This window comes from Bos mutus, chromosome 14, assembly GCF_027580195.1.
Source record: "Bos mutus isolate GX-2022 chromosome 14, NWIPB_WYAK_1.1, whole genome shotgun sequence".
Classification (NCBI taxonomy): Eukaryota; Metazoa; Chordata; class Mammalia; order Artiodactyla; family Bovidae; genus Bos; species Bos mutus.
Genome location: NC_091630.1, coordinates 69642553 through 69700380, shown reverse-complemented (window position 1 = coordinate 69700380; position 57828 = coordinate 69642553). Strand labels below are relative to the sequence as shown.

Sequence of the window (57828 nt, the reverse complement as noted above, 5' to 3'; positions counted from 1 at the left end):
GATGTTTTAGCTCCTTCTGGTAAACTCCTACCAAAGTCATTCAGAAATTCCAACTTGTAGAATTTATTTGATTCTTTTATTTGCAAATCATAGATGTATCATAATTCATACTTCAGAATTCTCCATTCCAGGATTTTAAAGAGCCTTTTCAATGTTTTTACAGGTATTTTTATAACTTCCTTGTGGAGAGATAATAAACATAATTCTTAATGAAAAAAATTTGAAGCAAAGTTACTGTTATACAGAGATTATACTGTGTTCTTTGTGTATTAGTGCTAATTTCTTCCTTTGGACACTGTTTTCCAAGAGACACAATTTTAACAAGAGAATTGAGGGATGTATTTTTGTCTCCAATGGAGTAGAGTGTGAGCTGATAAAATCCCTGCCCTTCTTTTGTAACTGAAAACAGCTTAAGAGACTTCCAGGGAAATAGGAAGTGCCACCAGAAGACTTTTGATATTGTATGTGATGAATATGATTAGTGAGGGTGGATATTAATAATGATGCAGTCAGCCAACTGAATTCAAACTAAATGGAAAGACCAAGTTCTGTTGTTTGATACATTTTAACCCTTTGGAAAAACCTTTTCCTGTTCTACATCAACTCATTTTTATGTAAACACTAGAATAAACCTTATCTATGAATACATTTTTTTAAAAAAAGGTACAACTTCCAGTTGTAAGATAAATAAGTACTAGGGATATAATCTGCTGCTGCTGCTAAGTCGCTTCAGTCGTGTCCAACTCTGTGCGACCCCATAGACGGCAGCCCACCAGGCTCCCCTGTCCCTGGGATTCTCCAGGCAAGAACACTGGAGTGGGTTGCCATTGCCTTCCCCAAAGCATGAAAGTGAAAAGTAAAAGTGAAGTCGCTGAGTCATGTCCGACTCTTAGCGACCCCATGGACTGCAGCCCACCAGGCTCCTCCGTCCATGGGATTTTCCAGGCAACAGTACTGGAGTGGGGTGCCAATGCATCTACAACACAATAAATACAATTAATAAACACTGTTCTATGTTATATATGAAAATTGTTAAAGAGGAGAGTGAAAAGGTTGACTTAAAGCTCAACATTCAGAAAACGAAGATCATGGCATCCAGTCCCATCACTTCATGGGAAATAGATGGGGAAACAGTAGAAACAGTGTCAGACTTTATTTTTGGGGGCTCCAAAATCACTGCAGATGGTGACTGCAGCCATGAAATTAAAAGACGCTTACTCCTTTGAAGGAAAGTTATGACCAACCTAGATAGCATATTCAAAAGCAGAGACATTACTTTGCCAACAAAAGTCTGTTTTAGTCAAGGTTATGGTTTTTCCAGTGGTCATCTATGGATGTGAGAGTTGGACGGTGAAGAAAGCTGAGTGCTGAAGAATTGATGCTTTTGAACTGTGGTGTTGGAGAAGACTCTCGAGAGTCCCTTGGACTGCAGGGAGATCCAAGCAGTCCATCCTAAAGGAGATCAGCCCTGGGTGTTCTTTGGAAGGAATGACGCTAAGGCTGAAACTCTGGTACTTTGGCCACCTCACGCGAAGGGTTGACTCACTAGAAAAGACTCTGATGCTGGGAGGGATTGGGGGCAGGAGGAAAAAGTGACGACAGAAGATGAGACGGCTGCATGGCATCTCCGACTCGATGGATGTAAGATTGAGTGAACTCCGGGAGTTGGTGGGGTTGCAGAGTCGGACACGACTGAGTGACTGAACTGAACTGAACTGAAGACAGTAAATCTCAACAGTTCTAATAAGGAAAAATACTATTTTTTTTTTTTTTCATTTTGCATCTATATGATATAAGTGTTCACTAAACCTACTGTGGTAACCATTTCAAGAGGTATGTAAGTCAAATCATTCTGTAGACCTTAAATTTATGCAGTGTTGTATGTCAATTATATCTCAATAAAACTGGAAGAAAAAAATGACATAGAAAAAAAAAGGAACACTAGGCAACATTCAAGTAATCCAGGAAAGGAAAAAAAATAGAAATAAAAATATCGAGGATAGTTATATGTCAACTATACCTCAATAAACACACACAGGGGACAAACAGATAACAAATAATAAAATGACAGACTTATACCCAAATATATTAATGGTCACATTAAAAGTAAATGGTCTAAATGCACAGACTAAAAGAGAGGGACTATCAGACCCAAATACATGCTCTCTTCAGGAAATCCACTTCATGTTTTAGTAGAAGGATGGGTGAAACAAGCCATATAAACAATACTGCTTTATGTAGAGTGACTATATTAACACCAGAAGAAGTAGACTTTGGAGGAAGGAAATTATCAGAGATAAAGAGGGGCATTAAGTGATTTCAAAATGTCCACTCACCAAGAAGATACAATACGCCTAAATGTAGATATACCTAAGGAGTATGTCAAGGCTGTATATTGTCACTCTGCTTATTTCACTTATATGCAGAGTACATTATGCAAAATGCTGGGCTAGATGAAGTACAAGCTGGAATCAAGATTACCAGGAGAAATATAAATAACCTCAGATATGCACATGACACCACCCTTATGGCAGAAAGCAAAGAAGAACTAAAGAGCCTCTTGATGAAAGTGAAAGAGGAGAGTGAAAAAGTTGGATTAAAACTCAACATTCAGAAAACTAAGATCATGGCATCCAGTCCCATCACTTCATGGCAAATAGATGGGGTAACCATGGAAACAGTGAGAGACTTTATTTTCTTGGGCTCCAAAATCCCATGAAGATGGTGACTGCAGCCATGAAATTAAAAGACGCTTGCTCCTTGGAAGAAAAACTATGACCAACCTAGATAGCATATTAAAGAGCAGAGACATTACTTTACCAACAAAGGTCTGTCTAGTCAAAGCTATGATTTTTCCAGTGGTCATGTATGGATGTGAGAGCTGGAGCATAAAGAAGGCTGAGTGCCAAAGAATTGATACTCTGTGGTGTTGATGTTGATAATTGTTACACTGTGGTGTTGGAGAAGTCTCTTGAGAGTCCCTTGGACTGCAAGGAGATCTAACCAGTCCATCCATAAAGGAAATCAATCCTGAATATTTATTGGAAGGACTGATGCTGAAGCTGAAGCCCCAATACTTTGGCCACCTGATGCGAAGAACTGACTCATCAGAAAAGACCCTGATGCTGGGAAAGATGGAAGGCAGGAAAAGAAGGGGACAACAGTGGATGAGATGGTTGGATGGCATCACTGACCCGATGGACATGAGTTTGAGAAGCCTCCAGCAGTTGGTGTTGGACAAGGAAGCCTGGCGTGCTGCAGTCCATGGAGTCACAAAGAGCTGGATACAACTGAGCAACTGAATTGAACTGAGATATATCTAAAAATAGTCCAACAAAAAACACGACGCAAAAATGGACAGAACAACTGCTTTTTCAGTATCATAGCTTTCCTGGGGTAGAATCCTCCAAAAGCCAGTAACTGGTAGAACCACATAAACAGTGGTTGACAAATGCTGGAGGCTAGAGGTGGTGAGATGAAACTTAAAACTCCTGAGCTAGGGGGAGCGAGAGGGGATGACACACTTATATGAGTTTTACTTCCAGGAGCCCCGTGGGGTCTTCATGATAAAGACTTGAGAAAAAAAAGAATTAGACTTTCACTATTTAGACAGGGAAGAGAAGAAAACTAACAGTTTAGAAGTGTACCCAGAGAAAAGTAACCATTTTCAAAAACATCCATACCAAAGGGTGTTTCTTCCCTCAGAATAAACTATTTTATCAGACAGAGCCTTATCAGACATGGGGGAAGGGCAAAGAGCAACTTGACAACTGGAACCTCTTCTAGCCTTCCTGTCTTACAACTGGGATGGAAAAAAAAAAAGGATGGGTGGGAGCTAAGAAACTTCTGAAGGGCACAGTCCAGGACCTCATGACCACAAAAACAGTCTGACTCATAGGAAGGCCTCCCTCACCCAGCACCTCTCCACCACATGCACAGGGCTCTGGTAGAAAAGCCATACATTATACCACGGGCACTGCCAGACACAGACTCCGTTTCAGATAGAGTTTCTGGGAAAAACCCAGAGACAACAGGGAGACAACAGAAGATACCTGAAGCATCTGAAGCCTCTGACATCTACCACAAGTCCAGCTTTCAACACAAAGTTACAAGTCAAACTAAGGGCAAGAAAAAGCAGAGCTTGAGGAGGCCTGAGAAAAAGCAGGCATGAGAACTTGGCTCAGATATGGCAAAGATTTTGCAATTATTAGACTGAGAGTTTAACTATGATTAACATGCTAGGGGCTGTAAAGGGAAAAAAGTGGACAACCTACAAAAAACCCGATGGGTAATATAAGCAGGGGCTTCCTGGGAAGCTCAGTGGTAAAGAATCCACTTGCAGTGCAGAAGATACAGGTTTGGTCTGGGAAAATTCCATGGACAGAGGAGCCTGGCAGGCTATATAGTCTATGGGGTTGCAAAGTCAGACATGACTGAAGCAACTGAGCATGCATGCAATATAAGCAGAGATATAGGAACTCTAATAAAGAAGCAAAAATAAATGCCAGAAATCAAAAATACAGTAACAGAAATAAAGAATGCCTTTGCTACATTCATCACTAGACTGGACATGGCTGAGCAAAGATTTCAGTAAGCATTAATTTATATCACTAGAAATGTCTCAAACTAAAAAACAAAGAGAAAAACTAATGGGGAGGGGGAGAAAAAGGAATAGAATATCCAAGAATTGTGAGACAATCACAAAAGGTGTAATATATGCATAATTGAAATATGAGATGATGAAACAAAGAAATTAACAGAAGAAACATCTGAAGTAACAATGGCAGAGGATTTTCCAAAATTAATGGCAGATCCCAGAGGACACATCCAGGAATTCCAGAGAACCACCAATCAGGATATATCACCAAAGGACTACACCTAGGCACATCACATTCAAACTGCAGAAAACCAAAGACAAATCCTAAGGAAAGCCTGAGGGGGGAAAACCACCTCACCTATAGAGGAACAAAGTAAAGAATCACATGTCTTGTCAGAAACCATGAGCAAGAGAATGAAGTAATACATCTGAAGAGTTGCATGAATAAACCACCTACCTATGGTTGTATATCCAAAGAAATTATCCTTCATAAGTGAGGAAGAAATAAAGACTTTCTCAGACAAAAACTGAAGGAATGCATTGCCAGGAGACCTGCCTTGCAAAAACTGTTGTTCTTCAGAGAAAAGGAAAATAATATATACTAATAGGTCAGAGATTCAGATCAATGTTTAAAGAGGGAAAGCATTAGAGAAAGAATAAATGAAGATAAAATAAAGCATTTCGTTCTTTTTTCTTTTTTTGTTTTTGGTGACGCCTCGTGGCTTGTGGGATCCCTGCTCCCAGACCAGGGATTGAATCCACACCCTCGGCAGTGAGAGCACAGAGCCCTAACCCCCAGTCCACTAGCGAATTCCCTCATGTTTTTTATTATTAACTGATTCAATATATAACTGTTCAAAATAAAAAAGCAACAATGTGCTGGTGATCATAGCTTATGAATGAGTGAAATGAACAACTGTAAGGTTATAAGGAACAGGAAGGAGGAATTGGGAATACTCTGTTAAGAGTACCTGCACTATCTGTAAAGTGAAACAGAGTTATTTGAAAGGGGGCATAGATTAGTTGCAAATGTATATTGCAAACTCCAAGCCAACCATAATTTTTTTTTCAAAAGAAGAATTGATATGCTAAGAGAAGAGAGAAAATGAAATCATATAAAATGCTCATTAAAGTCAGAGAAGACAATAAAAAAGAGTGGAGTATATTTTTAAAAGGTAACAAAGAATAAGTGCAATGAATGGAAGGTTCCTTTACAAATAGAGTAGATAATCCAACTATATCAATAATCACCTTCAATGTGAATGGTCTAAATACACCAATCAAAAGAGTCTGTGAGAATGGATTAAAAAAATATGACCCAACTATATGTAGTCTACAAGAAACGCATTTTATTTTCATTTAAAAAAAATTAATTGCAGCATGCAGGATTTAGTTCCCTGACCAGGGATCAAACCCTGGCCCCCTGCATTGGGAGTTGCTGCTGCTGCTGCTACGTCGCTTCAGTCATGTCCGACTCTGTGTGACCCCACTGATGGCAGCCCACCAGGCTGCTCTGTCCCTGGGATTCTCCAGGCAAGAATATTGGAGTGGGTTGCCATTTCCTTCTCCAGCATTGGAAGTTTGGAGTCTTAAATGCTGGTCTACCCGGAAGTACCCCAAAGGCAGAAGTTTTTAAAAAATGACCTCTCTCTCCCTTTAAAAAAAAAAAAAACTGCTTACACAAAAATTGACCCATGCGTGCATGCATATATATGGTTCCAAGAGTTTTAACATGTACAGATTTATATAACTGTCACCACAAGGAGAACACACAAGAGTTCCATCACCAAAACACATGCTGACCTCAAACAGTCCTAACACTGCCCGTGTTTGCTGATCCCACAGTCTTGCCTTTTCCAGAATGTCATATAAATGGATCCTTACAGCACGTGGCCTTTCTGAACTGACTCTTTCAGCATCGGTGCGGCTGCACGGATGGTTGTCCTTTCACAGAGGGCAGTGTTCCAGGGGAGGGTTGCCACAGTGTGTCCAGTCATTCACCTGGTGGACGATGTTAGGATTGTCTTTCTAAAGACAATCTTTTTGATCTTTCTAAAGAGCCCCCATGCTGCAACTAAAACTCAGTGGAGCCAAATTAAAAAAAAAACAAAAACAAAAACAAAAAAAACCTCCATCCTTTGATTCCAATTAAAAAGAAAATCCTGGAGGCAAGGGAACACCAAGATCTGGTACCATCTTAGAATGGAAAAAACAGAAGAAATACATATTGAATTTCAATACATTATCCTGCTGCAGGTTTATAAATGTTAAGGCATATATAGCTAGTTTGATCAAACAAAATCACTTCAACTTACTTCGGAGGCTCTGTCATTGACTTCCCAAGGAGTCTCAGCCTCCCTCCCACCTGAGCAACAAAAGTGTGGAATGTGAAGCTGCAATTCCCTTTTGTCCCACATGCAGCCTGTACACAGTTTCTGAAGCACTGGACCGGGACCAGCCCCAGTAAACAGAGGTGGGTGGGTCACCTCCTCCCCAGACGCCACTGTGGAGAAAAGATGTGGGTGCAGACACGTTTCCAAAAACAAATGAGTTTTTCTGTCTGAAGTCAGTAAGTACATTTCTCTGTCTGAAGTAAGAGGCGAGAGCACGCTGCAGCCAGCAGCGAGGCAGGCAGAGCAGACCCAAGGGTGCAGGTCCCGGGACACCTGTCATTACAGAAATGTTATTACTGGTCACAGAACCGGCTAGTTTTATCAGTGTTTGATTCTCTACCAAAGATAGAAATTCCAGAAGAGACTTCACATAAACCCTTTTGTTTCATTTCCAAAATGTCTGAGATCCCAGTGTTGAAGTGAGTGGGTATTAGTGTGACGGACAGCTCCTTCCTCACATGTTAGTCTAAGAACAGACCAGAAGGTCGGCACAAAGCACCCCTGCTGCTGTCTGCAGGGTTCCACATCTGCCAGAGCAATGTCCTCAGGATACCCAGCAAGACGGGCTGATTCCGACAGGCATGATCTTGCTTTTCTTCATCAAATAAGTAAACACTTAACAGACCCAATCTTGCTAATGTCAACTTAAAAAATAGTCACAACCTAAAAGTTGAGAGTTACAGTTTTTTGGTGGGAATTTTTAGGACTTCAAGCCTAAATAAAGTAATCTCAAGTAACCCTGGGGGGGGGGGGTCAGGTTATATAGGTTTGCAACAAAGCACAAGTAGTCTGAACATCAAACGTTATTTTTGTGAATTAAAGAAAACCAGATATCTCCAGGAATTTAGCACTTTTCTACATGTGGGAAGAGGCTAGAGTCTGGGCCCACTAAAATCATTTCTCTCACACGCATCTCAGCTATCTGGGGTCAGTATCCTACGTTTTTTCACACCCTGAGTTTCCTCAGTGCTCACCGTCGGGAATGGTGCAACCTCATGGCTGCCTTATTGCAGGCATTGTTCTTCCCGGGTGCCCTCGGAGTTCAGAAATCCACATTTGGAGAGCTGGAATTGCTGATGGCTGTGACAGCCTTGTTTACTGATATGGCAGGAAATACTCCATCTCTCACTCATCACTAAAGAAACCGGACTGAAACAACTCAAGCAACAGGTTTCCATCCAGATCTCCACGGTCCTTCCTCCACAAACCACCGGTCTCCAGGGAGGCACACCACACCAGCAAAGTGAATGCCTTAAGGTTTCACTATATTTTTCCAGGACACTTAAGAAACAGACCCTTGAAGGGAGGGGGTGAGGGGGGGTGGTCTGAATGAATTAGGTGCGCCCAGCCTTAGGGAAGGAGGTGGAAACCAACACTACCTGAGGGATGTGAGGAGTCTGGGATCTGCCAGGGTTGGGGGTTGGGAGTTAAACCGATAACCTGGGAAATTCGGGGAGGAGGGGGGCGGCGGGGAGACAGAGCCGCGGGAGCCGGCGACACCTACTCGCAGACCCCTTGGTAAGGGTTTTCTTTGAAAAGTGGCAGGGGACCAAGTTCCGGGGAGTGGTCGCTGAGGGGTCTCGCGGGGGCAGTAGTCACTGGACGGTCGGGACCCCGGCGGCCCCTTGCCCCCACCCCGGATCGAGGAGTGGCTACCTGTTGAGGAAGGCGTTGCCGAAGGCGTTGAGCTTGCGGAAGGGCCGCCGCGGGTAGACGACGAGCGCGTTGCCCGGCACCACGCCCTCGGTGGGGCCGTGCATGACCGCGATGAAAGAGTCGGTGGTGGGCTCGGGCCCGAGGCGCATCCCCTGGAAGTCCTGCTCAATCAGGTGCCGGATGAAGGTGGTCTTGCCCGTGCTGTACTGGCCCACGAGGAGCACCATGGGCTTGTTGTCGAAGTCGGCGTCCTCCAGCGGGCGAGTGGAACTCATGGAAGCGGTAGTGCTCCTCCAGGGGGCAGCAGCTTCTGCGCGTACAGCTGCCACAGCCCCTAGGACACCGTCTGGAAGAGCTCCGGCTCCTTCTTGCGGCGGGCATCCTTGCTGACCCAGCTGAACATGCTGCTGGACACCGGGCTGGCCGCTGCAGGGTAAAGGGGCGGCTGAGAGCCGAGCGAGGACGCGGAGCCGAGGCTGGGCCGGGCCGGCTGGCTGAGGGGTCGGTGGGGCAGCGGGGGGCGGGGAGCGGCCCGCACTGCGCAGGCCCACGGCACGGCCCGCCGAGTGCCCTTCTGCACAATGGAACGCGCGCCTAGCCGTGCGCTCTTTATAAGGCCCGGCCGCGCATTTGAGCGCGCGCGCCGCCGCCACTCGGGGCCGCGGGGAACTGGGATGGGAAGGAGGAGCCCCGCCCGCGCGCTCCGCACCACGTCCTCCCCGCCCCTTCCTCTCATTCAATTCAGTTCAGTCGCTCAGTCGCGTCCGACTCTTTGCGACCCCATGAATCGCAGCACGCCAGGCCTCCCTGTCCATCACCAACTCCCGGAGTTCACTCAGACTCACGTCCATCGAGTCAGTGATGCCATCCAGCCATCTCATCCTCTGTCGTCCCCTTCTCCTCCTGCCCCCAATCCCTCCCAGCATCAGAGTCTTTTCCAATGAGTCAACTCTTCGCATGAGGTGGCCAAAGTACTGGAGTTTCAGCTTCAGTATCAGTCCTTCCAAAGAACACCCAGGACTGATCTCCTTTAGGATGGACTGGCTGGATCTTCTTGCAGTCCAAGGGGCTCTCAAGAGTCTTCTCCAACACCACAGTTCTAAAGCATCAATTCTTCGGCGCTCAGCTTTCTTCACCGTCCAACTCTCACATCCATACATGACCACTGGAAAAACCATAGCCTTGACTAGACGGACCTTTGTTGGCAAAGTAATGTCTCTGCTTTTGAATATGCTGTCTAGGTTGTTAGTCATAACTTTCCTTCCAAGGAGTAAGCATCTTTTAATTTCATGGTTGTAATCACCATCTGCAATGATTTTGGAGCCCCAAAAAATAAAGTCTGACACTGTTTCCACTGTTTCCCCATCTATTCCCCATGAAGTGATGGGACCAGATGCCATGATCTTAGTTTTCTGAATGTTGAACTTTAAGCCAACTTTTTCACTCTCCTCCTTCACTTTCATCAAGAGGCTCTTTAGTTCCTCTTCACTTTCTGCCATAAGGGTGGTGTCGTCTGCATATCTGAGGTTATTGATATTTCTCCTGGCAATCTTGATTCCAGCTTGTGCTTCTTCCAGCCCAGCGTTTCTCATGATGTACTCTGCATATAAGTTAAATAAGCAGGGTGACAATATACAGCCTCAATGTACTCATTTTCCTACCTGGAACCAGTCTGCTGTTCCATGTCCAGTTCTAACTGTTGCTTCCTGACCTGCATACAGGTTTCTCAAGAGGCAGATCAGATGGTCTGGTATTCCCATCTCTTTCAGAATTTTCCACAATTTATTGTGATCCACACAGTCGGAGGCTTTGGCATAGTCAATAAAGCAGAAATAGATGTTTTTCTGGAACTCTCTTGCTTTTTCTATGATCCAGCGAACGTTGGCAATTTGATCTCTAGTTCCTTTGCCTTTTCTAAAACCAGCTTGAACATCTGGAAGTTCATGGTTCACGTATTGCTGAAGCCTGGCTTGGAGAATTTTGAGCATTACTTTACTAGTGTGTGAGATGAGTGCAATTATGCGGTAGTTCAAGCATTCTTTGGCATTGCTACAACGTGGATGAACCTTATAGTCATTATGCTAAGTGAAACAAACCAGAACAAAAGAAGACAAACATTCTGTGATTCTGCTAGTATGAGACAGTGGAATCATCTCAAAGCAAGTTAAATTCAATGACAGAACAGGAGCTGAAAAGAGCTGATGTTTCATGGATGCGGTTTCACCTGGGGAAACTGACTTCCCAAGACATCTCCAAAACCTGTTGTATAAATAACTGGAATCCATATGCAATCAAATGAAAGTAGAAAGAAATTTTATGACTTATACCAAATTCACTTAAATTTCTCAACAGATAAAATGCAAAGCTGTATCTACAGTACTTCAGTTTTGCTTATGAATATTAACAGGAAAAAAAAAAACCTGAACTCTATCCCAAAAAATATACAAAATTTAAAACATGACCTTTAAAAAATTAAAAATAAACTCAAAAAAGACCTTATTCAGAAAACCTAAACACAAGCTGCCGGGAGCCGGCGAGAGACATTCCACTCGTGACAAAGGTCATGAGGAAGGAGGCTCGGCATACTCAAAGGCAGGATCAAGCCTCAGGAGTCCCCCTGGATATTCTCGAGCATCTACCCCCAAAAAACCAGAGTCTGCCTACTTTATTGCTTTGTGCTCTCACCTCTGACTTTACTGGGGGCTGTCCCCTACCACCATCTCGCTCTCTCTGACAAAGAGTTAACTTACAGCTCCAATTAATAAAAGTTCCTGGGCAATTAGGAGTGTTTAAATCCAAACCCCTCAGATAGCTCTCTAACTCGCCTGGCAAGTTTACCCGGACTCCTACAGCTATGCATACGATTGTTTACAGTCTCCCAGCCTCGAGAGGCACGGGAAGCTTAAGATATTCAAATAGCTTAGAGCCTCTCAGAGAGTTAGAAACTGTCAGAATAAAACTAGTAAAAGATTTCATTGATGAGCCAATGCTTGTTGCCAAGTTTCCACATCCCCTGAATTGTATCCTTGAATGTGTATTAATTAATATAGTCGGTATGTAGAAAAAATAAGTAGTGGCCTTGGTGTTAGTAACTTTAGACCCTTAAGGTAATAAATTCTTTCCTTTGTTGTAAACCCATTACACATCCACCCTATAGGAATGCAATTTTATCTTCGGAAGATGGTGCCAAACCTTAAAATAATTACTCTTAGGGAAAATAAGTCTTTGTTGATAAGTCTTTGTCAAGAGTCATAAAATGTTAATAAGCCTTCTGGCCAGAAGATGATGTAAATCACCTAAACCATTTGTATACGATAAATTTGCAGGAAAGAAACCCTGGTTTTTGATAAGGATCAAAGACTGCTGACTTTGCATCCCCTATTATCCTCTATGTGTAACTTAGGATATATAAGCCCCTGTTGAAAATAAAGCTACAGGCCTTGCTCACCAACGCGTGGTCTCCCCATGTCATTCTTCCCCTCAATTTCCAGCTGAGTCTCCATCTGGAGCGCGGATATCCTCTGCAACCATTTATTTGCCTGGGCTTCTAAGACCCACTTGAGAAAGTGTCTAAGGTGGGGCACCTTCCGCTATTCGAGAGGGCGCCTATGGCCTCCTTGGTCAGAGCTAACCTGGTGTCACGGGTTATATTGATTTTCCGCGTAAACCAAGCCACTCAGCTTCTTTTCTCCACTGAATTTTCCTACTGAGCTATCCTCATTCTATTACTCTTTATATCTTTGATAAATAAATAAATACATAGGTCGCCAAAGCCGCCTCTCCTTCGAATACCCTGGATCAGCCGGGGCTGGACCCCGGCAACAAGCCACAAACAGAGAAATATATCTACAAAAAACATATCTGATAAAACATTGTATACTCAAATAATACCAAAAAATCTGGAACAAACAGCCTCATTAAAGATATATAAATCTGAACACCTGGCCAAAGAAAACATACAGATACTAAATAAACATATCAAAAATACTCAAAAATCATATATCATTAGAAAATTACAAATTAAAACCACACATCTATTAGAACTAGTAAACTAAAAAAAAAAAAAAAAAACCCAGGGGCTTCCCTGGTAGCTCAGTGGTAAAGACTCCACCTGACAATGCAAGAGATTCAAATATGATCCCTTATCTGGGAAGATCCCATGTGCCACGGAGCAACTTAGCTGTTTTTTTCCCAAAGCTAAACAAGGCTCACCTGAAGATCAAACACTGCACATCTAGTATTTAGAAAACAGCTTTGAAAAGGTGTCCAAATAAAAACTATCATGCAATAATGCACAGCCGCTCTACTTGTAATACCTACAAACTTTCAAATATCAGGATGTCTTCCATAGATGACTGTGTAAGCAAACTGGGATACATCCAAAGTGAGGGGGAGCAAATGCAACCCCAAAATACACCTCTTCAACATGAGAATTCAGTTCAGTTCAGTCGCTCAGTCATGTCCAACTCTTTGAGGCCCCATGGACTGCAGCACACCAAGCTTCCCTGTCCATCACCAACTCCCAGAGCTTGCTCACACTCATATCCATCGAATCGGTGATGCCATCCAACCATCTCATCCTCTGTCATCCCCTTCTCCTCCCACCTTCAATCTTTCTCAGCATCAGGGTCTTTTCCAATGAGTCAGTTATTCGCATCAGGTGACCAAAGTATCAGAGTTTCAGCTTCAGCATCAGTCCTTCCAATGAATATTCAGGACTGATTTCCTTTAGGATGGACTGGTTTGATCTCCTTGGTGTCCAAGGGTCTCTCAAGAGTTTTCTCCAACACCACAGTTCAAAAGCATCAGTTCTTTGGCACTCAGCTTTCTTTATAGTCCAACTCTCACATCCATACATGACCAGTGGAAAAACCAAAGCTTTGATTAGACCAACCTTTTCAGCAAAGTACTATCTCTGCTTTTTAATATGCTGTCTAGGTTGGTCATAGCTTTTCTTCCAAGGAGCAAGCATCTTTTAATTTAATGGCTGCAGTCACCATCTGCAGTGATTTTTGGAGCCCAAGAAAATAAAGTCTGTCACTGTTTCCATTGTTTCTCCATCTATTTGCCATGAAGTGATGGGACCAGATGTCATGATCTTATTTTTCTGAATGTTGAGTTTTAAGCTAGCTCTTTCACTTCCATCAAGAGGCTCTTTAGTTCTTCTTTGCTTTCTGCCATAAGGGTGGTGTCATCTGCATATCTGAGGTTATTGAAATTTCTCCCGACAATCTTGATTCCAGCTTGTACTGCATCCAACCCAGCATTTTACATGATGTAATATAAGTTAAATAAGCAGGTGACAATATACAGCCTTGACATACTCCTTTCCTAATTTTGAACCAGTCTGTTGTTTCATGCCCAGTTCTAAATGTTGCTACTTGACCTGCATACAAATTTCTCAGGAGTCAGGTAAAGTGGTCAGGTATTCCCATCTCTTGAAGAATTTTCCACAGTTTCTTGTGATCCACACAGTCAAAGGCTTTGGCATAGTCAATAAAGAAGTAGATGTTTTTCTGAAACTCTCTTGCTTTTTCTATGATCCAATGGATGTTGGCAATTTGATCTCTGGTTCCTCTGCCTTTTCTAAATCCAGCTTGAACATTGGGAAGTTCACAGTTCACGTATTACTGAAGCCTGGCTTGGAGAATTTTGAGCATTACTTTGCTAGCCTGTGAAATTAGTGCAATTGTGCAGTAGTTTGAGCATTCTTTGGCATTGCCTTTCTTTGGGATTGGAATGAAAACTGACCTTTTCCAGTCCTGTGGCCACTGCTGAGTTTTCCAAATTTGCTGGAATATTGAGTGCAGCACTTTCACAGCATCATCTTTCAGGATTTGAAACAGCTCAACTGGAATTGCATCACCTTCACTAGCTTTGCTCATAGTGATGCTTTCTAAGGCCCACTTGACTTCACATTCCAGGATGTCTGGCTCTAGGTCAGTGATCACTCCATCATGATTATCTGGGTCGTGAAGATCTTTTTGTACAGTTCTTCTGTGTATTTTTACCACCTCTTCTTGGTATCTTCTGCTTCTGTTAGGTCCATACCATTTCCGTCCTTTATTGAGCCCATCTTTGCATGAAATGTTCCCTTGGTATCTTCGATTTTCTTGAAGAGCTCTCCAGTCTTTCCCATTCTGTTGTTTTCCTCTGTTTCTTTGCACTGATCACGTCACTGAGCACTTCATCTATATACTCCAATTCAAATTTTTTTTAAGTAGAAAATGAAAAGACACAAGAAATGCTAACTCTATTCCTTTAGGCCATGGTGACCTGGGCTGGTATCATATCCCTGGAGCCAGAGCAGGCTTCGGTACCAAGGGTGGAGTGTTGTGGAGCTGAGGAAGCTGGGAGGATGAGGCAGGCAATGTGCCCCCACAATGGACCTGGAGTGCCTCTTGCTTTCAGGTTGAGTCCCCAATCTCTGGATCCAAGTGGGCCTTCCCGCAGAGAAATCAAGCCTACTGCATCGAAAGAACGGTGGAACCTCTGGGCTGGAGGAGCTTTGAAATGTTCCCTGGGCTCCACGTGTCCTCTGGGCTGGGGTTCTCCCGCCCCCCAACCCCCGCCAGCCCCCTTCCTTATGGTCGCCCCACCCTCCACAGAGTGGTGTTCCAGGAACTGGGATGTGCTTTGCGGAATAAAGGGGAAGGGGTAGAAGGAATGAGATGAGACCCTTGAGCGTTTCTTCTGGCGCGCTGCACTCTTGACCGTCTGCGAACAGGATCTTCCTTACGGCCCTGCCTGCGGAATGAGCCAGAGTTGGGCATGAAGAAATGCTGCCGCCTTGTGGCCACGTTTTGTAACAACTTTAAAATCTCTTGAAAGTGAAAGAGTGAAAAAGCTGGCTTAAAACTCAACATTCAGAAAACTAAGATCATGACATCCGGTCCCATCACTTCATGGCAAAGAGATGGGAAAACAATGGAAACTGTAACGGACTTTATTTTCTTGGGCTCCATAATCACTGTGAACGGTGACTGTAGCCATGAAATTAAGAGACGCTTGCTCCTTGGAAGAAAAGCTATGACCAACCTCAACAGCATATTAAAAAGCAGAGACATTACTTTGTCGACAAAGGTCTGTATAGTCAAAGCTATGGTTTTTTCCAGTAGTCATGTATGGATGTTAGAGCTGGACCATAAAGAAGGCTGAGCACCGAAGAACTGATGCCTTTGAACTGTGGTGTTGGAGAAGACTCTTGAGAGTCCCTTGGACTCCAAGAAGATCAAACCAGTAAATCTTAAAGGAAATTAACCTTGAATATTCATTGGAAGGACTGATGCTGAAGCTGAAACTCCAATACTTTGGCCACCTGGCGTGAAGAACTGACTCATTGGAAAAGACCCTGATGCTGAGAAAGATTGAAGGCAGGAGGAGAAGGAGATGACAGAGGGTGAGATGGTCGAATGGCATCACCAACTCAATGGACATGAGTTTGAGCAAATCCAGGAGACAGTGAAGGACAGGGAAGCCTAGCATGCTGCAGTCCATGGGGTCACAGAGAGCTGGACACAGCTGAGCAACTGAACAACAAGCCACGAAGTCAATGGTATTTTGTTACAGACTCTGACACCAGGAGAATTGAAAACTACTCATATAAGCACCGATGAGCATGTAAGCACATGTATAAGCATATTCATAGCAGCATTATACACAATAGCTGAAAGATAGACACCACAAATGTCTATCAACAGATGGACACACAACTTTTGTTATATAATACAGTGGAACATTATTCAACCATAGAAAGGAATGAAAGAATAAGATAGATACAGAAGGTCACATCATGTTTTATTCCATTTATATAAAATATCCAGAATAGATAAAATCCATAGAGACAGAATGTAGATTAGTATTTGCAAGGGGCTGAAGGGAGGGAATATTGGAAAGAAACTACTTAATGATGAAGATGTTTTACTTCAGAGTGACTGAAATGTTTTAGAACTAGAGAAGTGATGGTTGCCCAACAATGTAACTGTTTAAATAACCCTGCTTCCTATCCTTTAACATGGATAACTTTGTTATGTAAGTTTCACCTCAACAAGTATTAAAAGAGACTCCAAAGTGGTGTTCCTGTGTGTCATAATGAAATGACATTTAAGAAGCAGGTGGATCTGAACAATATAGGGCTATGTGGCCACAGATGTTGCTGGCACCCCACCTGAACACTTTTCCCCTACCTGCTTCGAGTGTTGAACTCATAGCTGCCTTTTCCCCAGAGACCTGCCCTTGCTAAAAACAGGAGCCACTTTAACCTGGACACTACAAGTCATCCCTTCCATCTCTTCCTCTTCACACACTTTGCTAACTGGCACAAACGCCCCCTGGTGGGGATCAACCCTGCAGGCCAGTCTGCCCTCCAGAGCTCCCTTAGGGAGAGGCAGGCTGAAGCTAGTCCCTAGCAGAGACAGAGAACTGCCCCAATAATTCATCTGAACAAGATTTGTTGTCTCAGGCTTTGTTTCTATGGGAACTGATGCAAAATGGTTATGTAAGCACAATGCTGCTGCCAAGTCGCTTCAGTCGTATCCGACTCTGTGTGACCCCATGGACTGCAGCCTACCAGGCTTCTCTGTCCACGGGATTCTCCAGGCAAGAACACTGGAGTGGGTTGCCATTTCCTTCTCCAATGCATGAAAGTGGAAAGTGAAAGTGAAGTCACTCAGTCATGTCTGACTCTTAGCCACCCCATGGACTGCAGCCCATCAGGCTCCTCCATCCATGGGATTTTCCGGGCAACAGTACTGGAGTGGGGTGCCATTGCCTTCTCCCATGTAAGCACAATACCGATGGTGAATTTTATGGTATTTGAATCATATCTCAATGAAGCCATTATTTTTTAAAATACATTATTCATTTATAATAAAAGTTTTTTTGTTGTTGCTCTTGTTTTTAAGGGCCCATCTCACCAGGGTAACACATTCCTGAATTCCCTAGTCAGATTGTTTCTTAAGCTGAAATTGTAAGCATCAATAATTTAAAGGGTAAAAATGTTTGTTCTTGACTCCCAAACACCCATTCTTTTAAAACCCTAAATTCCACTGAAATGATCTCTGCGACAATGAACGAAGTTAACCTCGTCACCCCTGCTTGACAAATACGGCTGTCTCCCCCCCATTAACGCGGCTGTTGATATACTCATTCTCTTGTGACTTCTTGCTTTAAAAAACCCATACCCACAAAGCAGGCACATCGACTCAATGTTTATGTAATTCAACCTTTATTATAAATTAAAAAAAAATTTAATGGAAATGATGTACAAGATGATCATAAAAGCATTCTAGTGAGCGACAAGTCCTGGAGATAAATGGAAAAGGCAGCATGACAGTTCTTAGCAGCCCTTGCTACCCAAGCAAGTACCCTTGCTACTAATGTCCACACTAGTCCTCAGAAAAATGAAGAAAAGCCTCCTATGTTGAAAAATGGGTTTTTAAAAGAAGTTTTCCTAAAGTCAATTTCTTATAATGCAAATGCCTTGTGATGTGCCTTTACTGACGCTTGATGTTCACAATGACGTCTGTATATTTCTGTATATGGCCAGACCAGTCACCTGCTTTCACTAGCAAACTTGGGCCTGCGATCTCGGCCTCACTGTGCATCAATGTACTGGCTGTATCCAGAAGAGCTCTAGAAAAACTTATGGAACAAAACAGCTCTCCGCTCAAAATCATTTTCTTAAAATGATTGGCTTAGTTGAGAGATTAAAAAGGAAAAAGGAATTAGAAACCAACCCCTTGGTGGAAATGCAATGAATAGGCCCTGACATCAGTTATCAGAGGGGGAGAAATAAGACACCTAAATATCCTTTTAGAATATTGATTCTCTTTACTGTCTCACAGGCCTGGAGGGCCCATCCCTAATTTGGCTTCAGGGTCTGGTATGGGCCTTACACCTATCCGTGGCATGTTCTGACCCACAGGGGAGGGAACCATGTAGAAGGGTCAGGTTTCACGGGCCATGAAGTGTGGGGGGGGGGGTGGGCAGTGCAAATGGGACAGCTGGGTTTGTTGGAGGTACAGCAAGGGGCAGCCTGGAAGCCTGTCTCAACTGAGAGCTGAAGGATTATCGAGGGAGGGGTCTTCTGAACTGCCCCTCACCACCAGGTGGGCCGTGGAGAGGCCTCCTGTGGCTCGGGAGGGAGAACGGCTCTGGACGTGGCCACACTGTTTTGTCTGGCATCTCCTCCTCCTTCTGCTCCAAGCCAACGTTCTGGGAACAAGGCAGCAGGTGAGGCTTGGCCTTGCATTTACCCAGCTGTAGCTCTGACACCCCTAGGGGCCGTGCCCACAACGAGTATGTTCTGCCTGCAGCCAGTCTATTGGCTTATGGCTGCACCCCTATGGAGAGAACGCTTTTTCTCTATGCCACCTGACATTTGTACTGGACCTACCTCAAGCTCCTGCAAAACCTTGTCCACGAGGTCCCAGGAGTTCTATTTGGAAGACACAGCTAGTCGAACTGCATCACTGAACAGCTGGAGTGGTGGGAAGGAAAATAAGGCTATGGGCACCAGTGGCTGGGACTCTTGCCTGCCCTGTACCCGCTGGCCCATCGTCATCACTTGTCCACACAACACCCCACCCTAAAATCATCACGTTTTCCCCATCCCCTGACTCCGTGCTGGTCAATATGCCTTTTCTTTCCAATACCTGACCCAAACCATCACCTCCCCTACTGTCGACACCCACAATCATCCCTTCCTGTCACCGCGCGCTCACCAGGGCCCCCCAGCAATGCCGTCCTCACCAACAGCCCTACAGTCAACCACTTCTCTACCACTTCCCCAGAAACGTCAGCACCAGGCCTTCCCCACCTCACTAGACCATCTCTGCAGTCTCCTATCACCTTCACAACATTGGTACCATCAGCAGCTGAGACCAAGTACAGGAGCAGCGAGAACTTCCTGGCAAAACTGAAGCTTTTTTGGGTCCCCTTCATGTCTGCTGTAGAGAGAAGGTAGGACATTGGCCTGTCTACCAAGGAAAAAGGAGAGAGTTTTGAAGGGTAGGTCACCATTCTAGGAATGGAGGTCCCCATTCTAGGAAGTGGGACAACCAGGGACAATCAGCAGACATGTCATAGAAAGAGCTCATTTAACTGGGATCTGTGTCTCAAGGAGGCAGGTTGGCTCACGTGGATCTTACTGGATGGGGAGTTACGGCAAACAGCCAGTTCTTCTATATTGGGAAGAACAGCTCATGGATGGTTCGATGGCCCAGGAAAGGAGGAGGACATGTGTGATGGTGGGTCCCCCATGAATTGCTGGCACCCAGATATAAAAAGCAAAGACACAGATGTCAAAGCAGATATTACCTTGCCGACAAAGTTCTGTCTAGTCAAAGCTATGGATTTTCCAGTCGTCATGTATGGATGTGAGCTGGACCATAAAGAAAGCTGAGCGCCGAAGAATTGATGCTTTTGAACTGTGGTGTTGGAAAAGACTCTTGAGTCCCTTGGACTCCAAGGAGATCAAACCAGCCCATCCTAAAGGAAATCAGTCCTGAATATTCATTGGAGGGACTGATGCTGAAGCTGAAACTCTAATACTTTGGCCACCTGACACGAAGAACTGACTCATTGGAAAAGACCCTGATGCTGGGAAACAGTGAAGGCAGGAGAAGGGGGCGACAGAGGAGGAGATGGTTGATGGCATCACTGACTCGATGGGCATGAGTTTGAGCAAGCTCCAGGAGTTGGTGATGGACAGGGAAGCCTGGCGTGCTGCAGTCCATGGGGTTAGTCAGACATGACTGAGTGACTGAACTGGACTGAGATGCAGGGCATTGGCCACCACAGTGCAGGGGGTCTCTGGCCTGTACTTGGTGCTCAGGTTCTTTCGTGAGTTCCCTCTGTACATCAAATACCTGCAATCAGCAGAGGAAAGGAGACAGCCCAAGTGCATCAGTGTCTCTGCACACCATCCCCAGGCAACATACACACAAGCTTACAAACACGGGCTTGGGAACTCGGACCACAGACCACTCTGGGCTGCAGCTCCTGTATCCACAAAGGCTACGCCATGCCCACCCTTCTCAGAGAATTACTCTAGAACCTTCATCTCGTCACCAAATTTACCAACTTTAACCAACTGTATCATTTTATTTGTTGCACTATTTACTTATAAGTCTGTAACAAACTGCAAGCTTTTTGGTTTTTTCTTAGTCTAATTATTGTCTAAACTTTGTTTAAAAGCTCCTTTCTGATAATTTTAAATATTTCTAGAATTTCCTTTCAGTTATTTTGATTTACCTTTAATTATAAACTTTTAAACTTATATTTTAAACTTTAAAAAGTAATGTTTGCCTTTTATTATTCTGCAGCTTATTATAATTTTATGAACTGTTTACAATTTATACTTTTTACCTATTCTAAAAATATCAGCAAGAAGCATGAACACTGTGACTAGCTCTAAGGGACATTTTCATCTTCACCAGTGACTGCTATGGACTTCAGGATCAACACTCTGCTGCTTAATTTTTCCTGAGGTGATGATGCTTTCAACATCAAGGAAAAAAAAAATTATTAGAAACAATGAACAGGGGCTTTTAGTGGTTAAGACTCAGTGTTCCCAGCGCAGGGGACATAGCCTCGATCCTTGGTCAAGGAACTAAAATCCCACATGCTGCAATGCTTGGCCAAAAAACAAAACTTATAAATACACTAGATTTATCACAGTATATGACAACAGATACTAGACTCTCTTGGAACTAGAAGTAAAAAATGAAGAAAACCCTTCATCATAGGAATAGAAATATTAGAAATAGTAAACAAAAAGCTATTTGAGAATTTTGTTTTAGAAGTGTGTGCCAAAGACTTTTTTAGTAACATTTCTGGGAAACATCATAATGTGTAAAAAAAGAGGCACCCAGGTGGTACAGCAGCTGTGAGGTCTGGGCTCTGAGTACAAAGTCACCTCCTAAGCCCACATGGGCCCAGAAGCCCAAGACACCCTATGAATCTGCAAAGATTTGGGGGAAAGATCCATTTTTGAGTTGAATTTTCACCAATAAGTTAGGACATCCCTTCTGATCTTAAATAAAATTAAAGGACCAGATGAAGGGTTTTCTATATTTATATCATTTCTCACTAATTAATCTTTAGACCATTTTCATAGAAAACAAGTAGTTCCACACAGTTAGGATTTTCAGTCATATTACATGATGACACTTGGTAACAATATTTTTTAATACCATTTTATCTACACAGTACTTTACTGTTTAACAGAATGCTGAAAATATACTCCAACATCCCAATTTTAAGTGCAATAATCAGAACAACCATTGTATTTAGGAAAGGCATATAATATTCTAAGAAAAAAACATTTATTTGGAGCATGAGGAAGTTTTCCTGGGACAGTGGTCCTTATGCTGAAACTTCCTTTAGCTTCTCATTTCTAACAAACTAACGTTAATAATGAATAGTAGCTGTCTTTACCAAAACTCATTACCATTGTGAGCCTACTCTGCAACGTAACGTCAAGACGGTGAGAGAAGCAAATGAGGCGTCCTCTGAAGTTCTTCCAGAGACACTTCAGTGCTGCCCGTGAGTTCCTCGGTGACACTGGGTGTCACTGGCAGGGGCTTCGCCGGGACTGGAGGCTTCCCAGGGCTGGGAGCCCGAGTTCCCAAGTGTGACTTCACGTGCAGGCAAGGTCACAGCTTCCTGTGCACCTTCTGGTGCTGGATGAGGTGGCCGTGCTGGTTGAAGGCGCGGCCGCACTCCGCACACTCGTACGGCCTCTCGCCCGTGTGGATGCGCTGGTGCTGCACGAGCACCGAGTACTGGCTGAAGGCCTTGCCGCAGCGGCTGCACTCGTACGGCCTCTCGCCCGTGTGGGTCCTCAGGTGCACAATCAGCGTGGCCTTCAAGCTAAAGGCCTTGCCACACTGTGCGCAGCGGAAGGGCCGCTCGCCGGTGTGGACCCGCTGGTGCTGGACCAGCGACCTGCGGGCGCTGAAGGCGTGGCCGCACTCGCTGCACACGTAGGGCTTCTCCCCGGTGTGGACCCGCTGGTGCTGGGTCAAGTGGGAGTGCTGCACGAAGGCCTTGCCGCAGGCGTAGCAGCCATAGGGCTTCTCCTCCGTGTGGATGCGCTCATGGTTCAGGAGGGTGGAGCGGTGCCGGAAGGCTTTGCCGCACTCACCACACTCGTACGGCTTCTCACCAGTGTGCACGCTGTGGTGCTGGATGAGGACAGAGCGGTCACTGAAGGCGCGGCCACACTCGCCGCAAGCGTAGGGCTTCTCCCCGGTGTGCACCCGCTGGTGCTGGAGCAGTGTCCTCTTCACGCTGAAGGCGCGACCACACTCTGCACACTCGTGCGGCTTCTCCCCCGTGTGTACCCGCCGGTGGCTGCGCAGCACGGTGCTGTGGTTGAAGGCCTTGCCGCACACGCCGCACACGTACGGCCGCTCGCCAGTGTGGATGCGCTGGTGCTGCAGGAGGTGCGAGAGCTGCGTGAAGGTCTTGCGGCACTCGAGACACTCGTGCGGCTTCTCCCCTGTGTGTATCTTGTGATGCTGAGCGAGATCCGAACTCACTCGAAAGGCCTTTCCACACTCGTGGCACGCGTAGGGCTTCTCGCCCGTGTGGATCCTTTTGTGCTTGCTGAGCACCGAGCTCTGGCTGAAGGCCTTGCCACACACACCGCACACATAGGGCCTCTCCCCGGTGTGCGTCCTCTGGTGCTGCAGCAGGTGGGAGCTCCGCCCAAAGCACTTCCCGCACTCCACGCACCGGTAAGGCCTCTCCCCGCCAGGAACAGCCGGGCGCTGGGCGACCGGCGCGCTGGGCCTCACGGCCTGGCCTTCAAGGGGGCGGGCAGGGCTGGGACTCGGACAGAAACTCTGCTCAGGTTCGTAACTGCCTGGATCACTCCACTCGGCAGGCGTTTTCCTCAGAATCATTGATATCTCCTCTGAAGTGAGCGGCCTCAAGCTGGAGTCTGCGTCCTGGTCCTGATCCTTGTGCTCACATCCTGAAAAACCAAAACGAAAGGGAGCGTGTTCACCCCTTCTGAGACTGCAGAGTGCATTCCACCCTGCAGGTGCTCCACTGGGACAGGGCGGCCCTCGAGGGCCCAAGGCTAGAAGTCACCAGTGGGTGACAAAGAGGAAAGGTGTCCACCCAACAGTGTGGCTGGAGAAGGGCCAGGTCCCATTCAAGAGCCTGAGGAGCACACACGGTCACAGCCGCAGCCCTGCCCGCCCTGGAGGGTCCAGAGGCCATTAGAGGCGGAATCGACGCAGGACTACACCTATTACTGTGCAGGGCAGGGAGGGGGCTGCTGGAGCGAAGCACGAGCTCCTGAGAGCCCGTCCTGCAGACTCCCCCCTGGGGAACAAGATGGGGCCCGCAGGTGGCAGTGAGGATGGCCGAGAAGGCGGGGGTGTTTCTACACTCAGGTCAGGGGCACTGCAGGTTGAGGGTGGAGCAGGGTATGCTGAGGATGACAGATTTTAAACCTTGAAGACACAGCCACTGAATTGACAAGACGTCACCAGGAAACAGGACTGTCCCAGGAGGACTGGCTACTCAGAACGATGCTCATCCAGGATACTCGACAGGCGGGCAGGGCTGTGACAGCAGGGGACGGTGTCGGGGCAGAGCCAGTCCTCCCAGGCCCATCTCAGCAACGCCTCTGCTGCTTCCTCCAGTTCCCACAAGGCCTGGTTGGGGACAGCGTTAAAACGGTCCTTGAGGGATGTCCTAGAGCAAGAAGCCCAGCAGGCAGAGCAAGACCTGAGGGGGACACACCTGAGGAGAGACTTAGCCAATGAGAGAGAGCTGGACCTTCTCAGTCCAGGGGACCCACGTTCTGCTTCATGGCCAAGACCCGGAAGCCCTCCCTACCTGATTGTGGGGGGTTAGGGTCTCTCTGGGGTTTCTTATTAGGAAGCATACTGAATGGCAACTGGCCACATTCACTGGATTTTGCTTTTTCTGTAACAGGGATATTTTCAAGTCCCATCAATTTTCCCTTTTTTTGGTGGTAACAGCATTACTGAGATGTAAGCTTCACTGTTGAATTCATTCAGAACTTAGGACAGGTGCTGTGCAATGAACTTCCTCAAACCCCAACAAGAGCCCCTGAAAAATAGCAGGCTCCAAAACCAAGCAGTCCCTACACCAGGAAAGGCACTTCCAAGACAGACTCTGCCTGAAGCATCTGCAGGGGTCTGTGCCTAGGAGGTCAACATGTTCTTGTTTGCATTTTTTTTTAATATAATTTTATTTATTTTATTTTTGGCTGCGGTGGGTCTTCACTGCGGTGACAGCTTTTCTCTAGTTGCAGTGAGCGGGGGTTACTCTCGAGTTGTGATGTGCAGGCTTCTTGCTGTGGTGGCTTCCCTTGCTGCAAAGCACGGGCTCTAGGCACGCAGGCTCTAGCACTTGCGGCTCGTGGGCCAAGTAGTAGTGGCTCCCGGACTCTCAAGCGTAGACTCAGTAGTTGTGTCACATGGGCTTAGCTGTTCCACAGCACGTGGGATCTTCTCGGACCAGGGATCAAACCTGTGACCCCCGCACCGGCAGGCGGATTCTCAATCACTGGGCCACCAAGGAGGTCCTGATCAGTCTTCTCACATATAGACAATATCATGAACTACAAGCAATGTTTTTCCTCTTTCTTTCTAATTCTTACAGCTTTACTTATGCTATCGTGTCTGGTCTTGCCAAATTTCAGATGGAACCCCCAGGACAGCTGTGGACGGTGGGCTCCTTTGCCTCACGGCAAACAGCTCTAGCCACACTAAGAGTCAGGTTAAGAAACTTCCCTTTCACACTTAGGTGCTTCCTTCTTCCCGAAACCAGCCCATGTCCCTCAACCTCTGAGGTCCATTCAGAGCAGGGACCTGTCAGGGGCCCAGCAGCCACATGTGCTCACCTTGCCTCAAGGCACCCAACCCACACCCAGCTGCACTTACCACCCTGCCCATTCCCTGCACTGGGCCTCTGCCTGCTGCCCTCTCACCCGCAGGAGTCCCCGCCAGGTCAGACCCCAGGAGCACCCGCAGGTGCACAGCCCTTAGTGCACAGAGGCCACTCCGCGCTCACCTGAGCGGCTGATGCCCCAGCCCCTGAGCTGCTCGTTGCCCTGCTTGTCCAGGACCCACGGCTCCTCTCCTCGCTCCAGCTGGGAGATCACCTCGGGCTTGGATCCTGGAATTCCTGCTCGTGGGGAGGGAAGTCCTTTCGTCTGTACAATATCCACAAGCACCCTCACCACGCCCCACCCAAGGCCTGCAGGGGGCCTTACCCACGGAGACCACGTTCCCGTAGGTCTCCATCATCACGTGTCGGTAGAGGCCACGCTGGGCGGGGCCCAGACGATCCCACTCATCCTGGGAGAGGAACACGGCCACGTCCTCGAAGGTCACCTTGGCCTGGAACAACAGGGGGCCTGCAGGTTGGACTCAGAGTCCATGTCCCAGACAAGGAGGGTGCAAGCAGTGTGGGGTGTGGGGACGCGCCCTTGGACGGGGGGCAACAGGAAGGGGCCACAGTGTTCAAAATGCAGTGATGCTCAGGATGCCACCAGGCCCCTGGGAGTGGGAGGATGTGAGGATGGCAGGGGCGCTGCAAAGGCCTTGGGGCTACTCACCTGAGGCACCGCTGGTGGCGGCAGGAGCCGGGCTGCCGCCATCATCTGCTCCGTGGCACGTATGAGGGAGACAGTATCGGAGAAGCGTGTAGGGCTGAGGAAGAGGAAGGAGCATATGAGGGGCCCAGGATGGTCCCACCCAAGACACCTGGGTATGCCATGCGCCCCAAGGGCCATTGGACTACCCAGCTTACCAGGCATGGCCTGCAGTACACACACAGGGCTGGGTGAGCACATCATGGGGAGGGGGAAACACCAGGCCTGACTGCCTCCAGAGACAACCCCCATGAGGAGAGGGTGCACTTGTGGTGTGGGGACCACAACCCTCCTGTGGGCTCGCTGATGCCCTGGGCATGCCTGGTCCTGCCCGGCGGCTCCAGTGGGGGCCCAGTTCTGGTGGATGCATCCAGAGTGACCCCGAGATTTGGTCTGAGGACCTGATGGGGAGGCCTGGGGCTGGGCGGGCTCTGGGAACACTGGGACAAGCACTGCCAAGGTGTGTGCCACACCCACCCTGCCAGACAGAAGTGGGCACAAGCCCAGCAGGCCCATCACCTGGGAAAAATGAAAGGAGTGAATAAAAGTTAGCTCAGAATTCATCTGAAACACTGATGTTGGACAAACAGGCATGAGGGTGCTACCAGGCATGAAGAACTGGAAACAACAGGGCTGGTCCCGCCTCACCAACTCTCAGAACTGAAAAGTGGGGAACAGCTGCCTCCGGTGGCTACTCCAGTGCCCACACCCCCTAGAAGAGCAGTACCGCTCCCCCAACCCTTCATGGGCTGCCCACACCCGCCATCTCTCATGGACAGTCATCCTCCCTATGGCCTAATCCAGCCACTCCCTCAGGCGGTCTCCATCCCCTCCATCCCAAGTGGCCCCTGTCAGGGTCTCCTCTGACCTCCATATGACCAAATCCTTATCTGCTGTCAGCGGTGGGTAACCCCAGTCTCCAGCAAGTCGGTCACCGTGGGCGCCCCTGTCCACCCTCACCAGCACGAGATACTGCCTCCTGAACCATGCAGCTCTGGTCCTCTGGGAACCCAGAGGAGATAGACAGTCATTTTCAGATGACCTGACCACACCTGGGCAGGATCTAACAATGAGCACCCATAGGAACCCCGTTCGCCGGCTCCCCGTTGGTGCTGGCAGCCAGCATAGCTAATCTAGGAGCTGCTGGATCATTCGGCCGGAGGCCTCCAGCCAGGCCGGCTCCTGCCCGAGCCCATGTCTGTGACCTGAGCTGCTTCTGCCCCACAGGCCTGAACGTCCAGTGGAGCACAGGGGGTGTCCTCTAGCACCTCAGACACTTAACATCCAGCCCCGACACCCATCCCCTCCCCAGGCCTGGTCTGCCCCTGGTCTGGCAAGTGCATTCGATCCAGATCCTGAAGTTGCCCTCCTGCTCACTCACTCACTCACGCCCACTGGACCCGCCCTCCAGTGGCAGCACAGTCCTGCCCCGCCCCCACGGGACGCAGGGCCCTGCCTCAGCTCCAAGACCCGCCCCCACGGGACGCAGGGCCCCTCCTCGGCTCCAGGCCCCGCCCCCACAGGACGCAGGGCCCTGCCTCAGCTCCAAGCCCGCCTCCGCTCCTGAGGCTGCTGAGAGACCTGCTCTGAGCGCCCCTCCCGCAGCGGGGTGCCTCCTGCCCCTCAGCTGGCGCTCAGCTGTCACCCTCTCAGTGAGACCATCACCCTCTCATTGAGACCGTTCCCGACCCACCTTGGGGGCCTCTGCCTCATCGTTCTCACAACCCCTGCCAGTCCCAGCAGAGCAGCCAGTGGCTCAAGCATGGCTGAACAAGTGAATGAAATTACAGGAGAAATGACTCCACACTCCACCCTTCAGAACAGCAACAAGTGCCGGAGGAGCACCTACTCCAGCAGCAGTGGGGAAGTGGAGTGTCTGCTAGCTCTCGCAGTTGAGAAAGTCACCTGGCCTATTATGGTGCAGCAGACATACCTCTAGGCAATGCACGCCTTCCTCGGATGGACTTGAAACCAGAAGGGAAGGGGACTGAGCACAACCCTTAAAGATGAGACATAGACTGGTTAGAACCAACTAGGCCCAAGATGGCGGAAGGCTCCGCTTCCAGTGGAAGCTGAGCCTCATTATATGCTCAATGTGATACATCAGCTAAATGACAACACACCCACAGTCCCCACAGTTCCAAGGCCAGATGACCAGAAAGGCTGAAAAGTGGGCAGTGGCCCAATTCCTGAATTCCTGGAAGCCCCTGGCCCTTCCTGAAATAGTTGGATTAATCCTCCTATTCAGCAGCCTATGAAACTACACAGCCCATAGAAACTAACCATTTAGTTAGTTACATTTCAGGGCCTTTTGAGACAGACACCATTCTGTCTAAGGAATGTGTATCTCTCTAAATAAATCCACTTATCACCTATCACTTTGCATCCTGCTGTGAATTCCTTCTGCACTGAGACACACAGAACCTGAGCTTCAGTAAGTCCTGAGCAAAGGTGTGTGGTTTCAATTAAGAGACAGTGGGTTCGAGTCTCAGCTCGTGCGTTCGGATCCCACATGAACTGTGTGGTTTCAGAACAGACTCCAGGATGGTGCTGCCGCCAAATCCACCAGTCCCTTCCACACACCAGTCCCACACCCACGCAGACCAAGATTCAGGCTGGGCCAGGCGGCCAGACAGGTCAGCAAAAGCACAGGATATGGAGGTGTTCACAATGCTCCTGTTGCACAAACAATGACCCCAGGACCACAAGGGGATGTGAGCCCTTGTCCACAGCACTAGACACACCAGACTGAGATGACACAGCTCCTCGGAGGGCCTCAGGAGGACAGCGAGGTTAAAGAGAGCATGTAACTAAGTGTCACCTCATCTGATGAGATTAACTCAAACCCCCGGCCAATAGTTTGAGGCACGGAGGGGCAGAGAAGGGGACAGGATTCCCACCCAGTGAATTCCAGAGAAGCACGAAAACAGAAAGCAGAAGAGCTCTGCCCAGGATGACCTCTAAGTACTGAAGGAAAACAGTATATTATAAAGTGTGCCTGTTGCTCTGCTCTGGATGTCTGTGCCTCCAAATGACCTAAGGCTCAATGTTGGGGGCGGGCGGTGCTCAGGTCCTGAGAGTGGAGTCCCCTTGGTAAGAGACCCCTCCCTCCATGTGAGGACACAATGTCTGCAGCCAGGATGAGGGCTCCCAATTCTGCTGATCCTAACCTCAGATGTCTGGCCTCCACACTGTGAGAAATGACATCTGCTGTTTTACAGGCTGCCCAGTCTCTGGTGCTCTATTATAGCAGCCCAAATGGAATAAGACTCTATATTCTGATAAAAGAGAAAGAAAACAAATGTAAAAGTGGAACTAACTAGTTTTTCATTTTTCTGTACTTTTACTTTGGTAGATAAGGTCTGGGTCTCCTAGAACAAGTCTGCATGGAATGAAAAGACAGCAAAAAACACTGCAGGCTGCTAACTGACACCACAGGGATGACAACAGAGCCACCCAGGCACTGAAGCTGGCTGTTACTCAGGGCCCATAGCTCAAGGCAACAGGAGTTCAGGGAGGAAGGGAGAACAGGTGAGCAGGTCAAGTCCTGTTTAGATGATCCCTGAAGTCGGAATTAACACCATGGAGGGTCAAACTGGCTCTGAGGAGCTGCCGAGGGAAGCCATGCCACCCCCAACACAGAAACAAGTACAAAAAGCACCTGCCCAAGGGGTGCCCACAACAGCAACCCATCCACCCACGTCCCAGAGAATAACCCAAACCAAAGCAGAGCAGGCCAATGTTCTCTGCAGCAGTGATCACACTGCAGTGAGACACTCTTCCAAGTGAGTTCTGGCTCGGTGGTGACTAAGGGACAGGAACTGAAAATGGGGCTGCAGAGACGAGAGAGCTTAGGATTCAACATTATTGTTATTTTGTTCTGTAAGCTAAGCTTTAGTAACTTCTAGCTCTAGCTGGCGGAGAAGGCAATGGCACCCTACTCCAGCACTCTTGCCTGGAGAGTTCCATGGACAGAGGAGCCTGGTGGGCTGAAGTCCATGGGGTCGCTAAAAGTTGGACACGACTGAGTGACTTCACTTTCACTTTCATGCACTGGAGAAGGAAATGGCAACCCACTCCAGTGTTCTTGCCTGGAGAATCCCAGGGACGGGGGAGCCTGGTGGGCTGCTGTCTCTGGGGTCGCACAGAGTCGGACACGACTGAAGCGACTTAGCAGCAGCAGCTCTTGCTGGAACTGCTGAAGATCTTCCTCCCAAAGACCCCACCAACAGTGACAGGCGTGACAGGCACACTTGCAGCCCCTGGTCTGGGGTGGACAGCTCCAGGGTCTCCCCACTCTTCCTCACCATCCTCACCCCCAGGTTTTCCCGCTGGAAGACCTGCTCCTCTTTCTTCATCTGCTCGAAGCCTGGCCCGCCAGGCTGGAAGCACCTTCCAAAGAAGCAGTTCCGATCCACCTGTAAGCCCAAACCACAACCCTGCATGCTTCAGAGGAAAATGATCACAGACGTGTATCCACACAGGTAGCTTTTCTACACAGCAGCAACACGGAGTCAGAAAATATTCAGGGAAAACTGTTCTAGTCACAGACGGCAAGAAACAAGGTTAAAGTAAACCTTAGAAATATGTTAATGCTGCCCCCTGTATCCACAAAATCGTAGTGCAGAGAGCCAAGCAGTCCTGGACTAGAAAGGGCAGAGTAGGGCCATATCTATAAACAAACAAGATAGGCCAGGCATTCAAATCCTGGGGAAGATGTTCCAGTAACCTCACTCAGACAACAGGTCTAAAATGAGTCCTTTGCACAAAGCTCAACCAAGCTCCCAGAAAGCTAAGCAAAAGCAGAAATTAGCCTCTCCTCTGGGGTCCCAGCAGCCTGTCCTCACGCCTCAAGAGTGTACTATCCTTTATTTGCTGAATAAAACTGAGCTATAACTGAGCTTTAAAAAATAACAGAAATTAAATGAGATCATTTCATATCATATACTGAAAGCACACAGCTAATGAATGAAAAAGAGCTAAATTTTAAAATTATATGATAAAAAGAACCTGAATAAACTCTGGGGAGCAGAGACCCACAGATTTGGATGAAAATCAAAACCTTTTCACATCAAAACAACATAAATGCCAGAAATGGGCCCAAGATTTGGGAGAATTTAACACTGGACAAAGGTGGTTTTCCACATCAACGGCGAAATGAGTTATTCAATAGTGTCAGAAATACCAGGGTTTAGGGAAAACACTGAAGCTGGATTTCCAACTTTCCCCACATCAAAACGATTCCAGATGGAGCCAACGTTTCACAAGTACCAGAGAAAACGAGTTTATTTTAGAACTAAACTTAGAGTAGGGAAAGCCCTTTAAGACACAGCACAAAGCCAAAAGCCTCGAGGCTAAATATTTGACCACTGAACACTCGAAATCTTCCATCTTAGAACAAAACATCACAACCGGAGTCAGATGATAGTCTGAGAACAAAGTCTTCGATACACCCGTTAAAGAACCAAGCTGATCAGAACCGAAACGCCAGGCAGCGCACACCGAGGGTCCGGCTTCCCGAACCCGAAGCGTCGCGCTGGGCAGGCGCCGGGACGCCAGGACCCCGGGAATGGCTGCTCGCGCTCACGAAAGGGGCTTTCACAAACAACCGAGAGACGAGCCTCGATAAAAATGGAGGCGGGAGTGGACTCGGGAAGAAGCACTCTCCGCGGAGAGATGCCAACGGCGATCCCAGTGGAATAAGTGTTCGCGCCCCCGGCCCGCACCCGGGCCCCGCGCGAGGCCGGAGCTCCGGGCGCCGCCGACTACCGGCGGCGTAGGGCTCGCCGTTCGCGGGAGTGGGGAGGGCCCGGGGGAGGCGATAGCGGGGTAGGGGCTCGGAGTGGGCAGGGAAAGGCAAGGGGCGCTCGCGGGCAGCGCCCGATCGCGTGGAGGGTCCTGGCCCCCGACCCCGGCGCGCGGGTAGAGGGTGCGGAATGCAGCCCGCGCCCCGACTCACCGTCCCAGCAGTTGCCTCACCCACAGGGGTGGCCGCCCGCACCGCACTCAGACAAAGGGGGCGCCCCGCCCCATCTGCGCACCCGCCAATCGCAGGGCGCCCCGCCCCCAAGGGCCCCGCCCACGCCTCCCAGACCGCCACTCCTAGGACGCGACACTTCCCAGTCCGCCTTGGGCCCCGCCCTCCCCGCTCTGCGCCTTTCTCCTGACTGACGCACGCGCCAGAGCCACCGAGAGACGCAGCTTCCACCGCGCCTAGATAGGCCACGCCGCGTCCGGGTCTCCTACAGGCTGCACATGCCGGCGGCCTCGCGGAAGCTCCTGCGGGTAACTCGTACCTCCGGCCCTGCGGGCACAGCCCGATTCCGAGTCGGGTGAATCCTCGCCCTGTTGCCTCCAGAAGTCACGCCTGCCGAGGCGGGGCCTGGCGTTGGCTGTCGGTGGTCGTCGTGTGTGGCGGCGACCTCCTCCCCGTCCCCTTACGCTGGGGTTTGCGCACTTCGGCAGGGCAGGACCAGCGGGGGCGGGAGGAAGAGGTGGCCGTCGCTGCTGCCTGCCGCACCCGCGGTCACCCCCAAAGAGTACTTCCAAGTGGCTCGTTGGCTGGGAGGACCGACCGGACCAAGCTGGTGCCCCGACTTTTGGGCAGGAAACGTGGTCTGGGAAAGACCCGAGGCTGAAGTGGGAGAGGATGTGGCAGTAATTCTGGGGATAGCTGGCCCCGGCGTCAGGGGCAGGGTTTCTACTCGGGAAAGGTGAGGTCAGCTTCCCACAGGGAACTCATCTGCCCCACACATCCCGGTGAGGTAGGGTCCTCTCTGCCAAGAGACTGAAGCTCAGGACCCAGGTTGTCCGATTTGGCCCTATTTTTGGACCATCCTAGATGGTTTTGGCCAGTTGCCAGTGTTAACATAATTAAACGAGGAGGCCATTAGGGTGGGGGTGGCTCTGCTGCCTTGGTAGCCCCCAGCTAGGCTTTCCAATTAAGTTGACGGCTTAAGTCGTGGCCTGTCAAAGCCCTTGCTTTGCTTTTCCGTCTATAAAAACTAATATAGCTCCTGCCGGCAGAGCACTCCTAACCACTATTCCATCCTCTGTTTGCTCACATAAGCTCTTCATAAATTCTAACATGCCTCAGTTTACCTTTTAACAATGAGGAGCTTGAGCTCGGCAACGTTGGTCCCGGCAGAGAACTGATGCTTCTAAGATCTTCTCAGCACACCCTGCTTTCTTTTTCTCTTCCCAACTATTTCAAGGTCCATATAATCAAAGCTGTGGTTTTTCCACTGCTGAGTTATGTTAGGGTCCAAAATCACTGAACAGTGGCTGCAGCCGTGAAATTAAAAGATGCTTGCTCCTTGCGGGGGAGGAGGGGGGGAAGGGAAGCTATGACAAACCTATATCACGTATTAAAAAGCAGCGACATCACTTTGCTGACAAAGTTTTGTATAGCCAAAGCTGTGACTTTTCCAGTAGTCGTGTACAGATGTGAGATTTGGACCATAAAGAAGGCTGAGGGCTGGAAAATTGATGCTTTTGAGCTGTGGTGCTGGGGAACTCTTGAGAGCCCCTTGGACAGCGAGGAGGTTAAACCTGTCATCTTACAGGAAATCAATCCTGAATATTCATTGGAAGGACTGATCCTGAAACTCCAATACTTTGGCCACCTGATGCGAAGAGACCCTAATGCTGGGAAAGACTGAGGGCAAGAGGAGAAGGAGGTGACAGGATGAGATGTTTGCATGACATCACTGACTCAGTGAACATGACTTTGAGCAAACTCTGGGAGATAGTGAAGGACAGGGAAGCCTAGCTGCAGTCCATGGAGTTGCAAAGAGCTGGACACAACTTAGGGACTGAACAACAACTTATTTTTAAAATGTTCATTCATAAAGATTAAAAGTATATTACAGTGAAATACCTGCATGTCTTTTGCTTAGTTTCAGCAACTAACATTTTGCTTTTTTTTTTTTTTAAGCAATTCAACAACTAGCTTTTGTGTATGTGTCCAGCTCTGCCACTCTTCACAGGCATGGTATTTATTGAGTGCCTGTTGTATGCTTGGCAGTGTTCTAAGTGCCAGAGCTACATGAGTAGGTAAAACAAGCAACATTCCCAATAAGTCCCTTTTACCTGTGAGTGGGGAAAGCAGGTAGTACACAGTATCAATATGTGAATCAGAGTGTCCAGAGGTGGTGTGAGCCATTAAAGGTCCAGGTGGGCACCACTGCTACTCACAGTGTCCCTGGCTCATCCCCAGGTCCAGGTGGAGGCAGTTTTTTCCTGTATTTAAAATCCTGGGTTCTAATTATATAAACACATTTATTAGTTATATGTAATGATGTCAGAATAACAATGTCAATATTATTAACACTATGATTATTGAAAGTAGTCTAGATTTGTTTTGCACTTCTTCTTGCTGTTAGGATATATCCCATTTGGGGTATGACCTTAACTCTACAGTTTCACTTGTTTGCTTTTTAAAGTTACATTTTTAACATTTTGATACAATTTTGTTTTATGATTATGTAAACTTGGGAGGAAAGTCATTACCAACCTAGACAGCATATTAAAAAGCAGAGACATTACTTTGTCAACAAAGACAACATTACTTTGTCAAACTTTGTCTGTCTAGTCAAGACTATGGTTTTTCCAGTGGTCATGTATGGATGTGAGAGTTGGACTATAAAGAAAGCTGAGCATGGAAGAATTGATGCTTTTGAAGTGTGGTGTTGGAGAAGACTCTTGAGAGTCCCTTGGACTGCAAGGAGATCCAAACAGTCCATCCTAAGTGAGATCAGTCCTGGGTGTTCATTCGTAGGACTGATGTTGAAGCTGAAACTCCAATACTTTGCCCACCTGATGGAAAGAGCTGACTCATTTGAAAAGACCCTGATACTGGGAAAGATTGAGGGCAGGAGGAGAAGGGGACAACAGAGGATGAGATGGTTGGATGGCATCACTGACTCGATGGACATGGGTTTGGGTGGACTCCAGGAGTTGGTGATGGACAGGGAGGTCTGGCGTGCTGCCAGGGGTCGCAAAGAGTCGGACACGACTGAGCAACTGAACTGAACCGAAACCCTATATGGTTTCAAAGTCCAGTACACAAAAGAAAGTGCATTCAGAAGACTTGCTTCCCTCCCTGTTCCCACCAGTCTCTTACCACGCTGCCCTATCAGTAACCATTTATCAACGCTATGGTTTCTGGCTCCATTCCAAAAAATCTGAACGTCAGTGAACAGTAGTTCTTTCCCACTGGCCCACATTTTGGCATATTCCTGTCAGTGTCCAGCCACCTCTCCTTTGCAGCGTCTGGGCATGTCCCTTTCTCCTTTATGCAGCTGCCTTCACCTCCCTTGTGAATGTGCTGTCATGTATTCAGCCAGTCTGCTATTACTGGACGTCTCTTGCCATAAAATTAGTGCTGTAATAAGTAGCTTTAGTTAGGTCTTTTCAGTTTTGCCAGTTTAATTTTAGGATAGATTCCTAGAAATGGGCATTTGTATCTTTTTCTGTATGTTGCCCAGTTCCCTTCCACAGGGTTGTAGGATCTTGTATTTCTGCTGGTGAGCTTTCCTTACAGCCTTGTGAACAAAGAATGTTGTCAAATATTTGGTATTCTGGCAATCTGAGAAGCAAGAAATAGCATCTTGGTGTAATTTCCTTTTGCATCTTTCTTGGAGGTAAGGTTGAGCATCTCTTCATATGATTAAGAGCCACTTTCACTGACTTCTCTGTGAACCTGCTTGTTGGTCTCTTCCCTCTCATTTTAGAAGCACTATAGAGTTAGACTGTAAAGAAAGCTGAGCACCAAAGAATGATGCTTTTGAATTGTGGTGTTGGAGAAGACTCTTGAGAGTCCCTTGGACTGGAAGAACAAACCAGCCCGTCCTAAAGGAAATCAGTCCTGAATATTCATTGGAAGGACTGATTTTGAAGCTGAAACTCCAATACTTTGGCCACGTGATGCGAAGAACTGACTCATTGGAAAATGCCCTGATGCTGAGAAAGATAGAAGGCAAAAGAAGGGGACAACAGAGGATGAGATGTTTGGATGGCATCACCAACTCAATGGACATGAGTTTGAGCAAGCCCTGGGAGTTGGTGATGGACAAGTGTGCTGCAGTCCATGGAGTTGCAAAGAGTCAGACATGACTGAATGACTGAACTGAACTGAACTAATTATGTTAACCCTTTGTGACATACATTGCAGATTTTTAAAAACTTTGTTCTTAACACTAGGATTAAAAATTGCAAACACTTACAGTCTTTTTTGATGCAACTGACAAGTTATATAAGCAATCGATATGATACCAGAGAGATGGTATAAAGAGTAGACTCCAAATTCACTTTTAATAAATTATTTTATTATTATTTTATTTTTGGCTGCACCGTGTCTTCGTTGCAGTGCGGGCTTCTCTAGCGTGTGAGCTCAGTAGCTTTGACTCACAGGCTTAGTTGCAGTTTGCAGTATCTTAGTTCCCCACCTAGGGGTCAAACCATGGTCCCCTGCATTGGGAACATGGAGTTGTAGCCACGGAACCACCAGAGAAGTCACCAGGACTTCTTTATAGCATGGAGTACAAGTCCTTTTTTGGATATATATATTTTGCAAATATCTTCTCCCAGTTTATGCTTTGCGTTTTCCTTTAATTTTGAGGAACAAATGTTCTAAATCTTGATGAGTTCCTACTCATTGAATTCCTTCCTCAAAAATTCCTGCTCTTTGTGTTCTATTTAATAAATCTTCACCAAAGATTATTTATTTAATAAATCTTGACCAAAGTGAAGGTCAGTAGGTTTTCTCTTATGTTTTCTTTTAGAAGTTTCTGCTGTACATTTTGGTTGATGATACATTTTGAGTTAAATTCTTTAGATGGTGTGGGGCAAGGATTGAGATTCACTTTGTTGGCATATGGTTATACAATAGTTACAACACCATTTGTTGAAAATGAAACCCCTAATTTTAAATAACCTTATGTACATTAATTTTATATGTGTTATGTATAACATAAGTTGGAAACACTTCCTCCAGTTCACCATTTGTCTTTTTATTTTGAATATAAAGGTGTTGGTCCTGCAAACTTCATTTCTGTGTAATTTATCATTTGTTTTCCCTTATTGTTGCTTGATTTCAAGCTACAGTAAAATTCCCCTAACTTCCCAGTTCTGGAGGAATCCACCCATGTTTTCACCCAGTACTCATTTGGTTTTGTTTCTGTACATTTAAATCTCCGTTCCATTTGGACTTTATTCTGCTAAAAGATGCAAAGAGTAAGTCTAGTTTTGTCTTTTTTCCAAAAGGCTATCTTGTTACCCCGCTACCACATAGGATGAGATTGGTCCTTTCCCCTGAATCTGAGGCCATCTTTCTATCACATTTCCAGTTGGCAGTGGTCTCCCCAGTCAATGTTCTGATGTCTGGAAGATTCACAGTCTGGCCCATGAGCACAGAAGAGCCTGCATACAGAATAATCCTCACAGAGTACCTGCAGTCAGGCCACCTCCACCTCCCCCCATGCCTTTGTGTTACTTCCAGGGAAGCCCAGGGGCCAGTGTCTGCCAAGCCCCAGGGGAAAGAACCAACCTCATCCTACGTGGTTGGGTGCTCTGGCGTGGCCTGCACTGTCCTCAGCCATCAAGGCCCTGTTCTCCACTCAGACCTGAGTTGCCTCCAAAGCCACAGAAACTTCAGGATGGTCCTGGCCCCTGGCTCTGGTCTCACACACCACTCCAGTCTCCCTGCTTCTCCTTGCATGGAGAGGCCATGGGTGTCAAGGGACAGTTTTTCCCCTACATTCATCATCTGTGAGGCCTGGGCTGTGGGATCCATGGAGGAGTCTCCCAGAACTCTGCCAGCACATGGAAATCATGGCACAGTTGTTACCAGAGAGCCACCTGGAGCCTGGGCCTAGGGGCCCCAACTGGCATTTTTCACCCAGGGAGCTCTAAGGCAGGGCAGCTTTGAGCTGTTAGGGCTGCTTTTCTGTTGTTCTCACGGAGCTGGCATTATTGGCTGAAGGCAGAAGTGTATGGATGTGGAAATCAGGAGCCAGGAGATTGTCCTCCTGATCTCTAATTCTCGAGGTACGTGGGAAGGGGTGAGGGCTCTGGGAATCTTGTGCAGTCATGGCAGCCAGGCTTTTGTTAGAACAAGGAGTTGAGGGAGAAGTCACAGTACAGAGGAACTTGACGTCCATAAACCAAAGACCAGAGTGGAAGAAGGTGTGGAGGCCAAGCAGGGCTTCTAGTTTTTTGAAGGTATGAAAAGCTTTATTATTGACATAAAGGAGGTCTCTGAGGAGGGTAGAGAAGGCCTCTGGAACAGGTCCGAGGTGGCTTGAGAGCAAGAAGGGTCGGCAGCCTGGGCCTCTACTGCGGTCAGCAGGAGAGGCTGGAGGGATGGTCCCTGGGCACAGGTGAGGGCCTGGATGCTTTCAGTCTCCTGCTGGCATCAGAGGGCAGAGCACCTGGCTGGCTTTTCTGCTTTTCCAGATGTGGGCACGAAACGAGGAGGACGAGGCCTCAAGGTGCCAGCCTGCTAGTCACCACTCACCCTGATGTTTGATGAGAGACACACCATGTTTCACTCAGCTAATTCAGAGCTTTTTAAATGAGCTGTGTGGACTCTGCAGCCTGTAGCAGGTGAAACTGACAAGGGTGCCTTGGCCACTCTCAGTAAAACTTGTGACTCCGGGGGGATGAGGGCATGCAGGGGAGGCCTCGTGTTGTGCCTAAGTATAGGGAGAGCCATCTAGAGACCTTGACTGGTATTTTGGGGCATCTGTGAGGCGAGAGATTCCTGGAGCTTTTTACGCCAAAAGGTGCAACTCTTAGGTGACAGCACAATTTGTAAAAATGTACAGATGAGGCTGTTTGTGAGTCAAGTCACTGGGTGCTAAGACAACTGCCTGGTGTTTGGCCAGTCATGCTGACCCTCCAGTCTGGCCCTGTATCAGGGTCGTCCTGGTTAAAAATGAGGAGCAGCTCCCCTCTGAGCTCCATCTTCCATGACGGTTGGCACTTCTCTGCCTATAGTCTTGAACTCCCACTGTTGTTCCCCCGAGTTCATCCCACCCTGGAGCTCCCCAGGTGGACAGGGTCCAGCAGCCTGACATCTGGAAAGGGTCTGAGAATAGGTGAGGCTATTCCTCATGCAGGTGGAGCAGGCCAAAGGCCAAGGTTCAGCTCCATCCTGCACCAAGGCAGCTCGGCAGCCCCTAAGCTTGTTGGGTACTGCTTCTGTCACCCAGAGCGTAATGAGCAGCTGGGTACAGAGGGTCATGGGCTCAGGAGGTCCAGTTTCAATAATTGCAGCTCTAGTGGCATATTGTATGGGGGAAAGAGGGCAGTTTCTTGCATCAGAAGCCCTTGGACAACTGAGTGCCATCATGAGTGGTCCAGAGACTCCAGGAGGCCTAGCAGGAGGTGGCTGAAGCCCCTTCCGTGGAGGAGTCTTGCACAAATTTGGTATTGCATCAATTTTAGCCTCTTGTTGGAGGGGTCTCCGACTCCGTAGCAGAGGATGCGACAGCGCACCATGTACAGCAGGGCTGAGTGACACAGGCCAGCAGCAAGCCGGCCAATCAGCGATAGAGTGGAGTAGAGGCGGACACAGATACTTACTGAAAAAAGGAATCATAAATCAAAGCCAGACTGGCAGAGGAGGAGCGTGAAGCCAGAGGAGCTGCCTTACAGTAAGAATAGGAGCAGTCTTGTCAGGCTGAGGCCAAGTCTGGAAACTGTATCCCATTAGGTGTTGCCAGGGGAGAGGGGGTGGGATGGCGCCCAAAGTGTAGGGGAGGCTATGACAGGGCCTCTGCAGGGCAGCAGGGACAGCTGCTTCATGGGGCCTTGGAGGAGACGCTAGGCAGCCCATGCCACGCAAGCCCATGGACTTGCCTGCGCATCCGAGTCACCCCTCCACCCTCTCTTCTCTTCAGCCTCAAACCACCTCTCCCTCCACATTTGCAACTGCTGGCCTTGCCTCTACTTCCTTGAGAACTCAGAAGCCAGACCTTCCCTTCCCTTCATGACTACAAGCCACTGCCTCCTTTCCTCCTGTAACAGTGCAGGAAGGGTCCCCCATCCTTCCAGGACATTCCCAGGTCAGGCCCTCCCTGGTGGCAGAAGTGTGGCTTCTGGGCTAAGTTCCCCAATGCAGGGAGTCAGGAGCCAATGCCCACCTCTTAGGGGCACCTAGGTGCCCTGTAAATGTCTGATGATGGATCCAGGAGCATGTGGAAAGGAAGGGAGGAGCATGTAGAGCAGCCCCTGGGGGTGAGGCCCAGGACCAGAGCTCAGGAACTGCCTCATGTACAATTGTGCTGCAGCCTGAGTGGGGCCACAGGGCCTGAGCCACCGCAGAGCAAGAACACATAACCACAGACTGCAGATGGACACCACGGAGAGCGGGAAGCAGGGAGGGTCAAGTCCCATTACCAGGTAGGATTGGGGGGGTGGGGAGGTTGACAGCAACCAGACCTGAAAACTCTCAACCTGACATTATGAAAAGATACCAGCCACAACCACTGACAAAGGACTCAGTCCCTTGACTAGTGAGCACACGGAGGTCTGTGGTTGTCTCAAAGCAAATGTCATTTACTTTCTTGGTTATGTTCCTTAACAGTAATAAACTCTATGGATGAGTGCACAGCCTCTATAATCCTTTCCCTTCTAACAAGTACAGCTGTCTCATAACAAACTGGAAAAACAAACAACAAAGAGAAATGAGCTCACAGGAGACAAGGGTGATGGCATGGGACTTGGGAGAAGGAGCAGGACCACAGGACGGTCCCCAGTCTGTGGACAGTGGCCTCTGTGGACGGTGGCCTCGTGGGCGGTGACCGTGGGGTGGACGGAGTGAGCGAGAGCACGTCAAGTCTGGGGAGGGAGAATGAGGCACAGCCAGGGGGTCAGGGTGAAGCTGCGAGGGGTTCACTCCCTGGTGTGGATCAACTGGTGCTTGGTCAACTTTGACCGCTGGCTGAAGGCTTTTCCACAAGCCGTGCAGTCGTAGGGCTTCACCCCAGTGTGGATCCGCTGGTGCTGGATGAGAACGGAGCGCTGGCTGAAGGACTTCCCACACTCACTGCACTGATAGGGCCTCTCGCCCGTGTGGATGATCTGGTGCTGAATGAGGTGCGAGCTCTGGCTGAAGCCCTTCCCACACTCGACGCAGGTGTAGGGCTTCTCTCCAGTGTGGACCTTCTGGTGGTGGATGAGGTTGGAGCTCCGGTTGAAGGCTTTGCCACACTGGTTACACTCGTGGGGTTTCAACCCATTGTGGATCCTCTGATGTTGAATGAGAGTTGAGCTCTGGCTGAAGGTTTTCCCGCACTCAGTGCATTCATAGGGCTTCTCCCTGTGTGGACCCGCTGGTGCAGGATGAGGTTGGAGCTGCGGCCAAAGGTCTTTCCACACTCGTGGCACTCGTAGGGCTTGTCTCCCGTGTGCACACCCTGGTGCTGCACGAGTGCGGAGCTGTGGCTGAAGGCCTTCCCGCAGACGCCGCACTCATACGGCTTCTCCCCCGTGTGGATGATCTGGTGCTTTTGGAGCACCGAGCTGTAGCTGAAGGCCTTGCCACACACAGCACACACATGAGGCTTCTCCCCGGTGTGGATCCTCCGGTGCTGGATGAGGCTCGAGCTCTGGCTGAAGGCCTTCCCACACTCACTGCACTTGTAGGGCTTCTCCCCCGTGTGGACCCTGTGGTGTTTGATGAGGTTGGACACCCGGCTGAAGGGCTTGCCACACTCGCTACATGAGTAAGGCCTCTCCCCAGTATGGACCCTCTGGTGCTTCCTCACGTGTGAGCTCTGGCTGAAGGCCCTCCCACACTCAGTACATTCGAAGGGCTTCTCCCCTGTGTGGACCCTCTGGTGCTTGACGAGGTTGGAACTGCGCCTGAAGGCCTTCCCACAGGCATGACACACGTACGGCTTCTCGCCAGAGTGGATTCTCTGGTGCTGGATGAGGTTGGAGCTGCGCCTGAAGGTCTTCCCACACTCACTGCATTCGTAGGGCTTCTCGCTCACATGGGACTTCTGGTGCTTTTTAAGGCTGGAGCTCTGGCAGAAGGCCTTCCCACACTCAGAACACACATGCAGCTTCTCCCCATGGTGGGTAAGCTGGTGCTGGAGGAAGCCTGTGTGTGTGCTGAAGAGCCTTCCACACTCGTTACAGATGAAGGACTTGTGTCCAGTGTGCACTGTCTGATGCTGAGTAAGACCGGGGTCTCCTTCGAAGGTTTTCCCACACTCGCTGCATATGAATGGGCTTTCGGCCACGTGAAGTCCTGTGCAGCTGGGCAGGTCCAGGCTGCAGGGCAGGCTCCGTATGCCAAGTTGATGGGGCCTCCCCTCTGCAGGAGGCCCCTGACACTCCACTGGGCTTGGGCTCCGGCTGCAGCTGCTCTTGATGTCATCACAGTCCACCTCTCTCTCTCCTGAGGGGCTCCTGAGAAGCATCTGTGCTAGAGTGAAGGCTCCCTCCTGGTGAGGGCGGTGCATCTGCCTCTCATCCTCAGGGACCCCCCAGTCTCTTTCTTCTACACCACCATGGAGTCCTCCAAGCTCAGGTGTCTGGGGAGCATCACTGCCAGAGCTGTCTGATATTTCTACCTGTGATTCCAAGTCCTCAGAAACTTCTTCCTTCTGAACAAACTCCTGGCCCTTAGTCCTGGTGTCCCAGCCTGAAATGATAAACAGAAAGTCACATGGCGCCCCCTCCCCAATGGTCTTCATGCTCTCTCCTTCCCTTTAGCCCATCTCTGCTGAAATACATCACAGAAGATGACTTCTCTGACCATTGCTCCCAACAGGGCTCCGTATCCCAAGGCTGGAGCCACGCAGGGGTGCTGAGTGGGTGGGTGAAGAGCACCCCACAGTACTCTCAGCCTCCTTGGGCCTGTTGCCCTCTGACCTGCCCGTCGGTTCAGGAATGATTTCCATTCGCCTACTGAAATTTCTAGAATCTCCCCCAACAGCATTTTGTCTCCCCACGTCACCTGGAGGCTTCTATTCTCCTCAACGCAGACCCAGCTGTGTCGTCTGCTCAGCCTGACTGCCCTGTGCATGTGTCTGGTGGTGACAGTTTGTATTCTGGTCACCTGACTCATGGCCCAGCTGGAAGGCCCTGCACAGAGTCTGTGCCAAGACCCCCTCCGTGGAGCTTGACTGTGTGGCTGCACACAGTGAGGCAACCTGCTTCACCCTCCCACTGACCATCAGGCAGGCCTGTCATCATACCTGCAGGTGGGCTACCATCTTCTCCCAGGGCCCCAGCTGTGGGACACCAGCGGGGCTCCCTGGGGCTCCCATGTGTGATAGGGGCACAGTGAGGGCTTCAGGGACAAACAGGGTGGTCACTGAAGGAAACAAGGGTCTGGACAGGGTGGCCCAGGGAGCCCCGCCCTCTCTTGGTTGCACAAGAAGGGACATAGCTTTTCCATGAAAGGTCACAGAGGACCCATTCTGGGCTCTGTGGCTGCAGTCTCTGTCATAAGGTCTGCTCTGTTACAATCCTTAAAAAACTGAACTGTTCTTTGCTTGCAGGTCATAAACAAATGGTGAGTTGGATCTGGCCTGTGGGGCATGGCTCGCTGACCCAACTGAGACAAGATCATTGGTGTGGCTCCTGAGGGAGTGGAAATGGGAACTGCTTTGCGGGCCAGAGAGACTATTGGCCTGGAAGGATTTTACTGAGTCGGGAAACAAGAGTGAGTCCTATGGGTGAGGGTAATGGCATTTTTTATTTGGTAGACTGGATACAATTCTCTGCAACATAAGAATTACTGGAAACAATAATGAAAGTTCTTTTTTTTTTGAAAGGAAATATAAAGTCAAAAATATGCTTTAAGAAAATTTTTCATTAAAAACACTGGGTTTAATGGTGAAGGAAAAGATGTGTAAACAAACGCACTTGTTTGCCACACTGCCCCCACAAGTGTGGCACCGACTGGCCCAGCCAGCACACAGCAAACCTGTTAGACTTCCCAAGAGGAAACAATGGAGGTCTGTATGATTAGCTGCTTCCAGGTTTGTGAAAAATGCCCCATTGGAGCCATGCTCACAAGTCCTCATGTGGCTGTGGCTGTCGAGGGGCCCAGCAGAGACTCAGCAGCACCTGCCCCGCCACATAAGCCCCCAGCGGCACCGCAGCCTCGGCTGGGGGCTCCACCCCTCTCCATCCCCACAGGGGCTCTGTTATGTGTATTGAGGTGAAGTTAACAAACAAAATAACTGTTTTAAATGAACACTTCAGTGGCATTTAGTACATTTACAATGTTGTGCAATCAGAATCTGTATCTTGTTCCAAGACATTTCATTTCCATCACCTCAAAGCCCCAGTGCATTAGTCCATATCTCCTGGCCCCCAGCGCCTGGTGACCACCACCTGCATTTTGTCTCCATGGATTTACCTCATTCCTGACCTTGCATGTGAATGAAATCATGATACACAACTTTTGATGTCTGGACTCTTCCTCTCAACCTAATGTTTCTGCAGGTTCAGTCACTGCGGCAGGTACCAGTGCTTCACTCCCTTATGGCTGAATAACATTCCACGGTACAGACACAACACATCTGGTTTCTGCATCCGTCCACTGAGGGGCATCTGGGTTGCTTACACCTCTTGAGTACTGTGAACAGTGCTATGAATATGACATACGTGTACTTGACGGGTATTTGCCTTGAATTCTGCGGGTATGTATCCACAGTGGAATTACTGCATCACACGGTAATGCCAGGGCTTCCCAGGTGGTGCCAGTGGGAAAGAATCCCCGCCTGCCAATGCAGGAGATGTGTGTTCAATCTTTGGGTGGGGAAGATCCCCTACAGGAGGGGATGGCAACCCACTCCAGTATTCCTGCCTGGATAATCCCACAGACAGAGGAGCCTGGTGGACTACACTCCATAGGGTTGCAAAGAGTCAGACACAACTGAAGTGACTGAGCATGCACGCATGGTAATGCTAGGTTTAAACTTTGAGGAACTGCCAAACTGTACTCCACCATGGCTATACCATTCTACATTCCCACCATTGTTGGTGTATAGAAACACAACTGATTATGTGTACTGACCTGTACTCTGCAATTCTACTGAATTCATTTAATATTAGCTCTAGCAGGTTTTTAATGGATTCTTTGGGATTTCCTATTATATATACAGGATTGTGCCTTATACAAACAGAGGTAGTTTTATTTCTTCCTTCCCAATTTGAATGCCTTTTTTTTTTCTGGCCTGATTGCTCTGGTTAGAACTTCCAATACAGTACTGAAGAGCAGAGTTGAAAGCAGGCATATTTTCCTGATTTATGGGGAAAACCTTTTAATATTTCACTAATGTACATGATGTTAGCTGTTAGCTGTGGGTTTTTCATGAATGCCCTTTATCGTGTTGAGGAGGTTGCCTTGAATGGAGTTCTCAGTGTTTTCATTATGAAAATGAATTTGGTTTTGTCAAACACTTTTTTTTTTTTTTTTGCATCAATTGAGATGATTCTAGCTTTTCCCCTTCATTTGATTATTGTGGTAAATGACACTGATTGGTTCTTATGTTGCACCACTCTTGTGTTCCTGGGTTACATCCCACTTGGTCATGGGATATAACACTTTTATTAATGCTGCTGGATTCAGTTTGCTAGCATTTTGTTGAGGGTTTTATATATACAGCCACAAAATGTCTCAATGCATAATTTTCTTTTCCTGTGGTGTCTTTGATTATCCTTCCTTTTGTATAGTTTGCAAGCTTGACAAAACAGCATACATCCTTCTTTAAATGTCTTGTGATGCCATTTGGCCCTGGTTTGTTAGTTTTAAAAGTTACAGATTCAATCTTTAATTGTTATGTCTGTTCTTACTTTCTACCTATTCTTGAGTCACTCTTGGTGATTTGTCTTTTTAGGAATTTAGCTCTTTCATGTAGGTTATCTAATTTGTTGGTGTGCAACTGCTTTTTACTCTTTTTTACTTTTGTATAGTCGGTAATAATGTCCCCATCTCATTTTCACTTGATTTTCAGTGTGTTGTTTTTGTCATTTCTTGATCATTTCAAAAAAACTTTTAAATACATTGATTCTCTTATTGCTATTCCAGTCTCTATTTCTGCTCCAATGTTCATTATTTCCTTCCATCAGCTCTGGGTTTCGTTTACTCTTCTCACAGACCCCTAGGATGTCAAGTTAGGTACTGCTGTAAGGCCTATCTATCCTCCTCCCAATATAGGCATTGACTGCTGTAAATTTCCGCTCTGGGCTTCCCTGCATCCTGTGAGTTCTGGGAGTTTGTGGCTTTGTTTTCATTGTCTGTAGGTATGTTCTAACTTCCCTTGTGGTTTCTTCTTCGACCAACTGGTTAAGAGTGTGTGGTTTTACTTCAACAAATTTGTGCATTTTCCAGTTTTCCTGCAGTTATTGCTTGGAGATGATACTTTATATTATTTCAACATTGATTGAGACTGGTTTTGTAGTCTAATATATGGTCTACATTGAAGAATGTTTCATATGCACTTAAGAAGACTGTATCTGCTCCCTTGGACAGAGGGTATATCTATGTCTCTTAGGTCTATTAATTATAGTATTGCTCAAATTCCCTGTTTCATTACTAAACTTCTGTTTAGATGTTTTTCTTGACTTTTGGAAGTGAGGTATTAAAGTCTCCAACTGCTACTGTAGAAGCATCTCTTTCTTCCCTCAAATCTATGCCTGCTTCATATGTTTTGGGGTTCTTTTCAGTGTTTATGTTAATCACTACTCTATCTTTTTGATTAATTGACTTGTTTATCAATATATATCAAACTGTGGTGCTGCAGAAGACTCTTGAGAGTCCCCTGGACAGCAAGGAGAACAAACCAGTCAATCCTAAAGGAAATCAACCCTGCATATTCATTGGAAGGACTGATGCGAAAGCTGAAGCTCCAATACTTTGGCCACCTGATGTGAAGAGTCGACTCATTGGAAAAGACCCTGATGCTGGGAAAGACTGAGGGCATGAGGAGAAGGGGACAACAGATTAGATGGTTGGAAGGCATCAACTCAGTAGACAGGAGTTTGAGCAAACTCTGGGAGACAGTAAAGGACAGGGAAGCCTGGCGGGCTGCAGTACATGGGGTCGCAAAAGTCAGACATGACTAAATGACTGAACAACAATCTTCCTGATTAATTAACTCATTTATCAATATATTATATCCTTCTTTTCTCTTGTACAGTTGTTTGACATAGTTTACTTTGTCCAATATTAGTTTAGCAACCCCAGGTCTCTTTTGTTACTATTTGCATGGAACATATCTTTTTCACCTTTCACTTTAAGCTTAGTTTTTCCTTTGGAAGCCTCCTGAACTAAGCCTCCTGTAGACAGTATATAGTTGGGTCATACTTTTTTAAATCCATTCTGTATTTGCCTGTTGACATATCTGCCTGTTGACAAGAGTTTAAACCATTAACATTTAATTACTGACAAAGAAGGACTCACTTCTACCACTTTGCTTCTTAAATCTTTTCAATGTCTTTGACCTTTGTGTTCCTCATTTGATCTATTACTATCTTCCTTTGTGTTCAGTTTATTTTTTGTAGCATACCATTTGATATTCTTCTTTATTCCTTTTGTGTATATTTTAAAGATACTTTCTTAGTTGTACCATGGCGATTATAATTAATATTCTAACATCCAAAACAATCTAATTTGGCCCTCTCCCTTCAGCTTTTTTGGTCCCCTGCCCCATCTTTATCGAAATAAATTGCCGTAGAACATCATGTATCTTTTTATTTAATAAAGAAATTTACTTGTTTGGGGCTGTGCTGGGTCTTCACTGCTTTGCATCATCTTTCTTTAGTTGCAGGGGTAGGGGGTGCACTACTCTTTAGCTGCAGTGCACAGGCTTCTCATTGCGGTGGCTTCTCTTGTTGCAAAGTATGGGCTCTAGGGGCACATGGGCCTCAGTAGTGACAGCTCACGGGTTCTGGAGCACTGGCACAGTAGCTGTGGTACACAGGCTTAGCTGCACTGTGGCATGTGGGATCCTCCTGGAGCAGGGATTGAATCTGTGACCCTGAATTGGCAGGTGGATTCTTAACTTCTGGACCACCAGGAAAGTCCATCATATTAAGTTTAAAGTGCACAATGGGATGAATTGATACACATATATATGCAAATGATGACCACCATAAGGTTAACTGACATATCCATCACCTTGCACAGTATCCACTGTGTGTGTGTGTATGTGTGTGTGTGTGTGTGGTGAGAACTTTCAAGATCAACTCTCCTGGCAGTTGACAAGTACACTATACATTATTAACTACAGTCACCATGCTGTATGTTGAATCCTCAGAATAAAGCCACCAAGTTTGAACTGTTAACCAAAGTAGCCACAGCATCATACAGAAACTCCACTCCTATACAGATATGTTGCTACCTTTATGTTGTTGCAGTCACAAATGTATCCTTACATGTTATATATTAAGTAGTATAGGTTTATGATCATTTCACACATGTCTTTTAAATCATATAGGAAATAAAAAGTGAGGTTATAAACCAATACAACAATACTAGCTTTTATCCTAACCTATGTGGTTAATTCTATCAGAGATCTTTGGTTCTCTGTATAGCTTTGAGCTCCTGCCTAATACCCTTTCCTCTTAGCCTGTAACACTTCCTCTGACACTTCTCACAGGGCATGTCTGTTAGTAATAAACACCCTGAGCTTTTGTTTATCCAAGAATACCTTAACTTTGTCTTTACTCTGAAAGATAATTTTGCCAGATGTAGAATTCTTAGTTGGCAGTTTCATTCTCTAAGCAGTTTAAATATGTCATCCCACTGCCTTCCAACCTCCAAGGGCTGATGAGAAACTAGCTGTTTGTCTTATTGAGGATCCCTTATACAAGATGGTTTGCTTCTCTCTTGTTGATTTCAAGATTCAATCCTCCAAAAGTTTGATTATAATGAGTCCTGGTGTGGATCTCTTTGACTCTGTCCTACTGGGAGCTTGCTGAGCTTTCTAGACATGTAGGTTCAAAGCTTTTTTGCATCTTTCATCAAATTTAACATGTTTTCCACCCCTTTCTTTCTCACCTCTTTCTTGGACTCCCATGTGTGTGTTGGTTTCCTTGATAGTATCCCACTGAGAGGGTAACAGGCAGGAAGGCTAGGGGCCCCCAACAGAGGAAATAGGCTGCAAGTGTCAGACGTTGTGTCTCTCTCTCTTAAGCAGCAGGAGGAAATAAACTACAATTGTCAGATTTTTTTCTCTTCTCTATACAAAATTAAAAGGAAGTTTCTTTTAAAATTCTGTGTTGCCATGATGACACCTGAACTTAACTTTTCTCAAACCTGAGCTAACCAATGAGTTTTTCTTATGGAAATGTTTTTAAGATTAATAAATGTTTTTCTTAACATTAAGCTATGTTAATGAACTATGTATTTACCTTAGACTCTATCTTTCTTCAAGTTGATTCCACCTAAGACTCAGAACCGATAATGGCTCAACAAACCAGTATGTTTTACTCACGGAAATGTTCTCTTAAACTATGTGAATGAGACTATGTATTTGCTTGGAAATCTGCCTCTCTTCAAGATTCATGTCAGTTGTTTTATGGTCCAGGATGACTCACTTGTGCCAATGTTATCTCAAAACGCATGTTGTCGGTGAGGGGCCTGGTGCCACTCTGAGTTTTGAGACATTTCCTTTTAACAACTTGCTAATTCTCATTGGAGAAGACTCTGATGCTGGGAGGGATTGGGGGCAGGAGGAGAAGGGGACAACAGAGGATGAGATGGCTGGATGGAATCACTGACTCGATGGACGTGAGTCTGAGTGAACTCCGGGAGTTGGTGATGGACAGGGAGGCCTGGCATGCTGCGATTCACGGGGTCGCGGAGAGTCGGACATGACTGAGTGACTGATCTGATCTGATCTGAATAGGTATATAACTTCTTGCTAAAAACTAGCAAGGGAGCACTTTTTCTGCCCCCTTCTGATGTCTATATCAGAAGCCTTCTCTATCTCTTTTATACTTTAATAAATCTTTATTACACAAAAGCTCTGAGCAGTCAAGCCTTGTCACTGACCGCAGATTGAATTCCTCTCCTCCAGAGAACAAGAATCCCAGCGTCTTTCACAGCTCTGCAACAACCTTTCACCACGAGTCTGTTAGGCTCTGTTCACTTTTCTTCAACTTTTTTCTTTCTGCTACTCAGACTGGGTAACTTAAGTTCACCAGTTCTATAGCCTGCTCAAACCTGCTATTGAAATCCTCCAGAAAACTCTTCACTTCAGTTACTTTAGTTCTCCCTCCAGGACTTCTTTATTTTGACTGCACCACGAGGTATCTGAGATCTTAGTTCCCCGGCCAGGGATCGAACCTGTGCTCCATGCAGTGTGAAGCAGAGCCTTAACCACTGGAGCACCAGGAAGTCCCAGCTCTAGGACTTCCACTCTGTTTCTCTTTATAATAAATAAAATGTGAATTGTATATTTACAACTATCTCTACTGACTTTTTCAGTTCGTTCATACATAGATTTTAGTTCCCTGTCCATGGTTTCTTTCAGATCTTTGAGCACATTTAAGACAGTTTATTTATAATCTGTTAAGTATCTGTGCTTTTTCAGGGACACTTCTGTCAATTAATCTTTTTCCCTTGAATGGGCCAGCTGTATTTTCTGCTTATTTGTATTCTTTATGATTTTTTTGCTAAAAACTGAACATTTAATAATATCTACTGTGCTCCACTAGGACACTACTTCAGCACTAATTATTACTCTGCGTGGCTCCTGGCTTCCACAGATCGCAGAGATCAGCTGGAGGTGACACTACAATCTTCATAGGTCTTTTCTGAGTATACCTTCTATCTTGGGTTTCTATACATGGCTTTCTAAATTCCCTGACATATGAGGGTGCTTTTGAATGTCCTCATTTCTCCGCCCTTCCCTCCTGGGCTTTAGGAAGTTGACTGTACTATTAAGTGATGTCCCAAGTGCCTGTGGAAGTTCAGTTCATGTTTCTATGTTTTGAGCCCAGCACTTTCTACCAAGTAATTCTGAGTTAGGCAACACAGAGACAAACACTTTGATTCAACTCTTTTTCCAACCCCACACAGGGAAGAACAAAGTGATTTCTGAATAAGTTCTGCTCTGCTCCCTCTGGAAGCAGGCACCAGGTCCCACACTAGGAACACAGGATGCTCACTTTCAATATGCTGCTGAACCAGGAAGTATCTGTGAAGCTTTCCTTTTTAAGTTGCCTTTTTCTTGATTTAGCATTTGATTGGTTGCTGTAAACCTGTTTTCTAGATTTCTGACTTTGTTGGTCCTGATAGCTTCTACTTGTTTTTGTTTAATAGTTTATGTGAAGAAATGGGTGTCTGGAGCTGCCTATTCCACTATTTTGCTATACAGTGGCTTTTAAAACATGAGCTACCATCAACCTGTGTTTTACCTGGAGCAAGGGTCTTGATCTAACTCGCCATTCTCTGCTTGGCACACCCTTGGTCATCTGACAGCAAGTTTTTCCCTCAGAGCCACTTCTTGGCCCCATCATGCCTCTCATCCTCTACCCATCTCATCCTTCCAACACACCTATGACCATCTCTGCCCTTAGCCCAACCTTCTCCGGCCACACAGAGTCTGCCCACAATACTCTGACCACATGTCCTCAGTATAATACTTCCCATGTAGGTGTATTCTTGTAAAACAGCCATCATCAGATCCCAGCAAGGAAAGCTAACAGTGAGTAATTCCTGATCCCTGCTGAAAGGGCCACAGAAGAGGCAACTTGGTGAGGTGTCTTCACGAAGGACTGTCTGGAATCTAACAGGGATGGGAGCAGCTGGGCAGTGTGAATGCAGCCAGGAGGGAACAGGGCCAAGGCCTGGAGGACTAGGATTAGACCTGAGGGCAGGACTACCACCAGTCTGGCAAGGAAGTTAGGCAGGGCTCAGCTGGTGATCATCATGTCACACCCTCTATTTCAGGTGAAGAAACCAGAGTCCTGCTCAGGACACCAGGGCACCCAGGTGCCAGGCCAACTTCCTCTCTGACCTCCAGCCTTGGCCCTGCAAGTCCACAAGGCATTCTGCCCCAAATGCTGACAGGACACTTCCAGAGGTAAGTGCAGGGGAATGTAGACCAAGTCTCCCCAGAACAAGGGCATCAGTGGGGAATGCACACCCAGTACCTGGCTGCTGATGGTGAGGGGAGGTGGCTCCTGGCTCAGCGTCACCACAACAGAGGGAACCATGAAGTGCAGATCCAGGGTGGGTCTCGGCAGGAGCATCACTCCACAAAGGCCTGGGCTCTAGGGGTCCAAGGGGATGGTCCAGGAACTGAGAGCTCCACTGCTGCCTCTTTAGAGCATACTCTGAGGCTGGGCATGGCTGGGACCTGGAGACCAGCAAGGACACAGGTGAGTGTGCAGAGGAGGTAACTCCAGCGGTTCACTGGCACACCAGGCAGGGGTCACTTCCTCCACCCCTCACCCTGAGACCTCAGGAAGGCCTGATGATTGATACCACATTCTCTGATGCTGGAACAAATGGAGGTCAGCCAGCCAAGGAGACACAGACTCACAAGCCAGGGCCACAGGTGAGATACTGACCACAGAGCAAGGTGACCCACAGTGCCTGTGAGCACACCCGGAAGGGCCCAAGATTGCCATGGTAAGAGGAAGCAGCTCTCATGGCGCCTGTACCTGCTGTGAGCCACCCTGGTCCTGACACAATGCCCTGAAAGTGGACCAACTGACCTTCACAGGGAGCAGCAGCTTCAGAGGCCGGGCTGCCAGGGGAGCCTCACCACCGACACATGGAGTCATCACAGTGTCACTCTACTGGCCAGCCTGAGTTCTGCCACCCAGCAGCATCCGCAGTGGTTGTCCCCAACCCACCCTCCTGGGCTGTCCTCCCACTGCACCAGTGGCTGGCTCCCTCCCAGACTCCTCCTTAGCTCCCTCTTCACGCTGGTGTCCCAGGATTCACTTCTGCATCCACATCAAATTCCCTGGCTAATCTGTCCAGTCCTGAGGTACCAACATCCTTTACCCCATGAAGACTCTAAAGACTGGCCTCATCTCCAGCTCTAACTGGCATCTCCAAGTAGGGAGGCATGCCCAATCAGGCACAGGATGGGACCCCATGTGGACAAGTTACTGATTTTCTCCCCCTCCCTACTGTCCTGTCTCTGAGCATATGCACCATGCCCTGGCCAGCATCCCACCTAGGAGGGGGCAACATCCCTCGGCCCCTGATTCACACCGCACCATAAGCAGGTACCACTGACCCCTTTGTCCTTCAGTAATGAAGACGAAGCAGGAAATGTTGGCAGACGCTGCCTCCCAACCCTTGGACTGACTTTCTCCTCTTGGACTCATGCTTTCAGTGTTTCCAAAACACCCACTACATGTCAAGGTATTCTGAGGACAGTGTGACCATCACCCTCACGGATTTCAGTGGGAGACAGGTAACAGCAAATGCATCAGTGAGACGGGCAGGTGCGCTGGGCACAGGTAGCAGAGAAGGGGCAGAGCCTGGGGCAGGTGGGCATTTCAACCAGGTCCTGGCTGGAAAGGCAGAAGAAGGCAGGGGTGAGACAGGACAGAGGTGTGAACACAGCTCAGAGGCAGTTCCTGGGGGAGGCGGGGGTGCACAGACTGGAAAAGGCTTTGACTACCTGAGGAAAGTGAGGCACCAGCCGCATTTCTCCACTGGGAGGCAGAATTAATGAAACATCTCAGGAAGATTCACCTGGCGTGGCCGCTCGGAGAGACGGTGCATAAGCAGGGAGAACACTGACTCAAGGCACTCATCCATGCAGCAACAGAACAGAGCAGGGGGAACCTTCACTCTCTCTCTCCCCATGGGAGAGTCCATCCTTTGTAGTATTTATTCAGTTCATTTTAAAATCTGGAGGTTATCATCACTGCCTCTGAACAGGGGCACAGTCACATGGCTCAAAATTCAAAAGGTTAATGAGAACATAAGGTGACACATCCCCCAGCCTGCCACAGTGCCCATTCCCAGTTTCCAGCATGCCCATCCTGGTTACTCTAAGCTTACACAAGCAAACATGAGTATTTTTTCTTTGTCTTTTTATTATAAGTTACACCAAACTATGTCATTTTACATCTTGTTCTTCTCACTTTAGTATTTGTGGGATCCTGTCCAGGAGGTAGCAGGATGCTCCTCCCCATCCATGTCTACATCCTAATCCCCGGGACCTAAACTATACAGCAAGAGAGATTTTGCAGAGGAAATTAAGGCTACAGGCCTGAATTACCTGGTGGACCCAATCTAATCACGTGAGCCATTGCTGACTCGGATGCATGGATCGTGTGCAAGGAGTGGGGTCTCCAGGAGATAAGGACAGTCAGCAAGGAAAAAGCAACCTCAGGAGTTGGATTCTACCAATGAGCTTGGAAGCTGATTCTCCTGGCTAAAGGCTCAACCTGGTGCTAAGTAAATACACAACTGTGAGGATTACTAGCCACTACTCCACGGCAGACGGCCACAGGATGGGCCTGACCCATGCTCAGTCCCACTCCCCTGAGGGAGAATAAATCCGTCCCCGTCCCGTGAGATCCCTCTCCACCCGGAGGGCGAATCCACCACCCAATGTGCCAGAATCGGGCGCCAAGCGGCAACCCCATTCATTTCTCCCCCGTCTCCGGACAGCTCTAACGTTCGCACCAATTCCTGAGGCCCTTCCTCCGCCCCAACCACGCGCGACAGAACAGCACAGCACACCTGCCGGTCGCTCTGCGGCTGCCTCGCCGAGCGGTCCCGCCGCCCGGCTCCAGGGCAGGGATTGCTCGGCTCTGTCGGGCAGCATCCACAGGGCGTCCCTCACACGCCCTCTCGTCTGGGGCCCTCCGAGGCTGCAAGCCGCCCACGATTCCACGGCCCCACGCGCACCCGAGACAGGCCTCCCGGGGCCAGCACCCACCGCCGGTGCATCGGAGTCATAGGTAGAGCGATCAGCAACTCGAAGACGCCACAGCGCGAACAGCCGCCGCCTAGAGCGGCTCGGGGAAGAGCGCAACGAAGAGATACCCAGGCGGATCGGCCTCGAGGTGCTCCGGAAGTCCCGCCTCAACTTCCGGCTTGCGGACCCGCCAGCCCTACCCAATGTGGCTGCTCTAGGCTGAGGGAGGAGAAGTGACTCGGCGGCTCCACTCCTGACCCGGGACCAGCCCTCCCCACGCCTCCGCGAGGTGCTGGGAACCCTGGGAGACCCGCGGATCAGGGTTGGTGCAACAAGCCATTATAAATGCAGGAAGGACTAGGGACTTAGATACACAGGTACCTGCAATCAAAACAGGTTTTGGTTGATAAAAACATGCTGCATGAGAAGGAACATTCCCTCCATCAGTAAATGATCGCCTAGGTGTCAAAAGGCTCATTAGTTACATAGATAATACACATTTTGTGGGACTATCCATGGAACATCTACATAAATTGACCATACAGTTAGACCTTGCTGACAAAAGACACGCAGGTGAGAGTTGTGAGTTTTGTTTTGTTATCTTTATTTTTATTTGGCTGCGCTGGGTCTTAGTTGCAGTATGTGGGATCTAGTTCCCTGACCAGGGATCGAACCTGGGCCCCCTTCATTGGGACCGCAGAGACTTAGCCACCGGACCAGCAGAGAAGTCCATGAGTTAAGTTTTATTTGGAGGAGAAGGGGACGACAGAGGATGAGATGGTTGGATGGCATCACCGACTCCATGGACATGAGTTTGAGTAAACTCCGGGAGTTGGTGTTGGACAGGGAGGCCTGGCGTGCTGCAGACCATGGGGTCACAAAGAGTCGGACTCGACTGAGCGATTGAACTGAACTGAAGACAGCCTGGGAGACAGCACTTCAGATAGCTCTGAGAAACTGTTCCAAAGAGTTAGGGGGGAGGTCATTATATGTGTGACTCTGGTGAAGAGGGAATACATGTAGTCAAGCACATATTTTTTTGCAGACGGTTTCTGCTAGTCATGAGGAGCATCGGTCACCATGAAGGATTTTACTGCTTTCCTAGCTATGAGGAGATATAAGAATTGGGCTCAAAAAATTGGCTCCTGAAAATATGTAATTGTCTGAAGACTGTTCTGCCTTTTTTATTTTGTCTGTGCTGGGCCTTTGTTGCTATGCAGACTCTCTCTAGTTGTGGCAAGCAGGGACTGCTCTCTAGTTGCGATGCACAGGCTTCTTATTGCCGTGGCTTCTCTTGCTGTGGAGCACAGGCTCTAGGGCGCTCGGGCTTCAGTAGTTGTGGCACATGGGTTCAATGGTTGTGGTTACCAGGTTCTAGAGCACAAGGTCAATAGCTGTGGTGCACAGGCTTAGTTGCTCTGTGGCATGTGGGATCTTCCTGGATCTGGGATCAAAACTGTGTTTCCTGCATTGGCAGGCAAATTCTTTATCACCGAGCCACCAGGAAAGCCCTTTCTGCCATTTTTTCCCAGACCACAGAGCACCTCTTTTCTGCTCTCCACCCTGATCTTATTTCAGGGGGTGCTGAAAGCCAGCAGCTGCAGCAACAAATGGTTTAATCCTTGTAGAGCTAGGTGGCAAGTGCAGATTTGTAGAAGACAACACAAAGAATACAAATATTTTAAAGTATGCCTTTTAAACTATCAAAATTAGACTAGAAATATGTAATAAAAAGTTGACTCCCAAAACTCTAACTGTTGGAGTTTATGAAACACTGTCTACAAAACATTTGGATGAAAAGTGATACCAGCTGGAAAATTACAGACTATTTATAAAGCAATAAAAGCAAAACACTTTATTCTCACATCTATGGAACTCAGTGTAAAGTATAAAATATAAACTATCCACTGAGTATTTTCCAGACAAAAATATATAAATATATCACCTTAAATACTTTTTCTTTATTAAAGAAGGCAAAAGCATTTGTCTTAAAACTTAGAAAAAGGAACATTTCTCTGCATTGGCAATAAGCAATCAGAAAATGTAACAAAAAATGAAATCTCTTCTACAGACAGCAAGACACTCTGAAATACTGGGGAATTAACAAAGAGCACTCAAGACACTCAAAGAGCACTCAAAGACTCACGGTGGGACATTGCTCAAATGGAACTTAATACATGGCAACAGTAGCTCCACCATAAATGGCAAGAGGGCGGGTTGTTCAGTGGAAAGTGTTGAGAAAACGGCCTCCCTCAATGGAGAAAAGCAAAAGCAGACCCTGATCTAACAACACACACAGCTGCTGCTGCTAAGTTACTTCAGTCGTATCTATGGTCTCTAAATGAACTACAAACCTACAAATGGACAGCAAGGAATGAGTAAAATACAAAGGAAATATTTTTCAGACCCTAGGATGGAAGGGATGCTCTGACACCTCTTCATATGACTGGGCTGGAAATGCTAGGAGCCTAGGTAATGCTGGTCAGCACTTGAAGTTCAAATATTCTTCTCTCATGTAAAGTCACAAGTCTGTATGGCAGTTTCCCCTAGGCAGTAATCAGGGACCTGGGTTCCCTCACCTGAGGATTTTCCACTGGCTAATTCACAGGGAAGAGAACAGGTAACAGGGATAAGGAGCTGCTTCTCCACTCTTCCTATGTGGTC

At 47.7% G+C, this 57828-nt stretch overlaps 3 protein-coding genes and 1 long non-coding RNA gene across 7 annotated transcripts; 1 reads left to right on the top strand and 3 right to left on the bottom strand.

Annotated features, from left to right (window-relative positions):
• Positions 1 to 6856: 6856 nt before the first annotated feature.
• LOC106701275 (uncharacterized) lies at positions 6857 to 19590 on the bottom strand. The gene is made up of 3 exons (XM_070382807.1): positions 19471 to 19590; positions 8647 to 9371; positions 6857 to 7263 (listed from the first exon to the last, which is right to left on the bottom strand). The coding sequence occupies exons 1-3, from the start codon at positions 19588 to 19590 to the stop codon at positions 7164 to 7166; spliced, it is 945 nt and encodes a 314-aa protein (XP_070238908.1). The 3' UTR covers positions 6857 to 7163.
• ZNF250 (zinc finger protein 250) lies at positions 17850 to 32609 on the bottom strand. Of its 4 annotated transcripts, XM_070382674.1 has the most exons (6): positions 32250 to 32272; positions 26449 to 26809; positions 26255 to 26348; positions 25910 to 26036; positions 25708 to 25821; positions 17850 to 23629 (listed from the first exon to the last, which is right to left on the bottom strand). In XM_070382674.1, exons 2-6 carry the CDS (start codon positions 26658 to 26660, stop codon positions 22305 to 22307), a joined length of 1872 nt encoding a protein of 623 aa, XP_070238775.1. In that variant the 5' UTR covers positions 26661 to 26809; positions 32250 to 32272; the 3' UTR covers positions 17850 to 22304. The 4 variants fall into 4 exon arrangements, with proteins under 4 accessions (XP_070238775.1, XP_070238778.1, XP_070238776.1 ...); XM_070382677.1 differs by lacking the exons at positions 26449 to 26809; positions 32250 to 32272 and adding an exon at positions 32587 to 32609; XM_070382675.1 differs by lacking the exon at positions 26449 to 26809 and having other exon boundaries at positions 32250 to 32315.
• Positions 32308 to 36630, top strand: LOC138990723 (uncharacterized). Its single transcript, XR_011466812.1, has 2 exons — positions 32308 to 33003; positions 36025 to 36630. It is a non-coding gene; the product is annotated as an uncharacterized lncRNA (long non-coding RNA).
• Positions 36631 to 36758: 128 nt separating this feature from the next.
• Positions 36759 to 55317, bottom strand: ZNF16 (zinc finger protein 16). Its single transcript, XM_070382672.1, is given in 4 exon segments — positions 36759 to 41613; positions 41616 to 42947; positions 52424 to 52629; positions 55186 to 55317. Coding segments are annotated over 4 exon segments (1983 nt in total). The 5' UTR covers positions 55206 to 55317; the 3' UTR covers positions 36759 to 41188.
• Positions 55318 to 57828: the final 2511 nt, after the last annotated feature.

Coding starts and splice junctions, on each gene's coding strand:
- LOC106701275 (XM_070382807.1), bottom strand. CDS start 19,590: ATGAAGGGGACCCAAAAAAGCTTCAGTTTTGCCAGGAAGTTCTCGCTG. Junction 9,372..19,470: donor GAGACTGCAGAGATGGTCTA/GTGAGGTGGGGA, acceptor AATGAGAGGAAG/GGGCGGGGAGGACGTGGTGC. Junction 7,264..8,646: donor GGCAACGCCTTCCTCAACAG/GTAGCCACTCCT, acceptor CTGTAATGACAG/GTGTCCCGGGACCTGCACCC.
- ZNF250 (XM_070382674.1), bottom strand. CDS start 26,660: ATGCATCCACCAGAACTGGGCCCCCACTGGAGCCGCCGGGCAGGACCA. Junction 25,822..25,909: donor CGGGAACGTGGTCTCCGTGG/GTAAGGCCCCCT, acceptor CCCCACGAGCAG/GAATTCCAGGATCCAAGCCC. Junction 23,630..25,707: donor CTGGGGCATCAGCCGCTCAG/GTGAGCGCGGAG, acceptor TTGGTTTTTCAG/GATGTGAGCACAAGGATCAG.